Consider the following 72,089-nt stretch of genomic DNA (forward strand, 5'->3'; position numbering starts at 1 on the left):
CACTTGTATGTTTTGACTTGTCACATAAATGTTTTTACGTAAGCTTCATTTCACTGTCATTCGCTAAGCAGTGCCATAAAAGTCTAAAAAGAAGAGCACTGCTGTGAATGGCCGGGCAAAGAGTTAACGGAACAATACATTAGCTTAATTTAAAGAACATAGCATGATGCTAAATGTTTTCCAGAGATGAGTTGCATTATTAATATTATATTTTATACATTTTTGAGAACCCCCACCCCCCCCAGCTCCTTTATCTTTGCTTACCTCATTATTGAAGCAGGCAGACCAGCTGGTGCCATTTCTTTGTGCAGCATGTCATTTCATAAGAATTATATAAAGAAAATGTGATCACGACTATACGATTTAATTTCCATCATTATTTGTTCTCATACATATTTTAGCAATGACTCTGATGTTCTACAGGTCACTGGTTCAAATCTGTGACAGGACAGGATGTGTCATATGCCTTGGGAGTGTTTCTTTTGACAGGCACTCTATGTACAGGGTACGTGTACTACTGTAACTTCTCTCTCAAATGCCAAAAAACCTTCTGTTCTTGGTTGTTCCTTGTGTTTATTATCATACTGTCATATTTTGTCAAACATACCAGAACTTTTTCTGCAAAGGACATAATGTGAATTTGAAAGTGTTCTTAACCATTTTAGAATTCAACTGTAACAGCTTGTACCACAGAATGCTCACAATTCTGCCATTATTCAAAAGGTAAAGTACTGTTTGTAACCAAAAGACAGTGCAAAATAATGATGTATAATTTGCTGCAGAGCACCTAATCTGCGAAAAAATGATAAATGCAGGCCAGACATCTAATTTATTCACAGAGTAAACATAAAGAAGTGGAAGAAAACATTTTACAGGAAGTTCAACACCAAATCACAATGTTTGCATGCACTTTATCGCTTACTGTGCTGTTAGTCTTGGCTGGGTTATTCCCATTTAACTGGGATTCATGTTATGTTATTTATATTATTATTTGGAACCCATTATGTTAATCTTTTAAATCTATGAAAGACTTAGCCTACTACAAAGAATACCTTTGGTCACCCATACGACAAACATATATTTTCAGTAGAGCTGCACAATTAATTGTTCACTAGTTCACACTTACAAATAAGTTAGATAGAATAAATGCGTATTTGGCGTGCTGTCCGAGGAGAGGGCTCCGGGCTCGGTATTCGGCCCGAACCCAGAGTACTCCCCCCGTATTCCTGGCTGTAAAGATTAAGCCAAGAGTGAGGAGTCGGGGTGGTGGAGGGATGCTGAAAAACTGTCAAGGAATATTAGGTGAGTTGACAGTGTGGATATATATATACTTCTAGTCATGCTGATTAGGGTAGACATAATTGTTTGATGACGAGTAGATTGGATTGCTTATTTGAACGTGCTCCTCCCGAACTTTGTTTATAAAACATCATTTAAAAGATCGAGATCGAGATTCAAACACCCACGCGACCTCGTTCCTAAATGACAACGATTCGCCCGAGTCGATTAAATCTTTGAAAAAATCACACCGGAACATTCAAATTTGAGTTGGTGCTGCCGCTCATAGATATCATATAAACGCTAGATGTCTTATGGCGCAGTCACTTCCGGCATCATCGTTCGGCCATCTTGTGACAGTGCTCTGTGCATTAAGGTGAATGATCAGCACGCACACAAATCCTCTTATCTCGCTGAAATCTTGACGGATTTACAAACGGTTTGGTTTCTTACAAACGTTATTAACGTGGCTATAATTCCGAATGCTTGAAAATGTATGTTATAATTTTTCATATGTATGCAGTGTATGTATGCAGTGTCATAACTACATCTCTGACGTTTATAACAAACCAAACCGTTTGAAAATCGGTAGAAAAATTAGCAAGTTATGGTTATTTAAAAGTACATGCACCATTGAAGTAGTGAGCGAGTACACTGTCGCAAGATGGCCGCCACGTGCGGACGTCGATCTCCATTGGCCAGCAGTGCGCACGAGACATCTAGCCTTTATATATGATATCTATGCTGCCGCTGACCCAGAGAGTTATCATGTGTAGGTAGGCCTATATCATATTCTATGAAACAATTTAAAAGTCTTTTCAAACACACAGTATTGTTATTTCTGTTACAAATATTCTTATTATCCCAGAAGTACTGGCAAAAAAGTTTAGAGTTCAGATAACACTGATACAGAAGTGATTTTGAAAGTAACTTGGCGCTTCAAATAACGATTATATCGATTACATCTTTACGGCAGGTGGCGACAACCGACAAGTGACTGTTAAAATGTATTTGTCACTGAATTGTTCATTCAAGAGATGTTTTCAAAAACGCTGATTCATCCAGTTATAAAAGTATTTATGAGTGAGTCACTATATTGAGTTAAAAAAAAAAAAAATTATAGCCTAATTGAGATTAATTAAACATTTTAAATAGACTGCAGCAATTAACATTTTGTCAGAACCTCTCAGAATTACGTCATTTTGTTTAGTTGTTTGTTTAGAATCGTGGGAGAATTGTGATATTTTGTGATTTATCCAGAATCATGCAGCTCTAATTTTCAAATATATATTTGTAATATATACAAAAAAGTGTCAGGTACTTACATTTCCTCATATAGTATTAACAATTTCTTAAGATATTTTTAATCTAAATGCATTAACATTGTCCAAAATTGCATTTATACACATGTATTTTAAGAAATCATCCTGGATGTTCTTGCCACTATTTTATAATATATTTTGGCATTTAAAAAAAAAAATATATATATATATATATAGCTGTATGGGGTGGACAGGAACAAGTTTGGGTCATTTTCTTAAAACAAATGAACTGCCGCTACAGTCTACTGGTTGTCTGTGCGCTCACTGGCATCTCTTTTCGAGTGAGAGAGGTCCATTCCTTGAGCTGTGCCGTACAGACATATTCTGCAGCCCATGATCATGAGGAAAGCCCTACGGAAGGAGCGGTTGAAGAAACCATAGAGAAAAGGATTTAGGGAGGAGTTGACGTACCCCAACCACAGGAACACATCCCAAATCACACCAGCAGTCCCGTACTCAATGAATGGGTCAACGATATTAACGGTAAAAAAGGGAAGCCAGAAGAGAAGGAAAACACCCATTATGATGCCCAGAGTCTTGGCTGCTTTTCTTTCCCTCCTTATAGAGTTGCGATGTTTTTGTTTCTTACTCGAGTCCTTGCCCACACCTGCCGCCATCTGCGATTCCATCGCGCTTATTTGCATGGCTTGCCGCTTAGCCGCCTTGTAGATCTTCCAGTAGGCCACCAACATGGTCACCATAGGCAGGTAAAACGCAACAAGGGATGCCATGACGGCATAAACGCGGTTTACTAAGAAGATGCATACGTTCTCGGGCAAAGGAACGTCCACGCCAAGCTTGTGCAGCCCGAGGAGGATTGGTCCGAAGGAGATGAGGAAAGGAACGGCCCAGCAAACCACGATCAGCAGACCGACACGTTTAAGGGACATCTTAAACGAATACACCAAGGGGTTGCAGACGGCGTAATAGCGGTCAAAAGCAATGCAGCTCAAATGGAAGATAGAGGCCGTGCAGAGCATTACATCCAAGCTGGAGTGAAGATGGCAGAAGGTTGGACCGAAATACCAACATCCCTCCACTGTTCTGACCATACTGTACGGCATAACCACAAGGCCCACCAGGAAGTCAGCGACAGCCAGAGACATGACGAAATAGTTAGTAGGGCACTGCAGCTGTTTGAAGTAAGCAATGGCGAGCACCACCAGGAAGTTTCCGACAACGGTGCAGACGATACCAGCGATGATGAAGACGTAGAGGGCGGCTCGTGAACCAGAGCTCCTCAACGTGGCACAGGCCTCGAAATCGGCATCGAGTGAAACGTTGCTCCATTCCGAGGAGTTTTCCATGCTGTTCAACCTGGTGATAAACGAGACACATGCGTTCAAGATGTATTCCCATGATCATTGATAAATGCTTTGTTTGATCTCACAACACGCTGTGTTTTAGAAGACCAACAAGAATGCTTGTTTGAGATATTGTCCAGTTACTGATATATGCGAACAAAAATGGCTGTGTCATTTCCCCACACAATAATAATTAGTCTATTTCACCATTAATATTTTTGCTAAGTGACAACTGCCCCTGAAGCTCATGTAAGGCTGGGAAAAGCAGAACAGACTGGGAAACCCAAGCCAAATCTGCAATACAAACAATATTTCGGATCTTTTAGTTCTGGGTATCTGCCAAGAATCATATAAAGCCCCTCAACTCGACCTTGTCTCAGGAACTGTATCCCTGCAGTGCGCCCCATCTTGACCTTTGGGACTTAACAGGCAAACCTAAAATGTCATCAGCATTGTTACAGTTTAACTTAGTCCCTATTGGGATGTGAGCAAAAACACGAGTTTGAAAGCATGCAGTCTGACTGTCTGACACATATCTTTCATTATTTGAAACAATTCAAGGGGATGGTGTAATGTGTTACATAATTAATGGAATTCTAAAAAATAACATATTTGAGATTGAATGAAGAAACCTTCCATTGCACATTCTTCATGTAAAATGTACGTCGCGTTTAACTGAAACCACCAATGAATTGTCTCGCATCCAGTCAAGCGGAAGAGAGTGTCAGTTCCTAATGAGTGACAGGCATGTTTCTCAGCCCATGACAGAACCTGAAAACAACATCTGGGGATGTTTGACGGAGAAAAAAAAAATGGTTTTAGCTCAGTAACAATCAAATTTTAATTACCACCAATGGGACCATGTGACAGGGAGAGAGGTAATGCTTAACATTTTGCTCTTACTTACCAAATCCATTAAAAAAAGTAATTTTATTTAAAAGAAATGTTTCCTTTGTGGATATCAGCAATTGGTACTATTGCTTATTATAATTGTATTATTTTATTTTAGTATTTTTTTCGCTGTCTGCATTAGCACAGATGGAAAAGATCACCCAAAAATAAAAAATACTGTCTTTATTTATTCACCCGCATTTCTCTCCATATACAGTAACAGTTCAAGGTGACCACATCTGTCCAGCTCCAAAAAGGGCAAAAACACCATAAAATTATCAACAACAAAAAAATGTGTCTATACAGCTAATGTGCTATATAGATCTTTTAAACTCAAAACACTGTTAGAATCAGTGGTGTTTTGACTTTTCACTAAATATAGCGCACAAGTCGTATAAGTCGTCCTTGTGGTGCTGCTTGACAAATGTCACTATGTGCTTTTATGAAAATCTGCAAAAGATCACAATATAATATAACAGCGTATACGGGTTTGAAACGACATTAAACTGACATAAATTTTCATTTATCCGTGGGCTATTGTTTTAATAATCTTTTAATGAATAATAAAATGTAGCATGCTGTAGATGTGTCCCTATAACAAAATGTTTTATAGAGACTGACTGAGTATGAAGATTGGCTCAAAAATAGAGGAATGCCAAATGGCTTTCTGTGCATACTGTATTGCACATTATAGTGCAATTCACACTGAATGCGAAATGATAATGATAGATTTATATCTGTTCCCATGTCTTATTAGCAATTTTGCAAAATGACAGATCAGCGAGGTTAGGACTGCAGACACTGTTCACTTAAATGTATTAACAGACATGTTCATAGATGCACTCTATCCCTCTGACACAGCAGGGGAACGTACAGAGACACTCTTGCAGTAAGAACCCATGAACATCAAGACAATGTTCTGAGAATACAGTTTAAAGATAAAGGGACATAGGGAGAAACAGATGCAGGTGTCTGCGTGTGTGGTCGTTCCTCATTTCAGACACAACCTATTAAACTCAACCCCAAGCTCCACATTAAGATGTAAACACTGACTAATTCTAAGTGCATAATAAAGTCATGGGGCCATTGTTGATCCAGTTCATAAAGACATCCAGACCATAACAGAGCGCTCAGCTGTTATATAGCAAAACCTCTCCTCCGGTTATCATGTGAGACAATCCACAAGCACATTTCATTTGTTTATATTCTTGAACTTAACTTACTGGAGTTATTACAAATGACTTGCCATTCATCCCTTTAATCTTTATATTTAAACTAAAGCCACTGGAAATCCAATGTGATTGTGCTATCAGTCGCTTTGTTTGTTATTCTTGAACAAAACCAATCTCTGGCGCGTTCCAAGCTAAACAATTGACCCATATCAAACCGCTGCATTCTGCCAGCTCACTTAAAATATGTTGTTGTTTTACTTTCAAGGAATTGGAGGGAGAGACTGGACCGGGCAGTAATGGCCATTTGAGTCAGACATATTTATTATCTACAAAAAGCGGGCTGCAAAAAACTCACCTTCCCACACTAACAAGGAGACGAACAGACCTGTCAGTCATAAAGGGAATCACTTAGAGAACATTCAGGGTTCATGATTATGTAAACTATAAAAAATTAAGAATAACAAAAGTTGATCTAGACATAGCAGATTTTAATACCTAAAGACGCAAAATATAGGCATTTGAAAGACATAATTCTAATATGATTTATTATTATTATTATTATTATTATTAATAACATGCTTAAATATGCCATAAGTCTTTGGAGAGAGCGACAGTACATTATTATCATCATTATTAATAAATACTATTTTAGTAGTAGTACTGACATGCTTAAATATGTCATACAAATACTGGAATCATGGGAGATCTATAGTAATAATAATAATTTATCAAAATAGTAGTATAAAATAATAGTATAAAAATACTCACCTAAATGGGAGTGTTTCTTCTATCTTTACAATGCCATGTTTATCTGACTCTTCTCGTTTCCTCCATTTCTCCTGGATGAATAGACGAGTGGCAGCTCCATCGGTAAAGTAAGGATGCTAAAGTGTCTGTGTGTGCGTGTTATTTTGAATATGCCACATTAGTAAGCACTAAAACGGTCCTCTTGATCAGAATGTAGGCGGGGCGTGTGTGTGTGTGTGGGGGGGGGGTGCCTGTGTGTTAGGTATTATTAAGAGTTGGGCATTGTTATGCAAATAATCCTCACATCCGACAGATTTCCTGCACTGTTCGCTGTTTCTCAGTGTGGCTAATGCAGACATCAAAGTCACAAGGTAATAAACAGAGAGGTTACATGTTTTCCAAATTGTGCTTGATGTTTGAATCAGATGAAATAATTGCTTTTGCTAAGCTGAAGGCAGAAGGATACAAACTGCTGTGTTGAGAATCTGTATTTCACGGATAAGATCAGTAAACACACTGCACTGCGCTCTGGTCTCAGAATGAGTTTAGCTCCAGGCCCATACAGAATCTGTGCCCACACGACTCCACAGAAATCTTGGCAGATTATTGGCTGGATCTATAAGTTATTCGATAATAATGAATACACACGTTTGGATAACTTGTGTGGGGCTTAGATAAAAAAATATCCAGGTGCTGTAAGAAAAAATAAATACAAATTTAAGTATCATTAAAAGGTTAGAAATTCTTTAAAAATAAACATTGTATGCAGTTTGGCATTATTTTAGCTATGTTTCTTAATAATAACAATAATAATAATAATTGATTGGTTAGTTTCGAATGTTAATCATTAATAATTTAAAATATTTAAAACTATTAATTGTAATTATTATTTGAAAAACTTCTGCCAATAAATCTATATAGGCTACAAATCAAAAATGCAGTAATAATATGTTGAATTGTATTTTTTATATTAGTACTTTTTAATTACAGGTAACACTATTCAACATTTTAGAGTAATTAATAAATTATTTATTATGGTTTTTTTAACCCTTCTAAACTACTCGTTTGGGATGTACACTCAGGATGTTGGGATCTCTAGAGACTATAGACAATAAAATGTGATTTTGTAACAAAATAATATATATATATTAAAACAAATGTAATATCACTCACTTTATTTATGTTTTTACTCTACATTTGTGCAGTGGTGGGGGATTAAAGCTATTTTTTTAAATGTATATAAATAAATCAATAAATATATATATTTTTTCATAGACATCAATGGGAGACTATAAAAATTGCTTTTTGTTGCATAATTTGTCAAAATAAATTCAGTTACCATGCAGAAAACACAAAACATGAAGGGGCGATACCACAACACATCCCTGATGGAGTAAACGCTGCACAGATGTAGAGTAAAAACATTACAGTTTTTCTCGATTGCTTAAACACATTTCTTGAAACTATGCCTCATATTCTCAAAACAGTAAACACAAATCCATAACGTCTCACCCAATTCCCCAAACATCCTATTTTCAGGTCAAAATGAAGCTCTTCACTCAAAACCATTCACTCTTGCTGAAAAACCAAACTTTGCCCTCACACTGGACACACAAGCCCTCATAATCACACACACTACAACATAGTCTAACACACTGGTGCAATAAATTCAAAACAACATTTCCAAAACTGGTAAGTTATGTTACTTGTGGTTCCCCGCCTCACAAACCTTTTCACATGATGAACACCAAAGACACAACCAATGGATACACTGGCACATTTTTATTCATTCATGTACTACACAGTACAACACACACACACACACACACACACAAAATTATTTATTTTTTTTACTCTCTCCTCTAATTTTTTTTTACAGTATTTACTTACTTACAGTAAGATGTGTGTGACCATCATATGACAGTAAAAGAGCACACACAAAACCTTATTCTATGTGGAATTGTATTGGAATGGTAAAGAGTGTTAGTAGGTGACAGGAGGGTCTCGATCCACTCAAGGAGACAATATGATGAACACGTCTAAGAATGTTCCACGTATGGTTGAAATACTATCATTTGCCTAGAAAGATAACATTCTGGGAGTCAAGACTATAAAGGATGAAGGATGGCCAACCTTCACTGTTACACTCTGCAGCCACTCTGTGTGACTGTACGACTGCTGGCCTTTTCTTGCAAGAAAATAAACCTCATCAAAGACTATTGGAAATGTTTGTCTTTTATTCAGTGATAGAATTCTGTTTGCCACCACACTCCTCCCTGAAGGTTCTCGAGGCGACAGTAAAGCGACTCAAATTTGGCCTTACTCGTAGCCCAGCCTCCCTCATAGTCATACCATTGACAAAGACATGGGCAACTAGAGTGGCTTGAATTTCATCTGAGACTGCTTGTCTTCTTGTCCTTCGTCGTCGTCCTCCTCCTCCTCCTTATCCCTCCTCGATCTCTTCCTTCATGTCTTTCTGGATCCATTGTTCCAAAACTCAATAAACTGATTTGGGCCCCTTTATCTATCTATTGAAGGATCTGATTGATGTGTGTTAAATTTTGACTCTTAGTGTTTCCACCTGGGTAATTGTGTGCTAACTGAGCTGAAGCTGTGCTGACTTGAGTGAACAATATTGAGTTCTAGTGCTTTATACATGACAACATGGTGTAGGCAATGAGAAATGAAGGGATTTGTGTGTAGAGTTTTGCAGTGACAGTTCAACAAATTTGACTCATGTGTCAAAACAGGGAATAGTGTTTATAGTTTAGTGAAATGGGTGTGCTTTTTGATAAATGGCATTATGGTTTTGAAATTTTAGTTCAAAAGCCTGGTTATAGTGTTTAAGCAATCGAGAAAAACTGTAATAAATTGAGTGATATTACATTTGTTTAAAAAAAAAAAATTTACATTATGATGTTACCAAATCACATTTTATGGGAGATTTCGGGAGACCCCGAACATCCTGACTTTTAACTTTTTTTTCTTCTTCTTCTTGCTTACATTCAACCAGATATCATTCCAATCTTTTTTTTTTTTTTTTTTTTTTTTAGAACTAGCAAGTCTCATGCCATTTAGTTAAAGGGAACTTTTTTTTTTTTTTTTTTAAAGACCCCGGATAGAAAATACTAATTTTCAACAATGTATGACACCAACATAAATACAAAAAAAATTTACATGTATTTTGTATCTAGATTTAAAATTTCTCCTTTGTCACATGGAGAGATGGACGGACGGACAGACAGACAGATAGATAGATAGATATAGACAGACAGACAGACAGACAGATTGATTGATTGATAGATAGATAGATAGATAGATAGATAGTCAGATAGATAGATAGATAGATAGATAGATAGATAGATAGATAGATAGATAGATAGATAGATAGATAGATAGATAGATAGATAGATAGATAGATAGATAGATAGATAGATAGATAGATAGATAGATAGATAGATAGATAGATAGATAGATAGAATTGTGGTGGCTCTTAGCATATTGAAACTGATATAAATGGATGAAATATTCCTTTGGATCTACTGTGAGCAGGTGCTCATGGCAGCTACTCTCTACAACAGTGTCACAGGACAGCAGATCAAATTTGTAGTAGATGGGATGAGCGCCAATGTTCCTTTTTTTTAATGCATTATCCATTAAAATGTCACAAAGGAAAAACAGTCCATAAAACCCTTTTTCTGCAACCAAAATGCCAGGCATTTAAAACAAAACACTTTCAAACATTGAGTGTTTAAATATAAAAGATAACTCAAAATTCATCCCATTATATATAAAAATAAATAAATAAATTGCATTAGAGGCCAGAACGCCAAGCAAAGAACACTTTAGAATAATGTTCTGTCTTTAAAAGGTAACTATGCAGGAAGTAATGCAGGACAAATGAGTATTATTACATTAACACTTCAGCTACTACAGTACTATTAACTGATATGGAAACAAGATTAAATAACCAGTAAGTATGTCAAATTTAGGACTGAGATAGTTACTTATTAGGTAATCAATAATTACTGAATTATTCATTTATTACCACAAAATTAATGTGGCTGAGATGTGAGCAATTTTTGCTCTCAACGTGGTCATAAAATGCATCACTAATTATTCAAGTGTTATATTTACTCCTTAAGAAAGATGTTTTTCACTATAAAATAATGGCCCACATCACTAGTAATTCCTGCAGAGTGACTATAGGCAACACTTAGTGATTAGTGATGCATTTTATGGCTATATTCAGAGTAAAAAAAGATGATTGATCACATCTCATACACACAGTAATGTTGTGATTAGTAATTAGTTGGTTATAGTATTTGATAATTATTAATGAGGCTAATCTCATTCTGTAATTATTGATTACCTAATAAGGATCTACCTTATTCCTAGATTTGATATTAATTACTGATTAGCTAGCTTGTTTCCATATTAGTTAGTAGCTGAAGTGTTAATGTAGTACTACTCATTTGTCCTGCATTACTTCCTGCAGTTACCTATTACAGTTTTTCTCGATTGCTTAAACACATTTCTTGAAACTATGCCTCGTATTCTCAAAACTGTAAACACAAATCCATAACGTCTCACCCAGTTCCCCAAACATCCTATTTTCAGGTCAAAATGAAGCTCTACACTCAAAACCATTCACTCTTGCTGAAAAACCAAACTTTGCCCTCAGACAGGACACACAAGCCCTCAAAATCACACACACTACAACATAGTCTAACACACTGGTGCAATAAATTCAAAACAACATTTCCAAAACTGGTAAGTTATGTTGCTTGTGGTCTTTCTGGATCCATTGTTCCAAAACTCAATAAACTGATTTGGGCCCTTTTATCTATCTATTGAAGGATCTGATTGATGTGTGATCAATTTTGACTCTTAGTGTTTCCACCTGGGTAATTGTGTGCTAACTGAGCTGAAGCTGTGCTGACTTGAGTGAACAATATTGAATGCTAGTGCTTTCTAAATGATAACATGGTCTAGGCAATGAGAAATGAAGGGATTTGTGTGTAGAGTTTTGCAGTGACAGTTCAACAAATCTGACTCATGTGTCAAAACAGGGAATAGTGTTTATAGTTTAGTGAAATGGGTGTGCTTTTTGATAAATGGCATTATGGTTTTGAAATTTTAGTTCAAAAGCCTGGTTATAGTGTTTAAAGGAGTCATAATGTAGAAATTTCACTTTTCCACGAGAATCAATGTATGTTATGATTGCATAATGATTATACACTGGCCGGGAAGCCGATATTTAAAAGTGAAGCGTTTGTTTACCTCGGGGTTTGTAAAATAGGCCAGAAAAAACGAGATTTTGATTTCTTCCCCTTCTTGACGTCAAGACGGGGGAGGATATACCAAATATGGACACCGCAAACCTATGCCGCGGGAAGCCCGCCCCTCTCCCCCTCAGATTCAGTTTAGTTGACTCGAGAAAGATGGAGAAATCGAGTGCACACCTGAGATGCTCTGTGGGTGACTGCCACAAACAACATGCAAATGTGTTTTATCTACCAAAAACGGACGAAACTATCAGGGAACAGTGGATGAAATTCATTTTTAATGACGCTGTCCCAACAACTCTTTCAAGTGGCGTATCGTTAGGTGTGTGTGCTAAACATTTTACACCGGAATCTTTTACAAATTTGGGGCAGTATCAGGCGAACTTGGCCTCGAAGCTCCGTTTGGGAAAAGGTGCCATCCCAACCATCAGGGACTTGCCAGAAATTGAAAAGGTAAGACTGTGTTTTTATTGCTCTACTGGTTAACAATTTACCTTCGAGGTAAACACGGGGAATGGACTCTACGAATGCTAGCCACATCCAGTGTTGTGCCTGAACGCGTTCATTGAACGATAGTTCATGAACTCGTTCATATTTTGGGCGAACGTGAACTGAACGTACCGCATTACTGCCAGATGAACGTTACTGTAAACTCGTTCATTCTGGTGTCTGTGAACGCCACGCTCTCTCAGTTTAACTTCGTTCAGTATGATGCCAGATTTCTATAAAGCCTTCCAGGCGAAAACCCACCTAAAACCCACCGTAAACCGCCCTTAATATGTAGCGGAAAAAACACCCAATCTGGCAACACCAGCCACCCGTGTTCGACCTCTTCGATCTCGTTCATCAAAATGAACAAATCTTTTTTCGAGTCATTTCGTTCATTTAAGGGGCTTTAAATGTTACTATTAACTGGCAAATTCCCCGAACACATCCACCTACGCAATCTTGATCATATTCTGAATTAAGAAATCATTATAATGCAGTCAAAAATCGTTTACAGGGAACATAAATAATTACTTAACCTCGAGTCTTTCATGAACGACTCATCACTTACGTTACAAATCAAAACAAAAAGCAGCAAGGAGGCGTCGTATGATCATTTAAACGAGTTTTATGATAAGGTCGGTGAAGATGGGAAAAAATCTGACGCATATGAAGGTTAAAACTGATAAAATAATTGTCTGTGGGGGCTGTGGTAATCATTTTGAAAAATAATATCTCGCAACAACATGGAAAAAAAGAACTATGAACTAGTTCATTTTTGGAACTGTGAACTTAGTTCAAAATTTTGAGTATATGAACTATGAACTGAACTAGTTCATTTTAAAATTTGTGAACTGAACTTTGAACTAGTTCATGTAGAAAGTGAACTTTCCCAACACTGGCCACATCTTTCGACTTTGTTTTACACTAGCAGCTACAGTAGTGACGGTACAGGAGTCCATGCTCAGTGGCTAAAACTGTTTAAATGCAAGTATGAAAACAATATACCACTAAACATTATTAGCCAAACTCATGCAAAACATGCAGTTTGAAAATAGCTTTCAGTTAGCTGCGGTGTCAACCCCCCTCCTTCCTGCAACCAATCAACGCGCCCCTCATTTGCATTATTATAATGACCGTCCACGACAGCCAAAACATCGCATCAGATCTCGCGAGACAATAATGCCTTTAGAAATAAGGGTCTGAGGGGCTCTGTGTTGATTTTTTTTCCACTTTTCTTTTTTAGAAGTGCCTAAAATACTATAATAGAGCATTTGGGTATCCAAGGTAACACAGCATTATGACTCCTTTAAGCAATCGAGAAAAACTGTAATGACGGACCATTATACTAAAGTGTTACCGAACACAGTTCAAGATGGTTCTGTGACCTGAATTTTGAATGGTTATTTATGTTAAAATATTTGTTAAATGTCTGTTTTATTACAATATAAGACGACTCATAACATTTTTGCAAAAATAGAACAGACATACTAGCAGGTTACAGAAATCAGACTTTATACAATCTGACTCCACTGTAGCATGACGTCCACATACGTGGACAGTTAGTTTTTGGTACATATGTTACCGGCAAAGTGTGTAATCCGGCATTCTATAGAATGCCTAGGTAATGTATAGAATTAGGTAATGTATTTTTGCCAAAAACCATCAGGCATTCTATACAATACCTATTTATTTGTATTCATATATTTCACTGTGAATCACAAATGAATCATTGGTAAATTAGTCACAATTTCGGCGCAGGCTTTGCAAACAGACTTTTACGATATGGACTCGACAGTAATGCCACAACATGTAAGTAATGGTGTTAATCATAATGCCTGATCTGCGACCAGTCATTTCTGATATGTTATGATTCATGTAAAGTCAGATGTTTTTTTTTTGTCTAAAACAAATCAGTGACTAAACGGTCAACTTCACATTGTGTCTCTTAGTAGGGTGAAAATAATCTGTTATTTAAACTGATTAAATGATATATAGAAAGCGATCAAAGAACTCTCCCTTTACAACCGCTGGAGCTGTCAATCAAACAGCGCAAGTTTATCAGTGACTGAGTTCTGGACTGAGTTCTATAATCAACGAATCTCTTATTTACATTGTGTTTGCACTGTTAGTTATGATGAAAGCATTCGTGAGCGTGCAGAAATCATGTTGCAATGACGAGATCACTGCATTCATGCGCTCAACAGACATGTCTGTCATCGGCTACATGTTCAACACTGCAACCTTTCATGCCATGATCTCAATATAATGCTATAGATCAAAAAGCAATACTATAATCAAAAATTTTCACAATTAGTTAATCTTGACAGCTGTAATAGTAAAAATGTGCTAAAAGTTTTCAAGAGGATTCCACATGTACTTAGCTATTTCATATGCAAATATGTCAGCCAATCACAGCAGTGAGCGTTTACACTGAAGTCTCACAGCAGACACGCCCCTTCAAACAGAGCGTTAAAATCAGAGGCTAAAATCAGGGTAGGAAAAATTCTTTTTATTTCTAAATTATGACCATTTTTTATTTACAAATCATACTAACATTATAAGTGCACCCCGAGAAACATTATAAAACAATGCAGTTTATGACCCCTTTAATATGTTATAAACATTAACATAATGATTTTTATCTGTCAACTTGTAACCCTGCTAATCATCTTCCCCAGCCCACCTACACATGTAATTCCTTTAGCACTCGGGTCTCTCTCACCACGAACAGAATATGTGAAGCAAGACGTACACATGAGGTGCTATGCGTGTCCCTCTCCCCTCCAGGACCCCCTGCTGTGTTACATCTGACAGGCGAAACTGCCCTCCAGATACCTGGAGCGCCTGTCTGAGCTCAAGTCCTTCAAGTGTGTAGGATGAGCTTTAATTAAACATGTGGGGTTTTCAATTGCTCCCAGATAAAAGGCAGACTCACTCCTTGGCCAGCGGTGTCTCCAGCCCAGTCATTCATATGTAATGTGAGTGTTTGTCAGGAGAGGCACAGAGCATCTGCGCTATTGAATAAGCAGATTGAGACCAACAGGCAGGATGTGTTGCACTGAGCCCTGCATAATGAGAATTTTGTTAATTATGAATATGATCAAGGATCGTGTATGACTATAAATAAGCAGAATTCATTGAAGGTAACCACAGCCTGTAATACATTGTTGTACATGTTGATCTCTCTCTCTCTCTCTCTCTCTCTCTCTCTCTCTGTCTATCTGTCTGTATGTCTATCTATCTATCTATCTATCTATCTATCTATCTATCTATCTATCTATCTATCTATCCGTCCATCCATCCATCCATCCATCCATCCATCCATCTGTCTGTCTGTCGCAAAATAAATGTTTATCTAATACCGTAGATATCTTAAAAGACACATTGTATTCCATTTTATATTTTGATAAATAATTGTATCACCACCTATAATGTGACTAAAGTTTCATGGTTAAAGTATATTGTAATATAATGCATTATTAGAAATGTTACAGTTCTTAAAATGGGTTGTTTAGCATGTACATAATAGGGTACAATATGACAAAAGGCCCACCTTACAGAAAACTAAATATGGTTCAAAACTATATATAACTTTTTATTAAGTATTAATGGAACAACTTAATTTGTGTAAAAATAAATGGTTAAAAGCTGTCTTGATAAAATCTTTTTTTCTTTTTTCTTTTTTAACACAGCTATTTACTGTAATCAGGGAAAGATTTATTTAATAAAAAATATTTTTTTGCCATTTTTAAAACCTCTTTTTACCATATGTGACCCTGGATCACAAAACCAGTCACAAGTTGCATGGGTATATTTGTAGCAATAGCCAACAATACATTGTGTGGGTCAGAATTATCGATTTTTCTTTTATGCCAAAAATCATTAGGATATTAAGTAAAGATCATGTTCCATGAAGATATTTTCCTACCGTAAATATATAAAACATTTATTTTTGTGAGTGAATGCAGCACAATCGTGAATATAAATGGAATACTTTAAAGGCGCTTTTCTCAATGTTTTGATACTTTTGCACCCTCAGATTCCAGATTTTCAAATAGTTGTATCTTGGCCAAATATTATCCTATCCTAACTAACAATACATCAATGGAAAGCTTATTTATCCAACTTTCATGTGATGCATAGATCTCAATTAAAAATAAAATGACCCATGTGACTGGTTTTGTGGTCCAGGGTCACATATGTGTTATTCTGCTTTTATAGATGTATCTTGTTGGAGCAACAATGCAAGCTTGATAGACACTAAACGCAAAGAAAATGCATATCTGTTTTCTTTTTTCAATAACAATAACATTGACAGTCTTTGCCTTTTACTGGCTGAAGAAAGCAGGATATCCTTCAATCTGCTCCAGGATGTTTGGGTTAAAACTCTCCTGTTCAGTTGCATCTACATAGCAAGAACAATGATCTGCATCAGGTATTTAAAGCTACTCACAGCAGCACCTTATCAGGGTCATCACAAAAGAAAACAAACTCATGATTGTTGAGTGCTCAGCAGGGAGACATTGACAGTCCCCGGTGATTGATGAGACTTTAGCGGTGCCGGTCACAGGTCAGCGAGGAAAGCACAGGCCAGTCTCATACAATATGAACTAACCCCGCCTATTATTCCTCATCCAGCCAATGACTGTCCACAGCACGCCAGTGCCAACCAGGCAAAAGTCCAAAGCAAACATACTGCACGAACCGTTTCTACTGTAAACATGACCTGTATGTTTCTTATAACAACACTGACCACCGACACGACAGGGTGATCGTGAAGAGGAAGTTACCCCATCAGCACTTTCAGTTCGTAAAACAAATCACGGGTCGTGGCTCATTGCAAGAAAGCACCTCTCCGAGGACACTGATCCAGCTTCCGTGACAAGAATCTTAACCAGAGGGAAACTGCTAAAGTGGTCTTGGATGAGTGCCGTTGACACTTAAGGGATATATTATATACTATATTGCAGGAAGCAGGCAGCAACCTGAGCTAGAAATGAATTACAAGACAAACATGATTATCTTTGAATTCTGCAGCTCATATTGTACCTTTAAGTGATATAAATAAAGTATTCATGAGGAATTTGAATTTTTATTAAGCGTTCATGAATGATTAGAGTGAAAATACAAGATTTTGGATTCTTTTCCAAACAGTATTTGTGTATTTTAAAATCATTCCAATGTCCAAAAGCTATGCAGTGTGTCACTGGGGCAATACCATAATACTATATATTACTTTTTATAAAATATTAATGGAACAGCGTAATGTGTCAAACGAAAAGATATTAAAATTTGTAACATAAACAGCTATTTAATCAGGCAATGAATGCAGCTTATGCAACCTCCAAAGAAAGTGTTACATAAAATGCATTTAGTATTCTGAATTACTGTATATCTGTTTTTTACATTAACAATAACACCAACAGTCTTTGCCGTTTTAAGTGATATAGATAAAGTATTCATGAGGGATTTGAATTGAATTAAGTATTCATGAGATATTAGAGTCAAAAGACTTGATTTTGGAATCTCTTCTGAACTGAAATACAGAGTTCTGGCATGAAACTCTAGATGGTGCAGGCTAATAGGTCCTTATACTCACCTTTTCATAATCACATCATTATCTATAGGGCGCAGCTGATTGGTTCCTGCCATATCAGTAGCCAATGAGCTCGCTGCTCAACCTTCATATACTATAGCATTTGCCTAGCAGTGCAGCGCACTGCAGAAGCCATCCACCTTCCCCAGCACCACCTGTATAGATCTGCTATGGGTAATTCACGTACGCCACAGCAGAGCAAGTTAGCCACCAATTCGCCAAAATGTATAACAGTTACGAACTGCCATGCGACTGTGTTGGAGAAAATAAGCTGGCTAAGTTACAACATCTTAGTCTTTTGTCAAAGCCTGAAATATCATAAAAACCCTTGTTCCTGTTTTACTTCAATCAGTTTCAATCCCGAATTTATCTTTTCAACATCACATATCTTGAAATCTTAAAACTTTGAACAAAATTTCTAAATGCAGTTTAAAGATTTAAAGCCTTCATCTCATGAGATGTGTGTGTTGGAATCAAAGATAATCTGCAGAACCAAATTCTGGCGAAGACAGATAAGTTTCCTTTGAACTCTAAAAGAGCAGACAACACAATGATAATACCTAAATCATTTCATTTTTATTTCCCCCATAACAAGACACACAGCAATTCTACACAGCAATGACTTGTTTGAAAATAGTGTGTCTGTGGAGCGTGTGATAAATGTTACCGGAGAGCAAGAAAGGAGTAATGCCGATGTGGACAGTCCCTTTCAACAATGGTAATGTGTAGACCATTAAGATTGAATCTAGAGTTTTTACAGGTTTGCTGTCAATATGGCACGACAGTTAAAGGCTTTCAGTGAAAGCTCCAGTGGCAACACAACATGGAGATGATTGCTATATAAACTGCCATTCAAAATGTTGGGGTCAGTAAGATTTGTGGGTAACACTTTATTTTACAGTGTCTTGTGTACAAAAGACCTTTGAGAAGATTTAACATGTGTTACATGTACTTACTGTAGTAATAACAGTAAGTTGGGAAATTGTGTAATTAGTAAATTATGCATATGCAGCTAACCCTAACCCTAATTATATTGAAAGAACATTGTAACCAATTTTTTTCTTTAATACTTTCCATTTTTTATTATTAATAATTGTGTTCAGCAAGGATGCATTAAATTGATCAAAAGTGACAGTAAATACATTAATAATATTTTGAACTTTATTCATTAACCCTTAAATGCATGAATGTCTCACCAATCATTATTACATATTTGCAGCCCTTTAGCAGCCCGTATAGATCTAACAGGGATGGATCTCTACATGTCGCAATAATACAAAACTCTCCTGATATCCTGTTAGAGCAACAATTACAGAAAAATAAAATAAAGCTTTTTTTGTTACCTTTTAAAGCTTGGAAGGATTCAGTTTGAGCAGATATTTAATACCATCATCACTGTCCTCGTCAGAGCTCTTTCAGCATCTGGCTCATAATCACGATCTCAAATATATTCTCAAAACTATCATTTTCAACATCTTCAAAATCAAAATGTTGATCTGTGACAGCTTCTTCACCAGATCCACCATCAAGTGACAGTGACACTAATACTGCTCTGCAGTAAATCGCTGAGCTGACGATTTGTTTTAGCTTTTTCTTTCCTGCCTGTGGTAACTATGAGTGAAACGTCACTTCATCATTGTGTGTCAGAATTGCACTTGATCAGTCATCAAAGATTTAATTATTGTTGTGCTGAAAAAATATATTTACACTGTTACACGCCTCGTGTCGTTAGCGGAAAAAAAAAATGGGAAAACATGCATTCTTTTATATATTGTTTTCTTGTCATATTGTTTATAATGAATTGATTGAGGAATAATAAAAGGTTGATGTCTAACTTTAAAAAATTAATGAGGACGAGGGTAGTGAATGATGTCCTGGGTCACTAAAGACCCGAGGTATGCGTTTAAGGGTTAAAGAATCCAGGGGAAAAAGGATCACTGTTTCCACAAAACACAACACAAGTGTTTTCAATTTTGTGAAAAGTCTGGAGTAAATAGAATTAAAATAGAAAAAAAGGCACAAAAATATTTCAAAATATGATCAAATAAATCCAGCCTAAATGCAATAAAAAAAGCGTAAGATAGAATAATATATATATATATTAAACATTAAACAATATTACCGGCCTCAAACTGTACCTAGCAATTTGCTAATTGAATTAAAACACTGCAAACACGCAAAACAAAGTAACATTAGAGATATAGTGTAGTATGCTCTAATAAAAATGAACAGACTTTTTTTTTCAGCATTTAAAGACAAAAAACTCAAATTAAGTGGGATGTCTGTTTTAGTGGTCTTCTCCCAAAAGCCAGAATGTCCTCACCCAGCCCTTTCCCTGAAATGGAAGAGAACAGGGAGGTGAAAGCAGTTCCGAAGCTTTGAAAACGTATTGTCAAGAATAGACTATTGAGATCTATTTATAGGTCCTTGCCAGCTGTGGCTCGTTACCGAAGAAATATTTCCACTCTTTCTGAAATTGTGTTGCTGTGTATACATAACTTTTCAGATATCAATGTTTACATCCTTGATTGTAGTTATGATGTCATTTTATTACATTATAGCTTTGCAACAATGGATTTGTCACTGTTAGCGCAAGCAATGTTGAAGCACCAATCCTAAAATAAATAAGTGTGAAAAGAACCAGTTGAGCAAATAGGATTGTTGTGACGTGGTAAGACAGGCGAAATGAAACTGAGATGGTGTTTTCTGAGGTGAATGTCAAAAGTGACAGCAGTACCTTTATGTGAATGTCACCTCGCAATTCACAGCGGAAAGTCCTGAAAGTGTCAAGGAGAGACTTTGTGGAGCTGCTCACATGGATCTTCAGTGCTGGAGAGGGAAAAGTATAACGTTATGATACCTCTCTACACTATTATGTGTGTTAGAAATGTGCTAAGGTCCAGAAAGTGGCAAGATCATGCAATGTCAATCACATAGGTTTCATTTGAAATTCTTCTCTGACATTTTACTAATCTACTGTCAGCACATCCTTCATGAGTGATCTTACGTAATCCATATGTCTCCATCCTGGAGGCCGTGTTCACAGTGTCTCCAAATAAACAGTAGCGTGGCATTTTCAGACCCACAACCCCTGCGACACAAGGCCCTGTAACAAGCAATATGTTTTTTTTTTTTATGATTCTGCATTTTTCCTCAACCTCTAGTAGTTTTAACAAACACATGTCAAATAAAAGTTAAAGTTTCTTCTATTTCTCTATCACAGTAGTACTGTTTGCGTGCTTAAATCACCTCTTTAATGATGGTGTTATGTAATATAATGTACAATGATGTCATTTATTTGAATCTTTCTTATATGTGTCATAAAACAAGTTGGCATGTTGGAATCTCGGCATAAATGCCAGAGCGGCTGACAGCGTAAACACTACTCTGATGCATAAATTAACCAATCAGAATGAGTATACAAATGCGTCATTGGTTTTCTATTGAAAACACATCTGAAAAAGGCAAGAGAGAGAAGAAATGAAATGTACTGTATAAACCTTTTGAATAAATAACAAGTCATAATCAAATATTTAATGAGAGGTAGTCTCTCAAACCTGTAGATAACAATGCACAAATTTTGTTTCCTATACTATACTGAGATTGTGAAATATTGTAACTTTTTCTATAATATATTTTAGATTGTAATTTATTCCTGTAATGGAAAAGCTGAATCATTACTCCAATCTTCAGTGTCACACGATCCTTTAGAAATCATTTTAATATGATGATTTGCTGCTGATGAAGCATTTCTCATTATTATTAAAAACAGTTGAGCTGATGAATATTTTTTAGGAAACCATGATTTTGTTTTAATTAATAGAAAGTTCAAAATATCTGCTACTTATCTACTGATTGATTGATTAATTGTAACAATGTAAAAGTCTTTACTGCCACTTTTGATCAGTTTAATGCTTCTCAGTTGAATACAATTAATTTATTTCATAAAAAAAAAAAAACCTACTACCCCCAAACCTTTGAATAATAGTACACATTTTTTTTACATTTTTAGGGTGGGAAATCAAGTGGAAATATGAGAGGCTTACTGAACACTCGAAGTTGAGTGGCAACTTTTGAGTAGCTTTTTTTTTTTTTTTTTATGTACCAAGCTGTGGTGGAGCATGAGGGAATTTTTAAAATGTGGCTCTCGCAGACAAAAGAAATTTACCAAACTAGCTCTTGAACTACTGCAAAGGTTGAGCACCACTGATACTTGTTCATATTTTAGAGCACAAAAAAAACGTGTTCATGAAGGTTTACTCTTTTGTTATATACAGTAACATAAATTACAACCCAGTACCAAAGTACACTCATATCCTGAGTACATTTATTTTTCCTGATTGATCAGGGTCATTGCAGGCGAGTGAATACAAAAATAGCCCATGCAGCCAACGAGCTGTCACCATCCAGTTATTACCTGAATGGACTCCAATGCGGACCCTCAGCTGCTGCTCTGGTACGTGTGGACTGTGGAAGCTCCTCATGCCCTGCACTATAGCCAACGACATTCTGGCTATTTCTTTTGCATGTTCGTCTCCATTTCTTATAGGCAGGCCCGACACTACCATGTAGGCATCGCCAATGGTTTCCACCTGGATACAGCAAAGGAAACATAAAGCAACCAATAACCTACAATGAAACGGTGAGGCATTCATATTACGTACCTTATAAACATTGTGGTTGTCAATGATATTGTCGAAGTATGTGTACAGATCATTCAGCACGTTCACGACCTACAGGAAAGGAAACAAGTACGGCCGGTTTAAAGTCAGCTTATGGATACAAAGATCAAAGTTTCAGTAAGGTGACAATAGTTTGCCGTTGTGGTTCAGCTGTGGGCTTTAGTATGGTCCACATATAGCCTCATGTGAATGTATTATTTCCACTTTAAGACTCAGACGAGCTAGCGAGCCAACAGCTATGCTAACAGAAGCATGATATTCGTGACAGAGTGGAGTTTTCGGCACTTGAGCCATGTGATCTAGTAATGTCAGGAGCTCTCATAGGACATATGAGACCCATTCCAGAGCTTACTATGTGGGTATTTGATCTTACAACACAGACCCCTACACAAACACTCACAGACACACACACACATTGTTTAACAAGTTCAGGGTATTTCAAAGTCTTAGACAACTCAAGCTCCTCAAGCCTGCCCAAATGGCTCTGGACATATGTTGTTTTCAAAATAGGATCGAAATGAGTTCAAATGACCCCACAAAGGACCTACATTTTTTAAAAACCTCTTTGAATTTTTTTTCGAAATGCAGCCAAACCTGCTCAGAAAGCACTGGGCAGAAACTCTCTGAGATGCTGTTTGAGTCTTGGTGTCTTTCATCACCTGCATTGGCGTGAGGGATGCTGACATGGCTGTGAAGCCTTCAATGTCACTGAAATAGATGGTGACGCAGTCGTAGGTCTCTGCTCTCACTGTCTTTCCCGCTAAGAGCTGAGCAGCTACAGATCTAAAAATATGAGGGAAAAAAGACAGGCACTTTTCAAAGGCAGGTTTCAAGTGGAGGCCTTGGTGATGTTGATGTCTGGTCACGTAGGCTTGTCGTTAGGCCAGGTGCAAGCAAGTTTTTAGTAACACTACTGAAGTGTTGTGGACGAATTCACTGAACAGTTGTGCCACTTTTGCGTGCAGTATGTCAACACAAAAGCATGCATCTTTATTCACTAAGCATCCAGTTTAACCAGGTGTTAAACCCAAAAATGACATTATTAACTCACCCTAATGTCATTCCAAATTTTTCATTCATCTTCAAAACCCAAATGGGAAACAGAAACTCAATCTCAAACCTTACTGGATCTTATGCATCAAGAAAGTATGGTTGTGTTTTTGTTTACCATATTTGATGTACTCTACTGTATTATGACTTGTTGATCAATGTTTATATGTGAATAAAAGTCTAAATTAAATCTGTATATCAAAAAAGAGATTGTGTATCTTCAGAAGACTTGGATTAAATATGGATTATTTGATGGATTGATTATATGAATCCATATTTTCATATTTTCATATCCTGTTTTCGGTCGAAGTCCAAAGTAGTCGATTGTCGAGTTCACGCGCATAGGTTTAGTACCTATGATCACGCGCGTGAACTCGACAATCGACTACTGTGGACTTCGACCGAAAACAGGATGTAAATACAGGTATTTGCGCTGGCTGAATAAACATCATTTTTTATATATTTCTTTCACATCTACTGCAGTCAGATTAACCCGCGTTCACTCCGAAGGAATCACTCACATGACCTGTGCACTTGTAATGACACATCAAGGATGTTAAGAGGCTAAAAGCAGGTTTAAAACTTGCCCCATTGAAGTCAACAGGGTGCAAATTTTAAAAAGAGGATAACTCGGTGTAGGCAACACCGATTTTTGTCGTTGTTCTCTGTACTGACAGCACTCCAAATGTACAAAAAAATTAGCTCAATGTTAAAATTGACCGGAGTTCTCCTTTAAGTAATTGTGTCCTTTTTTTTCAGAGCGAACATGACTTCGCTGTATGCAAATGAGATGTTAATAAAGATTTTGCCTTAATATGAGGTAGTATACATCACATTTTTATTGATCATTGCAGCAATAATTCATCAAATGAAAGACAAGTGCATTATAACCCAAGCATATATCCAGTTTCGCAGAAATATTGCAAATTGCATTCAGTACAAAATATTTTCTAAATATTCAGTGTTAAAGGGATAGTTCACCCACAAATTTAAATTCTGTCATCGTTTACTCACCCTCAAGTTGTTCCAAACCTGTGAATTACTTTATTCTGCTGAACACACACATACACACAAATAATTTTTGAAGAATGTTGGTTACCAAACAGTTGATGGACCACATTGACTTCAATAGTATTTTTTCCAATTGTTTGATTACCCATATTCTTCAAAATATCCTCTTTTGTGTTCAGCAGAAGAAAGAAATTCATACAGGTTTGGAACAACTTGAGGGTGAGTAAATGATGACACAATTAAAATTTTCCTTTAAGGAAAATTTTAGGAAAAAACACAACAAACCGGCATCAAAAAACTAGCGACAATGAAAGCCGACTGTGGTGATGCCTCTTGTCACAAAAATCTGCGCTTGAACACAACGCAAAGACTAAAGCCAACTGCCAATTAGCGCATTCTTTCTGTGACTGTATGAGAGGAAATAACTCTTCATACCAGCAGGTGGCAGGAGTCTGTATTCATTATTTAAAGGGTCCTATTATGCTTTTTCACTTTTTCTACTTTAGTTAGTGTGTAATGTTGCTTTTTGAGCATAACAGAATCAACTTTTCAAGAACCACAACGGACGGCTCGTTTGGACTACAGCTCAAATGCTTCTTCAGAAAGACGTAGCCGCTCCCATTTTGTTAGGACAATCTGTTGTTTATGGATCACAACTTGTAAGTATGTCTTATTATTTGTAGTTGTGTTTTCTATTAACAGTTCCAGTAATTAGTTTTATGTAGTTAGCTATGATGTAAACGAAGGGCAAAGCTTTGCCTCCGCTAGCCTGCTAACTAACATTACAGTATTGATGTAGTGTTTACTTTAGCTTTTGTAAGCTCTTGCTTTTATAAGACTGTTCAACGCCCCTTAGGACAATTATCCATGCTTTTGTGATCGATTACTGTTTGTTAGTGATGGGAAGTCCGGTTCTTTTCTGCGAACCGGTTCTTTCGGAAAGTTCGTTTCAATGATCCAGTTAAAAAAAACGGTTCACCAGTTATTTTACGTCCTCGCGTAATGACGTCAATTCTATCATCCTGGCGGATAAAAATACATTCAAATAAAGGCATTTGTTATCATAACTTAAGTTAAATAATAGTAATCATCATCATAATCATCTTGGATAAGTTTCTTACATTTACGTATTGCAAATGAACTCTACAGGCGAAGAGCAAACAGGGATGTTTCACATGTCTTAAAGATATAAAAGTGAATAAACTGGTCTTCATAAATTTTATTTTATTTGTTATAAAAAAAAAAAAAACGTACATTTCGCCCCTCGGTTCACCCGTTGGCTGAAAGAAAGTTCGGTTCAGAGACGGTGCTATCACGCATGTGCAGTATCTCCAGCTCATCGGTTCTCCATATCGAACGTGTCCGAAAGAAACAGTTCTCGGTTCTGTACTGGTGATTCGAGAACCGCTGTACCTGTACGTTCAGTAGTGCGCGCATGCTCAGTATCAGCTGCTCGTGCTCATCTCTTCTCTCATCTCTTGTCTCAGTTCAGTGAACTGTTGGAGTTACTGGAGTATATACTCCGAGATATTGTTTATTTTGAGTCGGAGGGACTGTGTCAGGCATGTCCAAAAGTGAGTAACTTTAGTAACTTGTGGATCAGCGCTGACACAAGACGCAAACTGTTTTGAACGATTCTGTCCGATTTAGTGTACTGGTTCAACGGGTTCACTAAAAAGAACCGGTTCAAAAGAATGATTCGTTCACGAACCGGACATCACTACTGTTTGTATTACCATAGTTTTCCGACAAATATGATTAAAAAGTGTATAAAATCATATCTATAAGAAAAATACAAAAGATACCACTCTGAAATGTCCTGTGACATCCGTGCTTGCAAAGTCAATGCTTGAAATCCGTGCTGAACAGATTTCAAGCACTGAAATCTGTTCAGCACAATCCTGTTGTTCATTAACATTGTCAGGGTCTGAATCGGGCTCGAATTGGTTTGAAATTGATGCCATCGTTAATATTTTCATCTGAGTAGAGCTCATGGTTATGAAGGCGCGGGACATTTCCTGAACACACGTTAAGCGCTGCCATTCACAACACACTGCCAGGTAAAACCAATCACAGCACATTTCGTATTTCGGAAGGAGGGGCTTCATCAAAAACAACGCGTTCAACCAGACTGGGGAGAGAGGAGCTGTAATAATTTACAATAAAAAATAATGTTTTTTTTTTTTTAACAATCAAGCATGAAAACATTATTCTAGTACATCAAAAAAACAAAATCAAAATCAAAACTTCGTAAAAGGGCATAATAGGACCCCTTTAAATAGGCAAACTAGAGTTCTGTGTATGCCCTCTTGATTTTGTCATTTGTATGCTTCTCACTTCCATTTTTCATCTTGCACTGGTTAACTAAACTGAGCAGACAATCAGAGTTATTCAATATGCTCAATGGAAATCTGCCAATAGGGGTTCAATTAGTGTCAACAGTGTAGAACATACCACAAAAAAATAGGACAATAGATGCTCAACGACAGCCTGTCATTGGCCAATGGCCAACCATCAGCTTGGAGCTTCATGGCCTACATGCATATATTCTTTTACAAATGAGGTAAAACATCAGTTGGCAACCTCATGATTTCTATGCCTCCATACCTAACCACAGCATGAGATTGTAAATCAAGGAAGTGTAAAAAGAAAAAGGATTTATATGCATCTTTTTGGTTATAATCTGGAGCATTACCGTGGCAGCATCTGCGTGAGTAGCCCCTCTGCCCGCTTCTTCTCTTCCTGAAGTTCAGCGGTACGCTCACCAACTATCTCCTCAAGATTACATGCATACTGCTCCATACGGGACAGCAGGTTATCCAGAATGTTGTCAGACCCCCTGTGAACACACACAAACGATTAGCATTTAATATTATTACTATTATAGCTTTAGTACTATCACATTAAAGAAGCAGTAGCAATTCTGTTGCAAAATAATTATTATCAACATACAGTACTCATACTGTAACAGAATTGCTCTTTAATCTGTCTTTATCTCTCTCTTTCTCTCAACCTTGCTCCTCTAAGGCCAGTATAAATGTTTAGAGTGATACGCTTTGGCAGTGTTGTTCTCACGAGACTCTGTGCTTGCTGGGTTGTGTGTCTCTGGTCCCCAGAGTGATCATATCTTGTTTGTCTGTCTACCTGATTAAGCACTGTCATTTGTAAATGTAATTAATGATCCTCTGTGTCCCTGCCCTGTTTTTCTTTATTACCTCAAAAGTGCTCATTAGTCACAACTACCCTCATTTATAAAGCTGAAACAACCACAGAGAGGAAGAATGTGCAACTGTTACAGTATCAAGACAGAATTGGATTGGAAGGGAGAGATAGCTGTACACTTCTGATGTCTCAGCACTGCTTGTTTAAAGTGCCTTTAATCAGACTTATTGAGAATCTTACTCTGCAAGTGGGGAAGATTGTTTAAACAGAAACTCTAATAAAAGTGCAGTCCGCAGAGTGCTCACATTGAATAGGAAACGTCAGACATAAATATCAGAGTGTCTGTGGTTCTCTTTGTTTTGGTTTGTGGTATGCAAATACTAACTGTAAGTTGGAAAGTTTTTTTTTTTTTTTGCCCGGTTTCACAGACGAGGCTTAAGCCTAGTCCCAGACTAAAATGCATGTTTGAGCTGTCTTTACTGAAAGCAACTTGCACTGACATATCTTAAAATATGTCAGTGCCATTGTTTTGTCTCAAGATGCACATCAGTAGCCTAATGTTTTCTATCTTTTTCTTTTTTCTTAGGCACGTTTATAAAAGCTACTTAAATGTCCTTAACTAAAGCCTATACTGGCTTAATCTAAGCCCTGTCTGTGAAACCAGGCCATAGTGTACGGTATTTGGCTTCAAATTAAAATACAGTTTATAAAGCTTATTTATTAGCTGATAAATAAATTAAGTCAACTGTGGTATAAAAATAAATAACATACCCTTTCTGTGTTATTTTAGTATTATTTATATACTATTATAGAATTTATTAATATTTTGAAAGTTTTAGTGATTTTGTTTTGTGCTTTTGTCATTTTTATATTTTCTTTTAATTATTTCTATTTATCTTTTTTTATTATTTTAAGTAGTACTTCAAATTAAACATTTGATTTCAGTTAATTGTCATGGTGACATTACTAATAAGTATTTTAAGCTTAATAGTTCATTAATAGTTCAGTCCTGGTGAGATTTTCTTTATTTTTAATTTCTTTAATAGTAATATCAACAACAACACCACCAAGAAGAAGAAGAAGTTAAAAAAATAACTTAACACTTTAGTTTATTTGTGGTCCAATTCTCACTATTAACTAGTTGCTTATAGTGGAGCTTATATTTCTTGTCAAATGACCCTTTGAGACAGCTCATGGCAATTGTCATGCTTGTATCACCAACTAAATGATTTCTTAAGCCTAATTGCTCCACTAAGGTGGTTGCCATCTTGAAAAATGGCCGCCATCTTGAAATTTCAAGTAGCTGTGGGTGGCTTATTGTCTAGTGACCATCAGAGACTGCTCATGCCAATTTTCATGCTTGTACAATAAATACAATAAATACAATACAATACAATAATCCTACTCCATACCTAAACTTAACAACTACCTTATTAATAAGCAGTAATTAGTTTATTGAGGCAAAAGTCGTAGTTAATTGTGAGAGTTGGACCCTAATCTAAAGTGTGACCAAATAATTATTATTTCAATAATTCTGTAAATTAACTATTTCAGACTACGAAAGAAATCTAGACAATGAAAAGTAGAGATGATGAACAACACATTATTGCTTTATGTCTTGCTTCATAACTGACCCATTACTAAGACAATTTTTTTTGATGGCAGTCCTGAGAAATGAGAAGTCTGGTCTCTCAGCAGGTTTCTCTCTCCAGCAGTTGACCAAGAGACCCTCCAGTTCCTCTGCACACTCCGCTTGGTCTATGTGCGGCCTCAGCGGGCTACAGCCCCCCGTCCTGACCCTTTCCACAATCTCTGAAAAACAGACCTCAAGAGTGAAGAGTCCTTCACAGGTGCCCATCTGCAGTGCTTTACTTTATGTTACGAAGAGTGGCTTTAATAACAGAAAAGTGGTTATGGAGAGAGGGTGCGGAGAGTATTGTCGTACCTTTAGCACTGAAGTGACTGTTGGGGATGTAGAAAGGCCCTCTGCGATATACCACCTCTTGAGCGATAATGGCAAAACTGTAGACGTCCCCTTTTTGAGTGCCATTAGCAGCCATGGACTGCCTCAGCAGCTCTGGTGCACTCCATAGCAGAGCTTAAAATGCAAACGCATATGTATTTACAGAACTGACAAAATGTAACTAAGGGTGAATTCCAATGGCAAGTGAGCATCCCTTTGCCCGACTCACTCCGAAGGGCAGAACCTTTGAAGTGGGGGATGCAGGGGGATGCAGGGCAATTGTGTGTCACAGTGTATCCGTTTGGAACACACTTGGTGAAGCGAATAACCTGTAATGTTACCATTAGCTGTTCTTAAATCAGTAATTTCTTATTATTGCTCTTAATGTAATTGTTGCACACAATGTCCACACAAAGATGGCAATATCAGAAATCCTTTTCCTTGGTCCCCATGATGAAAACAGCTTATAATTCACATTAAGTGATGTTTTTTGAAAATGTAAAAGTGCAGAAAGTTTTCATTGATGGTTAGGGTTAGGGTATAGGGTAATATACAGTTTGTACAGTATAAAAATCATTATGTCTATGGAAAGTCCCCATAATACATGGAAACCCAACATTTGAAATGTGTGACATAAATGTGTGTAAAATATCACACACACACACAAAACAACTTGAAGTATTCTTGTTTATGAGTTAATGCGAACACTCCCGCCATCTAGCTATAAAATGATTTGCGAGGACTCATCACCCTGGGTCACATGACCATGATCGATAACATTACTTCCTTAATGTGACCATCGAATATGACCTTCGCTAACGGACTTGTGGAAGGGCCCTTCGTGAAGGGATAGAGGGAATGCATTGACGTCACTTTCCCGCCAGAACACGCCCACCTCAGCCGGACTGAGTGGCAAAAGAGCCTACCGCATAACTGGATTTAATAGGGGAAACTGTGAAAACAAGAGTAAAACAAATGATTATCAGTTTAAACTAAAGACTGAACTCGGTATAGTGTTCCTTACAACTTACCAAAGATCCAGTGATCCATGGATATTGACATGCAGCCAGGAATCGTGTTTCCTGACATTTATATATGTGCCTGATTTCGACGCCAGAGAAATACATAGGCTACAGCAAATTTGCCTGTGAATGCTTTATATAAATACAATATAGGTAGGTCTAAAACCATGTGTTATATCGTCCAGCCTTAAAACTTGTATCGTTTTTTGTCAGTGTTTATTTAAACAAGTCCAATTATGCAGAATATACGAAGGTTAAATATTTAAATGATGAGTATCCTAAATGATGGATACGATTTTACCCCTAAATTCAGCATATGGACACTAAATGATAACTGCAAATCCACCTTTCGCTGCCTGGAGCCCAGCTGTTTCTATGAATTGCACCGATCCATTTGCTTCTCTGTTCTGTAGCTTTCGGCAGACTGTAAAAATATACCTCTGATTTCTTGTCAAATGTAGTAGTACATGTGTTGTGTTTTTCACGGCATTCACGCTGAAAACAAATGCTGCCACTCAGTCTTTTTGCCACTTAGTGGGCGTAACCGCAGTCACACCGGTCGACGGTGACGTCACGCGCATACCCTCTATCCAGGTGTTCACTTTCGCTTGGAACGCCCTTACAATTGGCGTCCCCTTCTCGAAAAAAAAAAAAAAAAAAAAAAAAGCCCATTTGGAATCTGCCCTAAAACTATAAAATTCTGTTTGCATATATGTCTGTGTTTAATGTATTGAACTCTAAACCAATTATTACTTTTTCACTCTCTCTTCCCCCCCCCCCCCCAAAAAAAAAACTTGGTGGAAATGCATTTTTCGGAAGTTCCACAATTCCAGCTTACCGGTCCAGGGGTCAGATTCAGGGCTCTGCTCTGAGTCTGAGCGCCTCAGAGCGTTAAGTCCAAAATCAGTGACCTTCAGGACAAAGCGACTGTCCACCACACAGCTGGATGATGAGAGGTGACCGTGACAGTGCAGGGGACTACAGTGCAAATAGTCCATGCCCTACAAGAGAGTCCAAATTTATCCATCACTGTTTTATATTCTACTGTCAGCAAAATCATTTTAAACTATAGGACACAGACACAGTGACCTTTACGATGTCTAGCATGAGGGAATACTTAAAAGTCCAGTCCAGCTTGATCGACTCATTCTTCAAAATGTCCTGCAAAGTTTGGGAACAAAAACCTTTCGTTACCATGGCCATTCGTAAAATAATAAGAAACCATCCTCACATTGGCATTCTGACATTAATTTTGAAGTTGCCATGTATGTTGCAAGGTTGTAGGACTACAACCATTATCCTGTTAGATACACTTATTTTATTCATAAATCCAAAACTGCCATTATTAAAAAACCCATAGGGAAATCCTAAGGCAATGCCATTTCCCAACCTGAACAGAAAAGAAACAATTATCTTAGTGTTGTGCAATAGCACCTGCAGACTTCCTTTAGGGCAGTACTCCGTAAGGACGAAGGGTTGATGGGTCTCCAGGGACGCTCCAATAAATTTACAAAGGTTATGGTGGGTCAGATCTCTGCACTGAAACACATACACCCATAGAGGTGTTATAGTTTTGTTGTGACAGACTAAGAATCAATATTTGTCAATGCTTTAAACAGATTTCACCAGTTTGAGCTCTGCCAACAGCACGCTGTTCAGATGAGTGCTTCTTAAATTCAGAAAGGACACAGAACAAATTGTTCCCTGAAGAAGAAAGAAAAAAATTAAATTAAATTAAATGAACTATGAATAGATTTATAGGGCAACTAAATCATAACCAATGTTTTGTAGCATAATTTGTCTTGTACATGTCACAAAACAGTGACGTAAATGTTTAATCACTAAAAGATCCCAAATACTTCACTTTGTACACTGCAGCTTGTGCTGATGGCTTGTCTTGCATTCTGCTTATGATAGACTCCAAAGAAGCCTGAATGGGTTTGGAACTGTGGGACTGAGCCAAAAAAGGGGAGAGCCTATTATTAAAGTGACAGATTCATTCATTTATTCATTATTCCTGCCTTACAATTACTATTAGTACTTATGTACAAGCATGTACTGTATGCACTTATATATGAGTTCACACAATCCTTGTATGACAAAATAAAGTAAACTATGGGCCGGAAGACATACTTAATCCACATATGACGCATTAAATCATTTCAAAACCTTTGCTGGCACGGTTGAGGAGTGATGCTTCATCATTATGACATCATCAGCATTGACTTTCCACAATATCTTGGAGGCTTCCTCCTGGAGTTTGTACTTCCTGGTAATAAAAATATAGGCCTGCATTTTTGGACGTCAGCTCAAACGTTTTAGCTGAATTTAGTCTGGAATTCATGAACTTTCAAATCAACAGAAAGTTTCAACATAATTGTATAACATGCAAATCTTACATCCAAAATAAACAAAAATGTTGCATTTGGCAAAAAACATCACTTGGAATGGAAAATCAAGTATATACATCTCAGTTATTCAAATGATCTAATTTCGACGATTAACGGTTCAGCAGTTCTGAAGGCGCAATCTTAAAGTTTAAGAGCAGTGAAAAATGTACACTTTGACTATTACCTGTATTGAACACAGATTGCAAGCGTTCCTGCAGCCACCAAGCCAGCAATAATCCCCAAAGCAATCAAAATTTTTCTCTCTGAAAATAAAACACATACATTTGTAATCTGCAGGTCTGCTGTGTGATTAAAGCTCACTTGGTGTCAACATCCAACTACGTCCATTTATAGAAGTATGATACAGCAAGACTTGAAGCCGCCAAGGGTAATTCTGTAGGAATGCAATATGAAACAGTCACCTTTTCAGAATTCTGATAAAAGGATTATATCTGGTTGCATAAGACTGTCCTCACTTTATTGCTTCGACCTGTTAGCTTGGGGGAGATTCAGTCAGTGAATAGCTGAGAAATCTATATTGCCGTTCAGTTGGACATTTGGGTCTTGCAGGCAATGGTACATTATTCAAGATTTGTTCCTCCTTTTTTAATCAAAGCGAGTGTATGGGGCAGTGCCAAAAACTGAAAATGAAGGGTTGGGAAAATAACGGCTGGGTGGTGGGGTGTGAATCCACTGATGTGAGGAGCAAAGGTGGGCTTTTGGTGCCCCCTACTGGAAAGAAAGTTACTAGACTATGGCCTCTGACTGGCCCCTTGAAGAAGTTGATAAGCAATAACCGCATGAACACGCTTCCAAGCATCATTTCATGTTGCTTTGAGTTATTACCACACATACACTTTACAAATTAGTGAAGAGTGGTTCAAAAAGTTCAACAGCCTTGAAGCTATGAAAGTCCCAAAACCAACCTAGGAAATATTATGTCCAACCTATGTCTCTATCTACATTTTTACAAAACTCCAAAATGTATGTATCTATACATACTATTAACTGCTGTTTCCAGCAGATTATTGATTAATAAAGACTTATTTTCATGTGGTTCCTTGAACAATACTATGTAATGCCCTCAAAACACGTTTACCATAGTGCTTGATTTGTAAACTAATACATTTTGACGTCCTGTGAAACACATAACACGATAAAAGAGCTCAAAGACTTGTAGAAGCAAGCTAAAATGGCATGGTTGCTTCAGCAAATGCATTTTTATGTCATGTTTTCTTTCTTTAACACTATTGTTAAGGTTTAGGATTTGATTTGATATATGTGGTAGTAAGGGCTTTCAATATCAATTCTGACACACAGACACTTTTTCTTTTTTTTTTATGAGCCTGGGTTGCTCAATACCTAGATTGATGCAGAGTTCCCCTTGAAAGCCACAATCTGGAGAGTCTTTGGGAGGAGCTGTACGTCCTCCAGGCCAGCTGATGTGAATCCCTTTTACTGCCTTATATGTCCCAAAATAGTTTGCAATGACCTGTGTGGAGAACCCAATGACTCATTTGACAAATGTAATTCAGAATAGCAGAGCATGGCTTCCATTGGTTTCGCTTACGGTCGATATAAGTAGTGAGCATGGCAGTATCTCACCTGACTCTGGTTACCACTATCTTGAATCTGCTTCATCATGTAGTTTAACTCACGATCTCCATTTGCATCAATGGTTACATTGCCTTGGATACCTGTGTAATAAGCCACAAAGCATGTACCATAATGAAATCCCGTCAACTTGGTGGCAATTTTATTTACAATAGGAAATTACATGAATTGTTGATGTAGGAAAGAGAATGCTCAATACCCTGTCAACAAACCCAAACTAGAAATAGGCCATGTACTTTATAACTCATATTGTCATCAGCATTGCTCACATATGCAAGCTTAAGGTTTGGGAAAGATTTCATTATTACAAATTTGCAGTGTTCTTTATACCCTATTGGGAATCAATAGATATAGTTTAAGCAAACCTGTTATGGTCCTGTTCCACATTCGTCTAGTGATGGCCAAGCCATCATATGGGTCTCCATTTTCTGCCAAAGTTTCGTTTAATGCCTGGGCATACAGCCAGACAGTATCATGGGCTATGGCTGCTAGCACTGACACCTGTTACATTAAAACAATTAAACTCATAATAAAATAACCTTTAAGTTTTATATTTAAAAACATCACATCTAAGATCGACATCTGGTTTCACATAAGCCACTGAATTAGGCTTCCCCATCTGCACCAAAACACTGATAGCATCATTGACATCAGACTCTACCTTTGCTTATGTCTATAATGTAAAAGCCAACCTTTTCAGTAGGAGCATATGTATAGCCAAAGTCTGTTTTGGATCTTCTGGTGACATTCTCTGAGAAGGCCTGATACCGTTTATCACTGGGTTTATACACTGACAGGAAAAACAGAGCCTGATAAGCTTGCCTGGCCACTGAGTCATATTCATCACCTGAGAAAGAAGAAAACCATGCACTATAAATAGAAAATGGCGTCCTATTCAGTAATACATCATTTTATGAGGTTAGCAAAGTCATTGCTTTTGTGGTTACGCAACACACCTTGTTTCCAGTCAAAACTGCCAAACAAGACCTTTTGCTTGTACGGCTCGAAACAAAAGAAGATAAAATCTCCGTCAGTCAGGCCTTTCTTGTGAGCTTCAATAAGCAAGCTGCGGACAACCTTGCCATGTGCTGATATCACAATAACTGCGCAGGTGAAAACACAAACAATGGTTTCATTGTTTAGTTCCTCACAGGTCTTGTGATAACAAACTTTTTGTGAGAACAGAATTTTTCTTACTGCGAGAGACTTGAGCCATCTCAGTTAAGATCCAGGACCAGGTGGATAAAGACCCTTGGGAGAGAGAGCCATGGATCTCTTGATACCCGGCCACTGTGATGTTATTGTGCTCTGCTTGATACCTTTGAAGAAATGAGGTTTAAAAATGAAATTTAAAATTAAAGTGTTAACCTTTTTTTTTTTTATAAAATGAACTTCTTGTCTTCATAATAGCAACTATAAATATGTATAAAAACTTTTAATGGTCTTAACCACTTTAATCGCAAATCATTGGTCAGGAAATTAAAAAGAATTGCACAAATACTGATAAAGTCACTTAGCACAGAATAGCCTTTCCCAACTTGCAGACAGCTTTTTAGAAGAGTCAGTGTTGTTCCACTCAATGTTAATGGCTTCCAGTGCGTCCGAGTTCAATTTAAGACCAAATATTCACTATAGGGTTTAAATCTGGACTCTGGCCAAAGCTAAAACATGAGCCTGGTGGATTTGTTCTCAAGCCACTTCTTAGTTGTCTTTGCAATTTGGGCAGGAGCATTGTCTTGGTGAAAAATAACATCTGACAATTCCTCTTTAGATCACTTTTCATTAGTGGGAAGCTGTACTCCAAAGCATTAAATGACTTTTCACATTGAAGTAGTTCACCAATACCAGCAGCTAAAAATGTTCTCCACACAATGACACATCTTCTTCCTCTGTGTTTCATTGTGGTAGAGATGCACTTATTATCATGTAAATCATGTTTTATTGTTCATCACTGCACACACAACTTCCCATATTCTGCCAAAAAGACAGCAATGGCTGTTTAAGTAGTGCATTTGCTTACATTTTGCTAATTTCCTGACCAATAGTTTGTGGTTAAGACTAATAAAAGATTAGTCACGGTGTTTAGCCATTTTGGGCTTGCCTAGGAGTGTATAGCCTATGGTAAGAAACATTTGAAATTTTACAGATTTAAATTAAATTTACACTGGAAAAAAACATGTAGGCCTATATTTCATTCATATATTACCAAAAAAATCAAATCTGTTCATCACCTTTATGATAGACACCTTAAAACACAGGTGGTAAAGTGAAAGCCATAATAATGAATCAAAATTCATCATAAACAGCTTTTCCACAAGCTAAGGTAAATTCTAATATGTTGAAGGTGCACAGTGTCATAAACACAAATTCAAAACACCATCATGGTAACACACATAAAGAATGCATTAAACATTCATTTAACAACATAAGAAGCCTTAGAAGAAACTATTTCAATGAAAAACCATTATAAGCTGTCACAGAAAATTCTGTGTTCTCAAGTTTTTTCACTGTAAATTGTAAGATGATGTTCTTTTACACAGTATTTCACTTAACAATTACTTGACAGATTTACACAGTATAGAGTAAGGCAACCAATTAACAGGTTTTGACCATATTTTTTATCGTTAAAATTATGATCGTTTTTTACATTGTATATACAGGGTGTCATTTTTTTTTTAAATATACATACAGTGTAAAATAAATGTAAACATAAATAGATTTTTCCACCTCTGAGTTTCATGGTATATTACATACTTGATCCCCTCAGCAGAAATAGTCCAGGAAGGTTTGCTGTCATAGATGATGCCGATGCGCTGCCAGCCAAAATGTTTACAGATTCCCGCAAAGAAAGCCCCTAGTTTAGTGAAAGGTCCAAACACTCTTGTTAAAGTCGGATAGGCCTAAATTCAAAAGGGGCCAAAAGAAACATTTAACAACCAAAAGGCAAAGTGCATTTTCAGATGCAAGCATGTTAATGGAAACATAACCGACCTTCTTATCTAGAAACTGTTGCTCTGCACATACGGGACTGATGACAGCGATGTTCCAATAAGCTGCTAGTTTAGCAGTCACTGCACAGACCTTGAATAAAAATTAGCAACACATGATAATACTCCACTTCCTGCGCAACGAACATTAGATAATCATTTGTCTTCTAATGATGATATCTTGTGACAAATAAGATTATAACGAGTTTTGTAATTACTTTTTGATAGTCCTTCGTGCGTTAAAAGTCAATTTTAAGCTTTAATTGGAACTGTGAGCTTGTAGAAGACCTTAATACCTTAATTTGAGAGTCTATTGTCTGAGTAATGATATAATAAGTGAGTGATTGTTATTTCTGACATGTTCCGTTTGAACTAGCTGTATTTTAATTTTGACCTTCAGCTGTCTGGGAAATGATGCTAATGCAACCACGTACATTTGAGCAAGACGGTCCGATGAAAGCGCTGTAATTGTGTCTATGGTAAAACGCCACGACTTTCCCTGGGCCACGTAGATCATTGCATTCATCGTCCACATAATGGTAATCCAGATAATGCCCTGACACAAATCATTCAACATCACATTAAAGACGATAGATAAATATTGCTCATCTTCCTTTTATACCTGGTACAAATAGCTCACTGACCTTGCAGTAGGTCCGGACTTTTATTTACAGAACTGATAGCGACAAGAGCTCCAGCCCCAATCCGACCAACGCTGAAAGGAGTGGAGGTGTTGGGCATGGAGATCAGCAAGGTGAATCTGGTGCCCAAACTGAGAGGAACCAGAGCCATCAAAAAGAGCAGTAAGCCAGGAACTCTCTCCAAGTGCTTCATTAACTCTAGATGACATATTAGGCAACATATTCATATTTTACAGTACGCACAAAGATATATTTGTACATACAAATATTTCACAAAGTATGTAAGCAAACTATGTATATTATTTGAAAACAACTTTAGCATTGTCAGTGGTAAAATCCCATATGCTACGAACACTAAATGAGCTTGTTAAAATGAATAACACCTGAAATGACTGTACTTACCACTCATTCCAAAAAGAATAATTCCAGACGGTGTTCAATACAGACGGTGATCAAAATTAGTCAAACGAATTTTTAAAAAGGGACCTTGCATCAGAAACTACCTGTATCGAGGATGGGAAAATATCCAGTGGCAAACTGTGGCCATATGGTTTAGCTCTGAAACCAGCCATCCACAACAGTGATCTCCCCAGAGTGACTGGAAATCAAGGGTCTCACATTAATACTCCTCTGACGTTTGTTTATAGCTTAAAAAACAGCATATGAGTAAACACTGGTCAGCAGATGTCTATGGGAATTCTCATCTCTATGAGGTCTGGACAAAAAAAAAGAAGTGTTTGTCTATGCTTTGAGTGATAGAGTAGTTTTTTGTTTATAAGGGCTCTTTTTTAAAATGTGAATGTTAGCATATGGTTCTCTTTATATTTATTAATAGCAAGAAAGTAAGGAGCTGTAAATGAAAATATACTGGTATGATTGCCAACTTCCTGTGTCTCAAAGAAAAATAGAAAGAAGAATATTAAGTATACTTTGGACATTAATTAATTATAGATCAAGAATCAGCCAGGGGTGCGTTTACCAAAAGCATCGGTAGCCAATATGGTCGCAAGTTCCGTCGTTATCAGCATAGTTCAACAAGTCGGTGTTTCCCGAAACCATCATTCCAATGAACATTCGCAAACAGCATCGCAAAGTTGTGTGGTTGGAACGACGGCTCTCGACCTGTGGTTAGAACCATAGTTTCTTGTTTGCATGACATGTGGACTCAATAAATCCTTATCTTGAGCAAAATAAGCAAGCAGACATTCAGTAGGCTACAACCTGTGTCTTTTATTTAGAATACATACAAATGTCATTTATGTCTTTTAGTTTGTCAAGAGATTTAAAGCACCTTTTATGAATAGTGCGCGTGTGCGAACGTGCTCTACTACGTAAGAACGAGCCTATGATTGAATCTGGAAATAAAGCAAATAACTCAGATGCCATGTCCGTAATTTGTAGTTTGGCTCGAGGTCATGGTGCAAAGGACCCTAGGTTGATTTTACTCAAAACCATCCCTTTAACCAACGTGGTTGAACTACCAATTTGCGACAATACGGTTTAGGGAAACAGTTGTGACTAGCTAGTTGATTTCTTCAACGATGCATCGTACTATGGTAGTTAAGTAGCGAGTTACCTCGTTGTACAGGAAACGCACCCCAACTCAAGAATGAGAGGTCACAAGGCCAAAGTTAAAATAAGCACAGTGTCAGCTCCATGCACACTGGCACTATGGAGGTTTCTATATCGTGGGAACTGGGAATGCCCTCTAGTGTCTGTCCATTTTACAGGCCAGAAAATATTTGAAGCCTCTCTCAATACACAAAAGCTGAGCACCATGACAAAGAGAGATAAATGTTGTGTGTGTGCAGTTTGTGTCACAGCTCAAATATGCAGGGGATTAGAAAAAGTACAGGAATAGTAGATGGAGAGACATTTTCTGCTTCAAAATCTGGGGTTGTATAAATTCAGTTCGCATTTTCAGAAAGAAAAAAAACAGAAAAGAGTAGCCTATAGCATTTTTAATATAATTCCAAATAAAGCTAAACAACCTGTGAGCAAGAGCAGTGATGTAAAACACAAATGCAAACTATTATCGCAAGGAAAGAGAGATGAAAATATACACACACAAAAAAAATTGTCCTGCTATTAAAATAAAATTTTGTGGTTGGTTTCTCTTAAACTTTTCCCGATTTTAAAGCAACTGTTGCACCTCTGGGGGCGCGCGACCAGGAAAATATTTGTAAAATGATCTTATTGTAATTTTTTTTTTTATTGTTTGACAAACTGTGTTTGATGTTATAGCCTACATGTAAGCGATTTGAAAGAATTTCGTCAAATTGCTCCGCCCATAACTGGCTCGAGGTGACAGTTAATTAACCTCAGACAGCCACTCAACAAATTTGAGACGGGAAGTCGCCTGTTGGAGAAACAAACAAAAAAGCGTCTTCTAAATATGTAGCCTAAAATGTAATAATATTAATAATAATTATTATTATTATTTGAGTTTATAACTATAAATGAGTTCACTGAGTAATACAGTAATATGTTTGGCATAAAATAATTTATCAATGCTTTATTTTTATAGGCTATAACCTAACCTTTTAGAGTTTTGGATAAAATAGGCCTACATTTTTTGCAAAATTTTTGCTTAAAAATAAAGCATTCATGAATGAATTTATGATAAACATATTACTGTCTTAAGTGAACTCATTTATAGTTATAATAATATAAAATATAAATAATAATAAATTATTATTATTATTATTATTACATTTTAGGCTAGGCTTTACATATTTAGAAGACGCTTTTGTCCAAAACTTACTAAAAAGGAACAAAGCAATTCGTCAAATATCAGTCATAATAAAGGTTAAACAATAATAATAAAGTGCTAAGATTATCACAAATAAACAAAAGATTTTGATGCACCATATTAAATCGTATATTCCACCCCATACCCGCTACAACTGAGAATCACTTTAAGCATGCAGATGCAGTTAAGACAATTTGATGTATTCCACTTACACAATAAAACAATAAGATTCGTTTACAACGTAGGCCTACCTCGTGGTGTTCTTCTAAAATGAGGGCGAGCCACAAATCCGTGAGAAGGCTACAGTTTACAAACCCGTGGGCACGGTTTATGAATTTGTGGGTAGGTTACAGACTGCAAAAACTGAAGGCACGGTTTACAAATCTGAGAGCGCGGATTAGAAACTCGTGGGTACGGTTTATTAATCCGTGGGCACGATTTGTTAAACTGAGGGAACAGTTTGAGAATTCGTGAGTACGGTTTATAAACTGAGCGGACAGATTGCAAACCGTCGCCACGGATTGTTTTGTTTTTTTCTACCACAGGGGACTTCCCGGGCTCCGTAGTGACTTCATGTTTGTAAGAACGATTAAAAAACGTTTAATCTGCCGACCCTCTCGTGACTCGTCTAACTAAGGTAAGCAGCCAAAAGCAATCTCTTTTCTTTTGCGTTTAAACATGTCTTTCATGTTCAAGCTATAGGCTATTTCATTATTTAAAATGTGATCATATGCCTCTTTGGTTTTACAAATATAAAAGATAAGAAGGGGGTACTTTGTTTGAAAAGTTAAGTGAACCCTGGACAGGCCAGGCCAATATGACAATGGAACACAGGCAAAATCTAGCATATTAAAAAAACAAAACAAAAACAAGCCACGAATAGTGATTTTCTTAATGACCAGAAGATGGCAGTGAATACATAAAGTTTAGAGTGAACACCATCCACACAACAAAAAAATGTACCAACGATTTTGCTTGGCTCTGTATTAGCTTATGTTTAATATAACAAGAAATACCTATAGTAGGTAGTCATCTCTAATTTGGTATTTTGGTGATCCATGTACAATAGTCTAATTAAATCCTTATCCTATGAAGCTGAATGATTCACTAACAGTATAGCCCATATCTGCGCAAGCAAGACACAACTACATTTCGCTTTACTCACATTAAGAATCTTGTATCATTATCTTCTTCATTATTCTCCTCTTCCTCCTCCTTTTTTTTGGCAGTTATAGCAAACCAGGACCCTATTGCCACTAACTGAACTGAAGTGTGGATCTTTATTTAAATTCCCCACAACTATGTTTCCCCCATTGTTTTTTAACCAAAAAGGTTTTCTGTTGTCTTTTCTATATCTATATCTATATATCCGGAAGGCCTAACTGTAGGAAGTTAGTTCAATCATATTTCATAGGTACCGGTATGTTCTTTTGTTTAAAAAAATATATGACATTTTAATAATGAATAATAAACAGAAACAGACTTGGAAAGAAACTTCATGCTTATTCACATTTACACTTTATTCATATCAAGTCTTTTTTTTTTCTTTTTCTTTTTCTTTTTTAAAGACATAACATTAAATACAGAAGGCACTTACAAAAATTGTTAAATTATAGAAACATATTAACATGGATTAAAAATAATCAGAAAAATAAGGACCAGAGATAGCGCCACATGGCAGCCTTGTACAGTACATCTCAAGTAAAATCTACAGAGCGCTAATCTAAGTACAGTATAAAGAGGATTTATTGTTATTATTTTAATGCCCCTACTAGGTTTTAATACATAATTCAATCATTTAAAATACAGATAGCACATAACACAATTGTTTTTGTCACTAGTAAGTGGTTCTTGTTTTTGTTGCAATTTGTTTATTTTAAATGTTAGGCTTTGTGGTTTCTGCATCGAAGGAGTACTGGTACAGCTCGATCAAGCGGTTGGCCTCCCTCTGTCCTGACAACAAAGCACCATGGGTAGTGGAATAGTATTTTCTATGGGTGGCTTCCCCAGCAAACAAAACCTGTAGAGGCTTTGGATAGAAGTAAAGAAAAGAACAACAAAAAGTTAGCTTGACAAAACATACAACATTACTGCCCTGTAAGGCCCAATAGACAATTTCTAGCATAAGTCTTAATCTTTCCGATATAAAAAAAAGTGAGGTCTCCAGCCTCTTGTTCTTTTGTGCTGCGTACTCTGTGGGGTCAGACTGTTCCTTTCAGACATTTAATTGGCCTGAGCATGTTTGTGTGCGTATATGTGTGTGTTTGTTTGGCCCTTGGCCTTGTACAACCCAACCTTCTCATCTGACTCAAATTTCAGTCTCAGCTCTCCACAGCTCAGTATAGGCTAAGACATTTTAAAAAAAACACCATGCAAGCGACTTCAGTCAGCCTGAATTTAGAGCAGTCAAGGGTAGGGATGTTAACCGATGACCGTTTGACCGATGGTTGACCGTATCAACGTTAACCGATCAAAGTTGTCGGTAGTCGGTGAAAAAAAAAAAAAAGTGATCTCTAAATTAGGCTATTATAGACAGTGGACTAAACGCTACTACAGTTAGCCATCTCATTCCAAGATCTTTTTGTGTGAAGTGAACAAATCCCTCACACTCAATTTTTCATAACTCGCCTGTTTGTACTTATAAACAGGCGAGTTATGAAAAATTTAGTGTGAGGGATTTGTGTCACAGCGTCAGCGTTTGGGTTTGCGAAAAGTAAAGGCTACAGGCTAAAACACTCGAGGTTAGAGCCAGGGCAGACGACAGGATGAAGCGTGCAAAGAAAAGTAGTGTGTGGGACAGTGGCGTCTCTTCGGAGCTGTCATTTTCTTAAATGAGCCGCGGCAATGTTTCAAATGAGCTTCTAACGCTACACAAACGCCTTTATTTTCAACGCGATCACCTTGTACCCAAACCATTTCGAAACTAAGGAGCCATTTGTCCTCCGATTACATACAAGCTCCTCGGCACCACGTTTGCGGGACTCATGTTTCGCGCTGTAGGGGATTTAAAAAAAGTTACGTGAGTGGAAGGGCGGCAGTGTGTGTGTGTGAGCGGGAGGCAGAGCGGCAGAGATATGCAACAGAGTTGCGAAATTGCAAGCGCGGCTCGAAATGGCTGTTATTTCAAATAGTGTAGCATATTTTAAACTAATCGGTTAACCGGTTTCAACCGGCTAATGATGCTCGGTGGTCGGTCAAGAAAATGTTTAGTTTTCGCCATCCCTAGTCAAGGGAAAGTTGAACAATGGCAAAAGAGGCCATGTAAGTGGTTATAAACGAGATTCAAATGTCTTTGAAACGAGCCTTATTCCTTGGAAGGTCACCTGCTGTATTTGGTTTAATTGGCAGGTAGTTTAATTCAAGTTAATAGAAAACAAACAATTGACTTTTTTTGCGCTTATAAAGGGCAGCGATACTCATATATAGCCTACTTTGTTGTTCCAAAAAGATACTGAATAAATTCTGTTCTCTAAACTATGTTAAGTGGCTATTGCAAAATTTGCTTTAAAGGTGCAGTAAGCGATTTCTGAAAAACACTGTTGAAAATGGATCGGACCGAGCACCACAACATAACTGTAGCCAATCAGCAGCAGGGGGCGTATACACTCATGATGGGGGAGGAGAGTGAGTGAGCAAGAGGGAGATTTGAAGAAAGACTGTTGAAAGAGAGATGGCTGAGAAGCTTTACAAAAGAGAAAAGGTCAGAGGAATATAGCTGTAAAAAGAAGGGTTAGGCGCTGGAGTGACCCAAAGTGGGAAGGCCTGAAAACGGACTCAGAGGTTGTGTTGTTTCTGCTCCATATGTGAGTAACATTGGTTTTGAGTGTGTGCTGCTGGCAACTAACAATGAACTCTTGCTTGTATTTACTCGTGTACTATATGTTTGTCGTTCGTTCGTGATCTTCGCTTTATTTTCTGCGAAGCATTATTTAGCTTTGCTTCAGCCATGATAAAGAGACATCCACTCTTGCATTCCGAGTTTGTGCATTTTGAGGGCGGAGCAATGAAGGGAGGCTTGTGTTTTGTTTTGGGTTGAATTCAAATATCAACAGTGTTCAACAATGATTCTCAGAAATCGCTTACTGCACCTTTAATAGTCTGTACAAGTGGTAATTTCAACTCACCGGAGCCTTAGTGTTCTTAATATAAGGCAGGGGCTCAGCTAGCCTCTCCACATCTCTGCCGCTGGAGCCGACTTGAGTGAATGAGTAAGAACCCCGGATATAGGGGTTACTGCCCCACGAGGAGCGCAGGATCCGCCTTGGCTTAGGAATATTCTGGTTTCCTGATGGAAGTCAAACATATGAAAATAAATTGACTAATTGATTAAAAACGTAAATCTGTGCTTTTTACAGGGATCAGTCTTTTTTAAAGTGTTGTTTGTTTATGCTGATCTGTGTTTGTTTTGGTGGTGTGGATTTAATGGATATGTAAGAGAAGTTAGTCTTAGGTCATATATAATGACAGAAATTAGGGGACCTTTTAATTATTAGTGGTAAGGTGTGACCAAATCCAATTTCAGCAAACTAATTATATAGGATTGGGGCAGATGGGAGGGAAACCTGCTGTGGATCTGGATAAAAAAAGACTGACCTAGTTAACTGGCATGCCAGCCTGTTGACATCATCTACAGAGAATGTGTGCATTGACTCTCATGTCTGACTAAGTGTTCTGTCATGAAAGGGTTACAATGGAAGAGAGACCAGTTGTTTACAGTACAATCTTTCACACAACTGAAAATTTGGAGCCCTTGTCTATACCTTTACCCTGACTTTAACAGAGGTCATTTTTCTGTCATGATTTAACAAGTACATGTGCTTTCTTGTCACAGAGAAATATAACTTAAAAGCATGACAAGAAGACAGCATTAACTCTTTCCCCGCCAGCTTTTTTTTTTTTTTTTTAGTTGCCAGCCAGCGCCAGCATTTTTGATCATTTTCACAAAAAATGCATGGCCCCCAGAATATTTTGTTGAAGGAATATCTGAACATGCAATATATCAAAAGAAAGAACAGAGCTTCTGCTTTTAAACGTTTAACAAAGTTTTATTTTAGCTTTATGCATTATTTTTTATCAACACTTGAATGTGGATAAATCTAATAAAAAAAATGACATATAGAGCAAAAAGCTAATCGAGTTCGTCAACACCCCTAATGCACAGTCCTATAGCTAGCTCGTCCTGGGTCGACATTTCATTCTGTAACATTAGTCAGTTATTTTACATATGCATCTGCTTACATATGCTTACATATTGCTTGTTTCTGCTTATTTTTCGCCTGTGTTTTGATCCAGAGATGCAATACTCTTTCAGAAGATGTCACAGCGCCCCCTACTGTATAACAGTGAAAACACAGAAAGCCAGAAAATGGCAATGAAGAGTTGTCTCATAAATGATGGAAAATTCTGTCAATGGCAGGGAAAGAGTTACTATAGCCAGTTAAATGTGCAAAACACTTAACACTTAAGTGTTAAATACTCTTTGTTTGGATGACACATTTGATTATTAAATTGCTGAACCCCTACACGAATCTCCTGTCACCTGGAAATGATCTACCTTGATTGTTGTGTATGTGCAGCTCTATCAGAGAGGCATAATAACAAAATGGGGGATTATAAGAATGAGGTAAAGGTATTGAAGAGCTAAATACATTTTCAAACAACACATTAACAATGGTCTTTCTGTTGAAGACAAACAGCGAAAGAACTGTCAACAATAAGTCTTAGTGGTGGGAAAAAGAGGGAGTCTGCAAATGACTCATGCAGATGAGAGATTAAGAGAGGTGTAATTTTCTTGCTTTGTAACATCCTGATTAGAGATCAGTTTAAACAAGATTTCACCCAAATACTAAGATTCTTGCTTGGTATTGTGGAAATGTGTATAACTACAGTTAAAGACTTACAGTGTTACACTTGCACATATGCTGACCTGTGAACTGGCGTAGTAGTTCAGTGCATATCTCCGCCACAGTTTCGTCGTCACACCTTTCCATGCGCAGGGCCTCTTCACCGCAGATCCAGCCACTCAACATGTGGCCATAGCGCTCAGGCGGATAGAGCACATCAAAACTGCAGATCTTTCGATACCACAGCTCTTCTGGGTATGCCTGGCTCTCCAGTTGTGCCTCGTCCTCCCAAACAAACTGAATGCTGTTGCACTCGGGGCTCCAGAAGGGCTCTGCAAACTCCAGAAAGATCTTGTCAGTGGTACTAATGCCCAGTTTCTGGACGGCCTGTGCCTTGTCTTGTGGCAGGCCTGGGGAGAAGAGAGTCTCATGAGCTTTCTTCAGGAACCCAAGAGAGGCCGTTACGATCACATGGTCTGCCAGCAGACACTCTGCGTCTTCGCACTCCAGACAGACTGGAGAAGGGCTGGGTCGTTGGTCCTGGTTATGGTCAGCCTGGTCGGAAATTTCCTCTGCATCCTGGGAGCTGCAGTTCCAATGGATGCGGCGGACAGGCTTGCTGAGGCGGAGGACACGACTTGGGATGTCCTGAGCCAGGATCTCAACGACTTTAATAAAACCAACAGGAATGACATGGTGAGCACCGGGAATCTCGGTCCACTCACCAAACTCGCTTAGAGACACTTCATCCATGCTGGGGGAACTGCTTTCGCAGCTTTCCACCTGAGGCACAAAAGAAGATATTAAGAAATAAATTGTGCATAAACTTGTCTCATCAGCATCTTGCTGTTAATATACTTCTTGGCAACAAAACTAAATATACTGAGTCAGATAATGTGACCTTTCGTTTTATGTATAGCCTTCTTTTACTGTTCCATTTACTCTAAGGTTACTGTTTCAAATGATATTGCTCTAAACAAACACAAGCAGATATAGTCTAGCAGGCATATAGGCAGCTGAGTGTTTTGTCTAGTTCTGCCCCCTTCTTCCCATAACCTCTAGTATTACAGGATGACATTCAATATCTGTCCTACTTTTACCTCAGTAATCCAAAGCTTTCAGTACTATCAGAATTTCTGTGAATAGCCTCCCCAAACAGTAGTGTGAGACTTTTACAAAGAAGTTTAAATATTCCATGAATTGTGAATGCAAGCCCATTGTGAGTCTAAGTCTAAGTGTGGGAAATGATTAAAACAGTAGTATTTTTGGAATCCACACCTCTGTGGGCAGAAGTCTACAGTTTTGCATTTCACAAGAGAAGCTCACTGTTGCAACAGAGTGGGAAGTGAGCATGGCAGTAAGATTGACATCACTGATGACAGGAATTCAGCTATTTCCTGATGTGGCTTGTAACGTAGCAACGCTTGAATGTGATGCCACACCTCTAATTTCAAAATTAGGTTCAGAGAGGAATATCTTGATTTTTAACTATCCTATGAATAATCAAACCATGATTTGCTTATGAAAAATCTCTCTAAGACATTAATGCCCCGCCCACCTTGAGGTACTGTTGTAGCATAGATAACTTAAGTTTCTTGGTGCTTTCTGAGTCATAAGGATCAAGCATGATCTTCTTGCGCAACACATCTCGTGTGAAGATCCCCACACTGTTTTGACTCTCGGCTCCCACAGGCTTTCCGTTCTGGAAGAACTCCTGAGTCAGCTCGTACACCTGCTCAAAGGAGGTTGTTCGACAAGATTAAGAGAGTGAGATCCTAGTGTCATCAGATTATGGAGCTATCCTTACTACAAACAAGGGTTTAAGTGCATTAGTTACTCTAGATGGAATACACTACGGTCAAAATATTGCATTACTTTAAAGGGATAGTTCAACCAAAAATGTCAATTCTGTCATCATTTACTCATCCTTTTGTTTTTCCGAAACTAACTTTTTTTAAAGCATGTACTTCTATTGTAATTGAATGGAATGTAATTGACTTCTATTGTATGGGAAAAACTAAGATTTATCAAAATATCTATTTTTGGAATGACAAAAGTATAAAAGGGGGTCTTTCATTTTTGGGTGAATTATCCCTATAAGTGTCTCTTTCATTTACTAGCCAAAATATTTGCTATATTCATGAAACAGTGTGTGATACTAGAAGCAAAATAAAATAAAAATTAAATAAATATCAGTCCCAAACTAAAGACAGGGATCTTGCAAAACACTCTGAGAGAGATATAGAAGGATAAAGGCTCACTGTGAGAACAGCAGCTCAGGATGAGGTAACAACCACAGAACACATGCAGTGCTCATCGCAAAGGATTTTTTCTACTGGCCTGGATTTTTCCCCCAACCCCTATCAAAAACGCATGTGACCACATTTGTAGTGGAAATGCTATCCATTTTGAAGGGGTCCGAGACTGCAGTAAAGCACTGCATGCTCTTCGCGCTAGCTGCGTAATACAGATGGAAACAGAAATGCATCTTGGCAGACCACTTGTGATTGGATCACAAGGCGAAACTCTGCCATAATGTGTTTATTTATTCAAGCCTTATCCACAAAAGGCTACAGCAAAAGGTTCAAGCCATGCTTGCACAAAACCAAGCACTCCGCTCTCTTCCTTCACCTCATTGTACAGGTCACTGAACTCCTCCACCAGATCCTTTGGGATCCGCTTGCCGCTGTTGGTCTGGTAGTGGGCCACACCATTCTTGGCGTACAGGCTGATGCGGCCCACACTCCTCTCCTCCTCTGTGGTGTGCTCCAGCAGCCCATTTTCCTCAGCCAGGTGGTAGATGGGGTTCCCATTTGCCCCATGTATCCAGGTTGCTCCAAGTTCCAAAGTGGTTTTACCTGTTGAGAGAAGGCGATAGGACACCTTGAAAATGAGCATTTTCTAATCTGAAAAAGTTGACTAAGAAAGAATAAAAAGTATGCTGTCATATGACAAGACAGTTGTTCTCACCGTGCTGAATGCTTTGCACTCTGCCTCCGATACGGTCTGAGGCTTCTAGCACCGTGACATTGGTGAAGCCGTTCTCCAAGAGGGTTTTGGTGGCGGCTAGGCCGGCCAAGCCCGCACCAATCACTACTATTCGAGGTTGTCGATGTCTGTGTAGGGCTCTACTAAGAGGATCATCAGTGCTGTCTGAAGATATTTCACAACTTTGCATGCCGTCCAAGCTCTTCTTCTAGGGAATCTGGGGAAGGGTGAGATGAGGAGAAACCATTAGAGCAAACACCAAGCCCTCCAGCAAGACTAATAATAGAGACTATTCACAGGAAAAGAACGCATCAAAGATACAGAACTTTACATCTTCGAGCATGTGGTTCAAAGGACTGACTGCAACTGTGTCTTTTCAAAGCACAACCTTAAATAACACTATTCACAAAATAAGGTGTCTTATCTCTAACCTCGTGTGTATGAGTTGAGAGTGATTATAACACTAATGCAGTGCTGAATAATAATGAAGACAAAGCAAAAATGCCAGTGAAGGGTAAATTTGATTCTCATTGTCTTCACTCATCTGAGGACACAGTGTCGTGTACTAGGGCAACAGACTCACAACAACATACTAGAGAATGTAAAATGTCATTGCACAGAGTCCATTTGCACAAGTGAATGGAAAAGGTCTGTATGTGGCTGTGAAAATAATTACACTGTGATAGGAAATGAATGTGCTCTTCACATTTCCGTTCAGGCTTTTCAGGCAAGGCCTTCACATAAACACGCCAGCTTACGTGTGACAGCCAAAAGAAAAAGATACACCTGATGTTGGACAGACCTCATAAGACAAGTTTATTGATTTAAGGATCTGAATGTGGAAAAAGTGATAATGGAATATTGGAAACAGGATGTTATTATAGTGGACCAAATGGAAATTTTACTGTAATCTTTCCTCACATCAGAGTGACCTGATTTATCACACTGATACCCTTCTTTATACATGAACACACACAACCACACACAACCCTTATCTGTCAACATTGTTATTGTACCCAGGAGGCACAGCCGCTCACATGCAATGAGGAAGAGATTGACAACTATGAATAAATTTGATTTGAATGAATGAGGTTGTGGATTCTATGCTCTCAGTACACACCAAAATAACCTCCTGTTGGGAGTTTGCACAGGCCAAACTCATCAACACCGTTTGTTATCAGTGGCTTCCCTGACGCACAATGACAATCAGAACACTTATTAGAAACACCGAAAGGTACTAGTGTGATGGCGCCATTTGTTTGCTACTATATGAATGGGTTGTTTCCTTCTTGAGAATTCTCAGCATGTGACCTCAACTGAATTTAGCCACACATTTTAAAGGGATACTTCACCCAAAAATGAAAATTATAACCCCATATAATCACCCTCATGTTTTTCCAAACCCATAAGACTTTTCTTCATCTTCAGAACACAAATAAAGATCTTTTTAATAAAATCTGAGCGATTTCTATGCCTCCTTTGACAGCTACGCAACTACTAACTTTGGTGCTTCAAAAAGTTCATAAAGAGATTGTAAAACTAATCCATATGAATTGAGCAGTTGAGTCAAAATTTTCTGAAAAGACACGATGACTTTATATTATGAACAGATTGAATTTAGGCTTTTATTATAAAGTTTTACAATCTCTTTATGAACTTTTTGAAGTGCCAAAGTGATAGTTGTGTGAACTGTCAATGGAGGGACAGAAATTTCTCAGATTTCATTAAAAATATCTTAATTTTTGTTCCAAAGATAAACGGTAGTCTAACGGGTTTGGAACGGCATGAGGATGAGTAATTAATGACAGAACTTTCATTTCTGAGTGAACTATCCCTTTAAGGCCTTGAATATCAGCAGGCTTTATGGCTGAACAAAAACAAAACTTAAGATAGTTTAAATACATTTTCTGAACAAATGGCACAGAATTTTACAATGATTACAATCAATTCCACCTGCAAAAGCAACCAGTGTCAGGGGAAAATAGCAAAACATGAAACCTTATCCTGGCTAAACATGTTAAGTAATATGTGTGTAATAAGGATTCAGCTAAACACACACACACAATGTTTTTACTCTGAGCTTCAGACACAGACATACAGTGAAGCAAGCTGAAATTTCTCAGTGTGTGGCCTACAGCTAGAAAAACAACTAGACTATAGGGAAGCTTTGCGGTTGTATATCTAAAAATTACAGATTGAAGGCCTTTTTTTTTTTAGATTCAAATCTAAGAAGCTGACCTTACACTATTTTTGTAATTTCACTTATGACTTCAGCAAAGTCATGCTTCTAAAGCAGCTCTTGTAAAGTTGGTTTGTGGCAGCGGTGATAGAATGGGAAGTGCCTGATTCATGGATTAATGCTTATCTAGAATGGGTCCCTTTAGCGAATGTGAGAGTGTGATGTCATCATGTAGGTCAAGGAGACATTTGCTGTTGAACTGAGAGAAACAGTGAGGCATTTATCAATGACCCAAAACTAAAAACTCCCATAGAGAGAACACTCTACAGGGAGGTGGAGAGGTTCTTTGATGGGGTCCTGAAATGGAAAGTTTTGGATAACCTCAGTGCAACTGCAGGCCCTGACCACACCCGTTCCAATCTTATGCGGTTTAAGGTTAACCAGAATGCATGTGCAATGTTTAACAGACACACAAAGTTGATAAAACTAGGGCTTTCTAGATCATGGAGCACATCAGAAGTTGCTGAAGGCATTAGAAACAGCTGTACCAAATAAAACATAACTACAGACATTCACCTTTTTTTTTTCAGTGCAATGGTCATGGTTGAGAAGGTTTGTTGTAAGAAACACTGTATGCATGAGAAAGTCCTTGCCTTGTGGTACATCTGTTTTTTCAAGGCAAAGGCAAAAGGCCACATCTTGTGAAGTCAGGATGAGGCCATAACATAAAATGAGATAATGTTAGACATGGTTTCCATTGTTCTAATCCTACAATAGATGACCCATATAGCCTAGTGCTTCTCAAACTTTTTTTTCAACAAACACTTATGTTCCTTGTTAGCATCGACTAGAAGTTTTGATGTTGAGGACACTGTAACCCCTTTCCCATGAACAGGGTACTGGGGCTTTTGTATATTTAAATATGTTCTCAAAAGTCTTAAAACTCTTAGACAAAAATTCTGATATAACATGTTTGCCATTTCTGAACAAGGGTGTGTTCGGTGATACTTCTCCGCCTGGTGATGTTGACCGTATTCATGATGTGTTTAGAAATCAAACTGAATCAGAGACATTGCCTACTATTTAAGAGAAGTAACTGATATATCTTGAAATTCTTCCTTTTGAGCAACCTCAGCATTAATTTCTTACACCACTGTGGCTCAAACGTTTGCTGTTTTGCTGAACTACAGCCTGAAGCAATAGTACTTCTGCTAGATGATTTTTTTTTTTTTTACATCCAGCCATTGTGGATTTGAATGTGATCCTTGTAGAAGTATAATAACCACACCACACCACACCACACGTCCTGGCTCCTCACTTGCCACAGATTAAGGGTGGGCTCTGGGGACGCACACACTCTACATGACCTAGAAATCACAACCTACATCCTATATAATACCTGCCCCTCCATTCACACATTGTAAGACAAAGTATGTCAGTACTGTACAGTTATCCCACTTATCCCACTCCACATCATCAACATGACTTATTAAAGTAGATTGGAATTGTTAGAAACACTTGCATTCCAAATACAGGAACTGAAGCCGGCAGAGGATTCTCTATCCTGATGGGGTACAATTTTGTAGCTTACAGGTTTTGATCAATAGCCTACAAATGAATCAGTTAGCCTATATCTATATTGTCCTATTATTATTATTATTATTATGCTCATTTAAAAAAAATCTATATACCCTACGATAAAAAAAAAAGCTGTGCTTCATAAAACCACGAAGCACTGTGTCAATGAGTTGAGATAAGTGAAGTTTGGCTGATAAAGTAGCAGCACAAAGTGCGTCCAGAAGAATCAGCGCTGCCACGTAACTACACAGTAACGGGCGAGTGGCCTCCAGTGATACGAAAATAAACGTCAACCTATGACATTTACTAAATACTCTTTTCATGAAACAACCTTTACTGTACCATATTCTGCTGACTGAACATTTTCTATTATTTATGTCCTAATATAACAGCGCATTATAATAAGCAGTTGAATGAAAACTGAACTGTGACAGACAATGGAAGGATATGCTTTCAGAAAAAAATAACGGAGGAAAAAAACGAAAAAGACTGATAGAAACACGTTCTGACCAATGTGAAAACACTGATCAGTCCAGCGAGTCCGTTTTGTTTACAATTTTGATTAACCGTGTCTCCGTTAACAAACCACATCTTTAAAACACGCAACACTAGCGCTAAACACACGCACGTCATCATATTTAGTATGGTCTTTACCTGACTTTATCGTCTTCAGCGTAAAGCGGAGAGCGATCCTCTGTTCTTTGTATAGCCTATTCACAGCGTCTCGCTTTGTATTTATGTCTTGAAACCAGAAGCAGCCAGTTTAGCCGATGCCGCTGCCTCCTCGCTGAATAAATATGAGGTTCTGTGACGTACCGCCACGAAATCAACACCGGCGCTCAACCGAGTCTTGGCGTGACTCACTGTTTGCAACAGACAGGGGCGTTTGAACTACACAAAGCCCATCCTTTCTGTAGTGATGATGAGAGAGTAGGCTATAGGCTACAGCTGGTTTTGTTCAGTCTTGTTAGATTACGACAGACGCCTATCCTTAAGCAAACAAAATAAATTGGCTGGTTCTGGATGAATCAATCAAAATTTCAAACGATGTGTTCTAGAGTAACAATTAGCCTACTTTGTGATACAGATAGTTCATGTCTACATGATTTAATGCTTCTGAAGTTATTAAAATGCAATTCATTCAAATATGTAATTACTACAATGTAAAAAGTGTATAGGTTCAATACGTTCACACAGTCAATGAAGAGAATCAATAAGTTATGACAACTTGTTTTTACATTGCTTTAACTCATCAAAAGAAGTTAAGCAATTTTCTATTTTTTTTTTAGTTAAACAAGAATCAACTAAATTTTTAAGTCAGTTTAATGTAATTTAAGTTGAAATGACTTAACGCAGCAACTTTTTTTAGTGAAGGCTACTTTTATGATGAACATATTTTCAGTTTCTGAATTTGAATATTTTTTGAGGCTATAGTAACAAAGAAAAATATTTAACACTCAGATATTTCATTAAATTATATTAATGAAAAAAATCATCATATCTGTGAAATAATTTTTGCCTTGACATTTTTTTTTTTTTTTTTTTTTTGTTATGAATAGGTTAGTAGACATGTACAGGTGTATGTTAAGGTGTAAGGAAAATATTTAATTAGCTATATATTTAATATAATATATATATATTTGTATACCACTCTATTTTGGTTCTTATAACAATGTGCAAGAAAAAGAAAATTCAATAAAAGCTATCTGATTGTATTATACTTTTAAAGGCCATATATTTTTCTGTTCATGTCTCTCAAGGTGGGGTTATTTCTGATCATTAATTTGCTTTGACTATTTCTAACCCAACCGCTGATGGAATCCCCAGACCGTAATATGGCATTATTGGGTTGGGTACAAGATGTACTTTTTACACATACAAAGGCTAAATGCAACCTTTGAGACTATTTTAATCAATGGCAAACTTATCTGAATGCATATTTGTCTTTTTAAAGGGATTAATCCCATCAGACTTTTCCCAACAGCTAATTTATCTAGCTCTCATCTATAAACATTAGCAGTTTCACAACTTCCCTTTTTTAGGTTCAATGGAACACTGTGTCCTCGTTGTGATAAAATGTTGGTTACTTACTTTGTCATGTCTCTAATTCATGTTCTGATACGATAATGCAAATATATGATAAAAAATGCAAATGACACCTGATAGTGATTTAGTTGCTTTGGTTTATGCATTTATCTAATCATTTTACACACAAAGTACTGTAGTCTGTTCTTTGTACATCAGGTTTTTCCACAATTTTCATATTCATTTATACAACTTTCCTCTTTTAAATGATCCTTGACGTAGTTCACCATGCACATACGAAAGAGAAGAAATTCTTATGCTTGTTTTCTACAGAAGAAAGGTGCTGGAAATCTCACATTTTAAAACTTACAATGTCCATTAACCAATTCATGGTATAATTCTTTGATTATTATTTAGAAAACTTGATTTGATGCCTAGGATATTCCAGTGCCGTGTAATTTAAAGGCCTGCTTTCTGCAGGCTTTGGTTTTTAAATAAAATCACAAGAGGATTAGCATTGGTCAGTATGTTCCTGAGATAGTCTCAGGAGAATAAACTAAATCTCATTCATGAATGGGTGCCAAAGCACAACTCATTAAAATGAAAACACAGAGGATTAGAATCATTCCATTTGGGAATTAGAAAAATCCAATAGTCCAATGCCGGCCTGTTTTCTGACTGTTTTATTATATAGAGACATCATTTGTTATTGAAAGATTTATTTGACTTAAAAAGTTTTCATCCAAATAAAATTCTGTTGGTAACACTTTAGATTAGGGAACACATATAGGAGTTTTCCCTCAATAAACTCTTAATTAATGCTTCTTGAAGGTGTAGTTACAGTAAGTTTAGGTACTGGGTTGGTATTAAGGGATGTAAAATATGGTCATGTGCTTTATAAGTACTAATAAACAGCCAATATGCATGTTATTAAGCAACTTAAAAGTGAATATGTGTTCCCTAGTCTAAAGTGTTACCATTCTGTTATATATTTATTCAGGGTGGGAAAAACTGCGGGAAGTGCCGGGAGGAGCATAGGTGGTTGTTGACAGTGTAATCTTCCAGTTTAAACGCTGGTCAAATTACTCTGTCCTGAAACCTCTGCATAAACCTCATTAACATTTTCTGTTTGTTTTGAGAGAATTAAGCATCTCAGACATGCTTCTTTTGCTGTTTTGTAAATACTCCAAATGAGTCATTGACTGGATGGAAAATGCTAGTTGGATAGAACTCATCCTCTGACCCAGTCTATTTAATTACACACAAACATGCATGAGTGCGGGTATGATTACCCATAAACACAATGAGTCTTTCTAATCTAATTGAGAAATCACCCCTTTTGAGTCTCCTTATTGCTGAAAGTAAGGACTCGCTTTGAAACGACACATGTAAAACACTCGGCTGGTTTCAGTAACACATGGGCTGCACTTTATCTGTTATCTTGATGATTTCAAAGCAAGCTTGGCCACATAGAAAGGCTGCCATTATGAGGCCAACACGTGAATGGACACGAGCTTCGTGAATAAGTGGAACAAAGCGGAATGTGGTAAAAGGCCTTCACCAGTGAACCGGCCAACTAGAATGGCTCCTCTGTTGGCCACATCAGTGGGGTGCATAGCCTGCACATTGTGAATTCTACCCGCCTAGCCTCCGTTTTCTCTAGCAGTCCAATTGGCATTGGCCGTGTGCCTCAATGATACAAAAGAGAAGGAAGAAAGTGTCTTTTCATTAATGGGAGGGGAAAGCAAGCACAGGAACTGGGTGGAAGTGTTCTCATCAGGCAGCTTCAATGTGGATGTTGGACGTGGTTACCTTGTGGGCTGTGTTGTTTTACTTGTTAAAGAGGACCTATTTTGCTCTTCTTTCTTTTTTTCTTTTTTTATATTCTCAACTTTCTTTAGTGTGTAATGTTGCTCTTTGAGCATGAAAAGGGCAGGCAAGTTACAAAGCACAAAGATCACTCCAAATTCTCAATATCAATAAGCACTGTTTCTGGACTTTCTAAAACGCCTGGACTATTTGAGTTTTCTTTTGGGAACGTACACATCACAGTAATCACCATTTGAATAATTACTGTCCATGGCATACACAAAAAAAAAAGGGGGAGGAGGCCTTGTTGAGTTGCCTTAATAGTGTATTGAACAGGCGGGTAATCCATCGACCGGAAGTTGAAGCCGGCCGCGTGCGGCCATCTTGTAGCAGAACTTCACTTGCGTTAGCATTCCATTGACTCCCATTCATTTTGGCGTCACTTTGACAGCGAATAACTTTACATCTGAGGCGTTTAAAGACTCCATTTGTCCATTATTTATTTCTAAAGAAACACGACAATGTATAAAGGGCTCCATTACCTTCTATGTTACATTATGGCCCCGTAGAAACAGTTTTTGTAAAAATAGGCTAACGATTGTGTCATAACCACTCGACTCTCTGTCGCACAGTTGAGAAATTACCGTACAGACAGGAGGAGAAGCTCGCAGGCAATCAGGGGGACGTCAAGGGAGAAGCCCATAGATATATTATACTGTCAAAATAATTAATCACAATACTTACTCCTGCTCACTCACGCCAAAGAACTCTTTGCTCAAGCTCGCCGTCTCTGCAAGATTAACTTTGGCAGTTTGCACGCACAGCTACTAGAAGATTTACATCTGTCAGACAGGTTGCTCACGTCATCAAGCTTAGTTTGAGTCGGTTTGAGTCTGCGCGTCAGGAACGGAAGTGCTAAAAAATCGCTAAAAATGGGCTTCACTTGTCTCAGTTGAGTTCCAATGAGATGGCTCTGTCCACTTCTTATACTGTCTATGGTATTGAAACTCGTGGTTATGGTAAGGGGCATGACATTTCTGAAGCTCGAAGCGATTGACCAATCACAACACACTGGCCCAGCCCACACTGGCCCAATCAGAGCACATTGTGCTTTTCACAAAGGAGGGGCTTCATAGAGACAGCAACTACACAGACCGTTACTGACAGACTGGGAAAAGAGGTGCAGCAACAATGTAAAATATTTAAAATAATAATGAGTTTTGAACATTTAAGCATGAAAACCTATTCTAGTAGACCCCCCAAAACAACATCATTTTGATATAATTTTGTATGGAAAGGAAAAGCTCTTTATATTTTTTTAAAAAAGTTGTACAAAGTGATCTGTTTAACTTGTGCACTACATTTTAAGAATGTTACTTTTTAAGCAACACTGAAACTATGCTGTTGTCTAAAAATTTAGGCCACACTCAAATGCAAATCCCTGCAAATGGTTTCACCAAAGCCATTTGATCCAGGATCAGTCTGAGAAACCTGACAAAACACAGGCTTTGTGGTTTGCCTTTTGTTTAGAACTGCATAGAACAACCTTTATAAAGTTCTCTGTAACACTTTATTTTGATGGTCCCCTTTAGACCTTCTGTTGACTACTCTGTGTAAGCAAGTTCTCCTGGAGACTTTTAGGTTTGCCCAACTCCACACTTAAAGGGATAGTTCGGCCAAAAATTATATTTAACCCATGATTTACTCACCCTCAAGCCGTTCGAGATGTATATGTCAATCTTAGAAAATGTCTTAGATCTTTCAGTGGTTATAGTGTGAAGCAATGGGGTCCACCTCCTTCAAGTCCCAAAATGTGCATGCATCCTTCACAAAAGTAATCCATCCGGCTCCAGGGGGATAAACGAAGGCCTTCTGAGGGTAATCCGTGCGGTTTTGTCGTAAAAAAACGGTCGACGCGCGTTCACGGAGATGGATGCTGGTGTAGGACGTAGCGTATAGGAAGCGTCGTGACATAGAACGAACGTGACAGCGCAGCCAGAGAGCAGAGCAAAACAAAACTCTACGTTCGTTCTACGTCACGACGCTTCCTACGCTACGTCCTACGTCATACGCCAGCATCCATCTCCGTGAACGCGCGTCGACCGCTACCGGAAGCCAGTTATTTTCGTTTATAAAGTTTTAAATATGTATATTTTTATGACAAAACCACACAGATTACACTCAGAAGGCCTTCGTTTATCCCCCTGGAGCCGGATGGATTACTTTTGTGAAGGATGCATGCACATTTTGGGACTTGAAGGAGGTGGACCCCATAGCTTCACATTATAACCACTGAAAGATCTAAGACATTTTCTAAGATTGACATATACATCTCGAACGGCTTGAGGGTGAGTAAATCATGGGTTAAATATCATTTTTGGCCGAACTATCCCTTTAAAGATAAAAATATGAGCCAGAAGGTGAACGTGATTTCACCAAGTAGAAACGTCTTTGTTGATCCTGGAGCAATATTCAAATCTCAACCAATCAGATTTGAGGTCAAAGTTTACAGTTTGTCAAGTTTAAGCTTACAACCAGGGTTAGGGGCTTCTACAGTACATCAGTGTTATTCACCTCTTATTTCCCTCTGATTTTAGTGGTAAGTTGTGGACGTTAGGTTTAGGGGTATAAAGATTTTCAGACAGAAATGTTGATCCAGGTTCAACTGAATGTTAATCCAAGAACACGTCTTGGCAAAATCACGGTGGCCGCTCTAGAATATTTACACTACTGTTCACAAGTTTGGGGTCAATAAGAATTTTTTTTTACTTTTTATTTAGCAAGAATGCATTAAATTGATCAGAAATGACAGTAAAGATAAATGGGAAACAGTTATTTTACATTGTAACAATATTTCACAACATTACTGTTTACAAATGTTATAATACATGCAAAATATATTCAGAGATACGCTGATTGTAAAATTGTTAGTCAGATAACATAGAAAAAGTGCTTCATTTGGTAACATCTAAATTGGTTTTATTTCCGTTTATTCAAGATCATCACAAACAGACTACATTAGGTTACACAAAAAAAAAAAAAGTGTGTGTGTGATAAAAAAGCATGACATTGACTGATACAAACACAGCCAGCTGTAACATGCTGTACCTAAAGTGAGAGGAATTCTAATTTGCTGCATATAAAGACTCTGTTCTTTGCAACAAGAGTGAAAGAGTTCCAATCTGACCAGGCAAGCCAAGACAGACATCACTGCCTGCGCTCGTTCGCTATCTCACTCTTGCTTCCTCACCAGCTCTTTTGTACGCTTTCCCTCACAGCTCTGGTTGCGCAACACTCTTGGCTGCAGAGATGGGTTTCTCTTCATTGTGGTTATGTGACACAGTGCTCTGTTACCATGCGTTACGAGTAAATCTCGTTTTCCAACGTATTATAACTCACCGGGGCCGGGCACCCTCCCACTTTAAGCTGCTTACTGAGACTTAACAATAAAACAACAAATCAGTTCAACCACATTTTGTGCTCAAGGCATTTTTTTCTTTTTGTTTTTGCTACACCTAGGATTCAGTCTTTAGTCCACACCTAAATTGTATTAAACACCTATTTAAAATAGGTGTTTAAGTCATTAGAAACAGGACTAGAAAATTGTGGTAGGTTTAACGTTGGTTGTTGGAATTAAACAATGACAAATTTTGGAGTGGCCTCTGAGATGTTAAATCTACGTATATCACTGTAAAAATGTTTTGTCAGTTAATGTAACATTGAATATTGTTGATGTAACAGTTGACTGTTACAATTTGAATAGGCTATATATTCTGTATTGTAGTTCGAATTTTTATTTTATTTTTGGTTCTAAATTATATCTATGGAATAGTTATGATCCATTTATTGCCTGTTAATCTCTTTTTGAGACCTCAAACAAAACAACCCCCCCCCCCCCCAAAAAAAACACTCAAACTCAGAAATCTTGAATGCTTTGGAGCTTTTCTTTTTAAAGACACTTGGCAGATTATTGCTGAAGTGAAAAAAAAAAAGAAAAAAAAAAGTGAAACAAAAAATATATAGAAGTTTAAGTTCATTATAATGAAAAATTAATACTAAATACTAATTTTTTAAATGATATATATATATATTCCAAAACATGTTTTACTCTAAAACAGTGAGAAAATCAAAGCCATAAATCTAAACAAGCTGTGTTCCAAATATGAGGTTGATATCTCAAAAACGCTTGCTTTCAGTAAGATTTTGTTAGGGCACAGTACCAAACGTTTCCACTAGGTGAAATTCGCTTTCCATTCGTTTCCAATGCTTTTTTGTTGTTGTTTTTGTTTTTTTCTTCTCAAATAATGTCCATGATTTTATTTATTTTATTTTATTTTTTCACATAAGTGCCGCAACCTTTACCATGTTTCATATCATTCCGGTAAAGAAAGAAATATATTTCAGTCAAAAATTATTGAAGAGCACCAGAGGGTTAAAGAACCATCTGTTTTTAGAGTGGTGTAGTTGCATCAAAATTCTTTATTTAAAAATAAAAATAATAATATCAAAGCGAATGCTAGGATACACCAATGAAGGAGTCTTGACGCTGAACGTTGGAAGTATGCATCCTCTTCTTCCACTTGCCATTGTGTGTTCCTTGTGCTTTCCTCCCTGCTATTCTTAGGCTGTGGTACTGTGGGTGAGGTGACAGTGGGCGTCTATCCTTCTGTCCTGTCTCACTTTGGGTGTGTCTGTAATAACATGGCCCATATCCTCCCCTCTGAATCATAGGAAGGAAGCTTGTGATGGTGATGTACCCAAACAATTCATGCATCCTCCTTTCAGGTCTTTTCTCAGAGTGGGAAAGACATGACCGGAGAGGGTGGGATGGATTAGATTACCTTCATCTGGCTTAGGTCTCTGTGGGGGACAGGACAGGGGTTAATTTGGCAAATGTGTCCTGGGATGAGTTCAAAGCATATCAGGAATCTGGTTCAGGTTTTATATAAGCATATTTTTTGTTGTTTCAGGGATCAAGATTGTGTCTGCATGGGAAGTTTTAGGTTAGTAATAAAATTTGTATTTTCAATTGGATACATTTTTCCGCAACTTCATGGGCTATCTTGTTTCCCAGTGGAAAATTAAAACAAACACATTTGAGGTTTAAAAAAAAAAAAAAACTGAATTATTACAAATTCTTGTGCATATTTAGGATGCATAAAATACCAGTGATGTTTAAATTATCATTTTCATCACAAAATTGCTGTTAAACACAATAAATAACTTGGTTAAAATACAATATTGTTTTGCACTATTCAAAAAAAAAAAAAAAAACCTGGCAAAGGGCTAAGTAGATGGCAGTCCAAATCTAAATATGAAATGGTTCCATGACACCTAACTGAAATTAATATCTATAGCTGCCCAAAAACACAATGCAGTAAAAGGTACAGTCTATGTTATTAGCATTTTGATTTATCACCAATATGGAAACATGGTAGTTGATAACACAAATCAGCAGAGTGCTGTAATACTAGCAGAGATGGTTCCCTTCCAGGTTTCTTACAGCGGAACACTTGACCTTCTCACCAACAAATGTGTCACTCTCCCACAAAGTCAAACTGCTCAAATACAGGCGTATTACCCACTGATGTCAAAGATATACTCATGTGTCAGTAAATAATTTGATACCAAGAGCACCAAGTGCTTTGAAAAAATGATTTATCTTTTATCAAAAACAACAAAACCAGTGGAGAGGGTAATAGTGGATGGTTATTAGCGTCATAGGCCACAGGTTCAGACTGTTCTCGCCCCCCTGCCTCTATAGCATGCGGTAAAATGATACTGTAAACAGTCCATCAGCTGGGTTAGTCAGCATACCTTCACTGCCAGACAGTCAGAACCCGACTGAGAGAGGAGGATCATGTTATACACAAACACACTCATACCTACAGTAACAAGGCTGAAGTTAGTGATCAGTTAAAGTCACCATGAAATCAACATTTATGATTATTTTTTAATTTGATTATTTTGGAATATTCCCCTCCCTCTTGCAGCGCCATCTCTTCTCTGATGACGTGTTTACTGGCTCGAGGGTGGGACAACCTGTCACTCACATGACATCACAGCAATAGCAAACCACAATGATCCAACCATCCAAACAATTCAACATGGAAAAATTAAGTCCTGCCCTACATTTTTTCCTTGTTCGAGAAGCTTTTACTCAGATATTGGCTGTCGCAATTCAGAGGCTGCATCCTTCCAAGGACTTGGACTTCAAAGGCCACGCCTTCGAAGGTCAGACTGAGCGTTGTTAAATGGGACGGTCTAGCATACAAAGGATTGTTCTTGTTGCCTAGCAACTGTGACAGCTGCCGTTGATGAGTAACAGCAACGTTTGTTCTGGACTTTTTTGAAAGTCATATTAAACAAAACAGGGTTCACAAACTGTCTAAATATGTTCACCGTTGTCCCTTATGATAGGGTGACCATATTTTAGTTTTCAGAAAACAGGACGGGGGCGTGGTTGATGGGCGGGGCGTGGTTTGAGGAGGCGTGGTTAAGGGGTGGGGGCGTGGCTGGGGGTGAATGCATCAAAAATTCTTGACAAATGCATTCATAACCTTGTTGTGACATAGGCCACAACTTATGTTATTGGTTTAGCTTTTAACACCTTTTACATGATGACACTATTTATTTTCATTGCCATAAGCATAGGTTAAAAATCTACTGCTAAAATAAAAAATCTACTACACTTTAAGTAAAAAAAAAAAAAAAAAAAAAATTCAATCCTCCTGTTGTTCTCTTGTAGCCTATACTTTCTTTATGTGGGCTTCTAGGTCGCTAGCATCTGTATTTGACACTGACACGTGCGTGCCAGCTTTGCTGTTCATGCATTCTGCTTTACACGGATCCCGACCGAAATGAAAACTCAGGAATTTTCTCTGTAAATCATCTGTGAATTTACATTTGGGCTCTTTTTTACGCTGTTAGCTACTTACATCTTACCTCGCACTTGACCGCAAACTGTCTGAAGCGTCGAGTCACGCTTCTAAAATTCTGTGAACGTAAAGTCCGCCTACTTTGATTTGATTGGTCAATGTCAGAATATTTGAAATGACAAGCAGTGACAGACCAATGAGGCTGAGATGAACACACACACACACACACACACACACACACCTCTGTTTTCTGACGTGCTCTCTGCTTGCCGCTGCGGAATCGGATTGAGGAACGCGCTGATTATAACAAGACGGGGCGAAGCCGAAGCCGGTTTCATATGTTTTGTGTGCAAAGGCAAGTGTATATTTAAAGTACACGCTTAATGGCCCAATGAAAAATAATGAAAACCAGGACATTTTCCTCACTTTATAAAAAACAGACAGGACGGCCAGGACAGGACGTGAAAACAGGACATGTCCTGGGAAAACAGGACGGTTGGTCACCCTACCTTATGATAAAGAATATAAACTATACATAATCGCATCTTAGTAAGATATAAGTCAACATTTGAACTGCTTTAAAGGTTTTTTTTTACATTTGTATCATTAGAAATTTGAGTAAGTTAAAACCCAATACTTGCGTTTAAAAGTGTAATTCGGCAATTTATCTAAAAAAAAATCATTTCTCACTGGCATGCAATGAATTCTGGGGTAAGCAAGGCCGCGGAGGATCCATCTGTTGTATCCATAATTTCACAGGAAACGAAGGCCGCGTTTGGAGGAGCCTTTGAATTGTGACAGCTTTCGTCGTGCCGCGGTGACGCAATTGGCCTTCGAAGGATGCAGCCTCTGAATTGGGGCGCAGCTATAGGCTACGTCACAATAGGGATGAAAACACTGTCTTTTGGAAATTTGTGTAATCCTTAATGTTAAAATATGTATACACACTTTAGCTTTAAATGGTTAGTTCACCCAAAAGTGAATCATCATTCAACTATTTTTGTCTGTGTACATTAAAAGTCAGTGGTTTTAATAAATAACAGTAAAGTAGGTAAGTTAACTAATGTCAATAACCTTATTGTAAAGTGATACCAAAATAACAGTGACCCCAATCATTTCCACAGAAAGATTTGGAACCACATGAGGTTGAGATCATGACAGAATTTGTGAACTATCCAGGCTCTAAAGAACATAAACAGACACTCTGGACTAGAGTCTAGATTTAGTGGATTCATGTTTAAAGAACATTTGCTCTGGGAAATGTTTTTATTTTTTTATTTATTTTTTTCTTCATGTATAATCTTACGAAAGAGTGAAAACACATTGGCCAAATTCCAGTGGGTTTCATTTTAATTCCAGTTTTTTAAAGAAGAAATGAAACCCTACTTAATTTTAAAACATTATCCCTAAAATACCCAGTGTTATCCACATAAAATAGCCTAATACAAATAATTTTACCAGTGTGTCAGTGTAACCATATTGTTTTACATTTGATGGTGGGACCCCCTGAATTTACTTCTATTACAATGATCTTATAAGACAAAATCTACTGGTCCTTTTTCCAGTAATGAATATCAGTGTGTTTGGTTTTGGTGGGGCTGGTCTCAGACCATGTGCATATTAACCACACATAATGACTTCACATTATCATTCATATTTCCTAACAGACCTGTCTGTCACACAGCAGATGGGTCAACAGCTGTGCATCTCACAGATAACGTGCTGTTATTCTCCAGCCAGCCAAGATTTACAAACAGTCTCAGATGACAGAGGAAAGCACACTGCAGATGTACAGGTTATGATTCACTGTAACTTATTTTCAATCCCAAAGTTTGAGTGAAATTTGAAAGAAATGAAAAAACAAGATGTGGCAAACAGGGCGATGCCGATAGCTGTGGGAACGGAGCGAGGCCGGTGTTGTGTTATATTCAGTTCCTGCGAAAAACCGTCCCAGTGGGTGCAGTATAACATGAATATTCATGATATTTCCCCCTATTGTGGGAATGTCCTTGAGACAACGCACAAACGTGTGGAACTGAAAACTTTGCACGCTCCTCAAAACGCAACTTTATTATTTCGAAAAGGTAATGAAGTTTCAATGTTAAGCAGTTCACATATTCAAAACAACGCATAGTTTGTAATATAATAAATTGTCTGAGCTGTTTTGCCCGACTGATTACAGACATTCACAGCAGAGCAAACAATGAGTGAATAATGCCATAGTCTAGGCTAATACAGGTTTCTTTTTTTTTTTTTACTCTTTGATGTCTTTAGCTTTTTATTTCATTTGTGAGGCTTTACATTTTATTTGAATAGTTTGATTTGATTTGTAACCTATAGTTGTCAATACAGATGACTACTGCAGTGTGTCAACAACAATGCCTGGCTGAAATAAATCTCTGCAAATGTATCTGTGGCCTAATAAAAAGTATATACTGTAGCCGAGTGCGAGTATTCTGTGCCATTCTTAATTTCTTGATTATTTTGTATGTAGCCAGTGTTTTCCAGCCTCCAAAGTCCCATCAGTAATGCTCAAGTTCCTTTTATCAGCACCAAACCTCACATTTTTCTGTTTTCTCATATTATATCATATAGAATTATCATTAAAAGTCACACAAGTAAATGCACATTTTGTTTCTGTCACATATTTTTGTTTAATTTGTTTCAAAAACATCAAAATCTACATACACCTGTTTGGGAATCATAGTCTCCAAGAACTAATAGATGCTGTATTTTGCCCTGTATTTGACTGTTAACTAATTACAATAAAGCAAAAAACATTATGCTTTGTGTGTCCGTTTTAAAGGGATAGTTCATTCAAAAATAAAAATTCTGTCACCCTCATGTTGTATGACTCATTTTACTGTGAAACAGATTTTGAAAAACATATATATATATATATATATATATATATATTACAGACATTATATACATATATAGGTATATATATATATATATATATATATATATATATATATATATATATATATATCCTCCTCATCACTCCTCCTTTTATCCTTCCATATGTCCTTGTGTGTGGCTGGTATATATATACATATATATATATATAGGTCTATATACTGTATATATAGGTCTATATATATATATATATATATATATATATATATATATATATAGACCAGCCACACACAAGGACATATGGAAGGATAAAAGGAGGAGTGATGAGGAGCAAGATGAGAGAGGACCAGGCCTGGACTTTACCGTGTGTTTTGTTTATGTCATCCGTGAGGGGCTGCCCCTCTACTTTCATTTTGTTTTATTTGTGGATTAAAGTTATGTTGAACGTTCGCTGGGTCCGGCCTCCTCCTTCCCTGAACTTTAAACCTCGTTACACAAAATTGATGCTAAACATTTTTGGCTTGTATGTTAAATATTCTGCTTAGCCTATATTGTGAAGTCATATTTAATATCATAGTTGTATGGACATTTTAAACCAAAAGAAACAATAGTAAATGATGTAATTGCATTAAATAGCATACTTTATAGACTATAGAATACTATAGAACACCAGTGGATTTAACATCAAAATTCTATGTTAAAATGTATGTTAAATCAGTAATGTTAAAATTAATGTTTTTAATGTAACCTTCTCACTTTAAATACTTTGGTCAGTACAAGAATAATTTATGCAATTTTATGTTATTTATTTGAAATAATTAAAAGAGCAGTTTCATGTCTTGTATTGTTCAACTGGTCGAGGGAGTAATTTAATTACACTGTTGAATATGTAATTAATAGCTATAATTCGCATTTAGAAGACCAAACCCAACGTTGAAAATGAAAATCAGGTTGATGTCAGAATCCAACATCAGATTGAAGTCAATCTCCAACGTTGGACAGACGTTGTATTGTGGTTTAAAATGAAAATCGTTGACGTCAGGCGGGTTCTGACGTCAACCCGATTTTCTTTTCCAAACCAAAATCTGACGTCGGGTTCTGACGTCAACCTGACTTTCATTTCCAAACAAAATGCAACCCCTGCAGCCAAAATCATCCCCTGACTGACGTTACTACTTTTTACGCAAGGACCTTGACAGAAATGTAGTGAAGTAAAAAGTATAATATTTGTCTTTCAAATGTAGTGAAGTTAAAGTAAAAACTTTCCAGAAAAAATAATACTTAAGTAAAAGTGTACTTAAGTACTCAAGTAAATGTATTTTGTTACGGTCCACCTCTGCCTGGCTGTAATAATGCAATGTGCATGCATATGAATGCAAACTCTGTGAATTGTAGAGAGATTGACAGCAGTTAACACTGAGGAAAGTCAAAGAGTTCAGTGTTCACATCTCTTCATTAGCAAAAGAGGCCATGATGATGTGTTATGCAACTGTTCTCTAGCTGTAAGTAATGCCACGGGCTCGACTGTGAAAAGTCTGGAGTGAAGTGTACTCTGACGGCTAGCAAACAGCCGATTACTTGAGGGTTATTAAAATGGCATCTTCTTTTAACGCTGCATTGAAAAGGACCCCGTATTTGCATGCATTCTACAGACTGCTTTAGCATTGCCTGGAATATCTGTGACTTAGCGAAGTGAAAATGACAGCTGTCTGTGCACCTGTTTAACCACAATGACTATCCGTTACAGTAATTTCATTTTTCAGCCATACTTTTTTGCAACACCAACACAGAAAAAAAAAAGCATAAATGCTATAGAGAGAAACAATGACATAAAGTATGAGGCAACTGAAGTATAATTTTGGCTTTTATGATTTTCAAATGGGGTAAAATTTAGTGGTTTAACCTAATACTATTACATTTGAGAATTAGTACAAATATAAGTTTCTTATACATATATTACCATGATGTTCTATGAAAAGTGCTTAGAAGAATTTTTTCTCCAATGAACAGATGGTTGAGCATGTAGAAAGTATGCTTGAAACTGTTAAAAGAGTAAATCTCCTCTAGTCATTGCGGTTATGAAGACATCTGCTGCCTGTGATTGCTTGTGTAGGAACATGTGAATAATTTCTGTGTTTTATTTTCTACAGAAACCATGGAAACTTGGATACATCTTCTCTAACTCCTGAAAGAGAAATTCAGACTTTCTCGGGTGGATCATTACCATCAGTGCAGCTCCCAATGAGATGAAAATGGACAGTGTGTGTGTTATGTCTGTCAAGACATTACTGTATAGGCAAAACACTACCCAGTTATATCAAATATGATACGGATCCCATCTTGTATAGAATTCATAGCCATGAAGTGTATTATGCTGCCACCTAGAGGATACATAGATGTAGAACAGAAAAGAGAAAGTGTGTTATGGAGACAGTTCTTTATTGGCGATATATATTCATATTAACAAACAGATGACTTTAGTCAAAAAATATTTCATTAAGAGATGAAGTACTGTATAGGATACTGGTCTTTTATCACAATGAAGGCAGTTATTGTACCACATTAATCAACTTATTTTAAGAATGTTACTTGCCAAATAAATCTATAAAAAGATGTGAAATTGTATATTATTCTGTGTACCCATACACAAAAGAATTATATTTGAAATATATTTTCTGGATATGTTTTGGAATATATGCAAATATTTGAAATTGGCCCAATAAATATATTTCATACTTATATTTCATATATTTTTGTTATATTTCAGAATATATTTAAATGTATTTGGAATATATGCCACATATATTTTTGACACTTTTGGGGACCCGTACAGAAAAAAATACATTGAAATATATTCTGAAATATAACAAAAATATATGAAATATAAGTATGAAATATATTTATTGGGCCAATTTCAAATATGTGCATATATTCCAAAACATATCCAGAAAATATATTTCTTTTGTGTATGGGTAGCAAGAAATAGACTGCAGAATGATACAAGAGATACATTTAGAGATTCAGGCCAAAAGGAAAATTCTGTCATAATTTACTCACCATCAAGGTTTTTTTTTTTTTTTTGACAAGAGAAGTCAATGGTAACCTAAACGGTTTGGTTACCAGCATTCTTTAAAACATTTGTATTCCACAGAAGAAAGACAGTTTGGAAGGGCGAGTAAATGACCCTTTCAACTGGAATCGGCAAATGTTCACTGTCCTCACCCTGCAGCCACTGGTGTTCCACAGGGATCGGTGTTTGGACCCCTATTGATCTCTATCTGCAACTCAGTTAACTCAGTTTTCTTAAGATTCTAACAACACTGTTAGAATTTCTGGATTAGAAAACTGGATTATCTTCCTCAAGCTTCATTTTGATTTGACTGAGCTCCACTTCTCAGCCATGACCTCTGTCAAGTCTCATCTTGGTTAAAGGTCAGTTATTGCCTTCAGGTGTGGTAAATCACATTCTCAATCACTGTTAGAACAGCTGATGCTCCTAGCAAAATACAAAACAACAAACAAAAATGACACTGCCCGGGATGTTTGTTGTGTCAATTCATCATTAGATAATCATATTTAGCAAATAAACACAGTGATTAGAACTTTAACCCATTGATGCCAAGATTTTTTTCCAGAGATTCCTTAATCAGAATGGCACCTTTCATTTAACATTTTATGCTGTTCAGTGTATTTTTCTTGAAGATGATTTAAATATGGCAACTTTAGTTTGAAACAATCTGGTGGTTACACTACTGTTCAAAAAGTTTTTTTTTTTTTTTTTTTTTGAGAAATTAATACTTTTGCATTACATTGATCAAAAGTGACAGTAAATACGTTAAAAATGCAACAAAAGATTTCTGTTAAAAACAGTTCTTTCTATTCATCAGATGATATTGGAAAAACTGTATCTTGTACAGATTAAAAAAAAAATTAACTTGAAAAAATATTAAGCAGCACAACTCTTTTCAACACTGATAATAATAAGAAATATTTCTTGAGAACCAAATCAGCATAATAATGATTTTTAAAGGATCATATGACAAGGAAGACAACAGTAATAGCTGCTAAAAATGAAACTTTGTCATTATGGAAATCGATTTTTCTTAAAAATATATTGAAGTATAAAACAGGTATTTTAAATTGTAATAATATTTCACAATATTATGTTTTGATCAAATAAATGCAGCCTTGGTGAGCAGAAGAGTCAAGAATCTGTCTTTACAGATTATGTGATGTGCGTAAAATAGCATGGACATGTAGTTCTTAATCTGAAGGCTACACTAATAGTTGTGGCAGATACTATGTTTTCCAACAGAAAATAATCATTTTGGAATAAACTTTTAGACAAATCAAGTTTTGTCACTGAGGTGGTACCATTTCCAAAAGTACACCTTTGTACCTTATTTACTCTTAAAGGGCATGCATATACCAAATACACACCCTTTAAGGTGTAAGGGTGTATATACCTTCCTAAAGTGTTCATATCAGGCTACCAAATAGTCGAGTCCCAAAATAGATAAATAGCCCTGGATAAGATGCAGTAGGCATTTTTGAGGAAAAGTACTTCAA

The 72,089-nt window shown here is 37.2% G+C and overlaps 3 protein-coding genes across 4 annotated transcripts; all 3 read right to left on the reverse strand.

Annotated features, from left to right (window-relative positions):
• Window positions 1–2,842: 2,842 nt before the first annotated feature.
• On the reverse strand, window positions 2,843–3,907 carry LOC311286501 (5-hydroxytryptamine receptor 4; the record flags this gene model as incomplete). The annotated part of the gene is made up of 1 exon (XM_084402718.1): window positions 2,843–3,907. The coding sequence occupies one exon, from the start codon at window positions 3,905–3,907 to the stop codon at window positions 2,843–2,845; it is 1,065 nt and encodes a 354-aa protein (XP_084258844.1).
• A 14,937-nt stretch (window positions 3,908–18,844) lies between these two features.
• Window positions 18,845–39,180, reverse strand: LOC311286698 (atrial natriuretic peptide receptor 1). Its single transcript, XM_084402953.1, has 27 exons — window positions 39,012–39,180; window positions 38,613–38,807; window positions 38,403–38,524; window positions 37,973–38,062; window positions 37,736–37,881; window positions 36,179–36,300; window positions 35,938–36,084; window positions 35,674–35,828; window positions 35,347–35,482; window positions 34,973–35,064; window positions 34,730–34,859; window positions 33,552–33,630; window positions 33,147–33,246; window positions 32,842–32,931; window positions 32,604–32,681; window positions 32,412–32,516; window positions 32,067–32,138; window positions 31,816–31,978; window positions 29,938–30,090; window positions 29,627–29,804; window positions 27,526–27,669; window positions 23,429–23,552; window positions 22,752–22,820; window positions 22,505–22,679; window positions 21,095–21,193; window positions 20,825–20,916; window positions 18,845–20,422 (listed from the first exon to the last, which is right to left on the reverse strand). Exons 1-27 carry the CDS (start codon window positions 39,016–39,018, stop codon window positions 20,375–20,377), a joined length of 3,111 nt encoding a protein of 1,036 aa, XP_084259079.1. The 5' UTR covers window positions 39,019–39,180; the 3' UTR covers window positions 18,845–20,374.
• A 3,682-nt stretch (window positions 39,181–42,862) lies between these two features.
• Window positions 42,863–54,755, reverse strand: smox (spermine oxidase). 2 transcript variants are annotated; one of them, XM_084395230.1, is made up of 7 exons: window positions 54,604–54,755; window positions 50,175–50,409; window positions 49,836–50,062; window positions 48,763–48,936; window positions 47,288–47,987; window positions 45,486–45,646; window positions 42,863–43,390 (listed from the first exon to the last, which is right to left on the reverse strand). In XM_084395230.1, exons 2-7 carry the CDS (start codon window positions 50,380–50,382, stop codon window positions 43,238–43,240), a joined length of 1,623 nt encoding a protein of 540 aa, XP_084251356.1. In that variant the 5' UTR covers window positions 50,383–50,409; window positions 54,604–54,755; the 3' UTR covers window positions 42,863–43,237. The 2 variants fall into 2 exon arrangements, with proteins under 2 accessions (XP_084251356.1, XP_084251357.1); XM_084395231.1 differs by lacking the exons at window positions 42,863–43,390; window positions 45,486–45,646 and adding an exon at window positions 46,287–46,693 and having other exon boundaries at window positions 47,262–47,987.
• Between the last annotated feature and the right edge of the window lie 17,334 nt (window positions 54,756–72,089).

Source organism: Rutilus rutilus (genome assembly GCF_951802725.1).
Source record: "Rutilus rutilus genome assembly, chromosome: 2".
NCBI classification, from domain to species: Eukaryota; Metazoa; Chordata; class Actinopteri; order Cypriniformes; family Leuciscidae; genus Rutilus; species Rutilus rutilus.

Excerpts from the sequence above, each read along its gene's own strand:
- smox (XM_084395230.1), bottom strand. The coding sequence starts at position 50,382 with ATGCAAAGTTGTGAAATATCTTCAGACAGCACTGATGATCCTCTTAGT. Across the intron at positions 45,647-47,287 it reads ACTACTACGCCAGTTCACAG|GAAACCAGAATATTCCTAAG; the intron begins GTCAGCATATGT and ends GACTTCCATCAG. Across the intron at positions 43,391-45,485 it reads TTAAGAACACTAAGGCTCCG|CCTCTACAGGTTTTGTTTGC; the intron begins GTGAGTTGAAAT and ends TTCTATCCAAAG.
- LOC311286698 (XM_084402953.1), bottom strand. Across the intron at positions 32,932-33,146 it reads CCTCAACCGTGCCAGCAAAG|TCCCACAGTTCCAAACCCAT; the intron begins GTTTTGAAATGA and ends TTTTTGGCTCAG. Across the intron at positions 31,979-32,066 it reads TCATGCTAGACATCGTAAAG|GGCATGGACTATTTGCACTG; the intron begins GTCACTGTGTCT and ends ACTCTCTTGTAG.